At 41.1% G+C, this 60,948-nt stretch overlaps 2 protein-coding genes across 8 annotated transcripts; one reads left to right on the forward strand and one right to left on the reverse strand.

Annotated features, from left to right (window-relative positions):
- Positions 1-10,080: 10,080 nt before the first annotated feature.
- CCNE1 (cyclin E1) lies at positions 10,081-22,884 on the reverse strand. Of its 2 annotated transcripts, none has more exons than XM_065663049.1 (11): positions 22,413-22,884; positions 22,206-22,296; positions 21,897-21,965; positions 15,355-15,497; positions 15,146-15,281; positions 14,191-14,337; positions 13,280-13,375; positions 12,779-12,913; positions 12,566-12,677; positions 12,322-12,479; positions 10,081-11,533 (listed from the first exon to the last, which is right to left on the reverse strand). In XM_065663049.1, exons 1-11 carry the CDS (start codon positions 22,424-22,426, stop codon positions 11,411-11,413), a joined length of 1,224 nt encoding a protein of 407 aa, XP_065519121.1. In that variant the 5' UTR covers positions 22,427-22,884; the 3' UTR covers positions 10,081-11,410. The 2 variants fall into 2 exon arrangements, with proteins under 2 accessions (XP_065519121.1, XP_065519122.1); XM_065663050.1 differs by having other exon boundaries at positions 21,897-21,956; positions 22,413-22,883.
- Positions 22,885-23,038: 154 nt separating this feature from the next.
- On the forward strand, positions 23,039-50,681 carry LOC136004844 (uncharacterized protein F13E9.13, mitochondrial-like). 6 transcript variants are annotated; one of them, XM_065661754.1, is made up of 8 exons: positions 23,065-23,105; positions 23,271-23,345; positions 24,348-24,430; positions 31,835-32,015; positions 39,852-40,002; positions 42,145-42,272; positions 48,237-48,332; positions 49,175-50,681. In XM_065661754.1, exons 1-8 carry the CDS (start codon positions 23,087-23,089, stop codon positions 49,390-49,392), a joined length of 951 nt encoding a protein of 316 aa, XP_065517826.1. In that variant the 5' UTR covers positions 23,065-23,086; the 3' UTR covers positions 49,393-50,681. The 6 variants fall into 6 exon arrangements, with proteins under 6 accessions (XP_065517821.1, XP_065517825.1, XP_065517826.1 ...); XM_065661749.1 differs by lacking the exon at positions 49,175-50,681 and having other exon boundaries at positions 23,039-23,082; positions 48,237-48,736; XM_065661751.1 differs by lacking the exon at positions 49,175-50,681 and having other exon boundaries at positions 42,145-42,292; positions 48,237-48,354.
- The last annotated feature ends 10,267 nt before the right edge of the window (positions 50,682-60,948 follow it).

Genomic DNA, 60,948 nt, shown 5'->3' on the forward strand with positions numbered 1-60,948 from the left:
CACACACCGAGCGAGCTGAGCAATGTCTGCCTTTGAATACACTGACCTGCTGAGAATGTGACTTGTCAGGAGCTGCTGGGAGAGCCCAAAGTGCAGCTCAGAACACAGTTGCTGCCCACAGCCTCCTCTGCAGCTATCAGATAATGCAATCCCTCTGCTATGCGCTAATACTGAAGAGCACATCTCAGACACAAATGGATTATTGCTGGAATCTCACAGATAAAGTCATTCATCTTCTGAGGCCCTTGGGAGTCTGACTTGTTAATACATATCACAGCAGAAAGCTATATAAAGCAGGCAATACAAAGACACAGCAAGAAATACCTATGGAAGCATTGAAGGGGAGAGAAGAACTAGAGCAGAAAAGCTCTGCTGAACTGTGTACACAGTCCAGCAGATGTGTATGCAAGCAGACCAAATAAACCAGATCTTCAACACTTTCAGGTGAGATCTTTGAAAGGGTCAACATGAACTAAAACCTTCAAACTCCCATTGTTCAGTCACTAGATTTCTTAGAAATGCTGTCAGTGTCACAGCAGTGATCAGCTCTTATTATGGGATTTGCACGTGCACAAGAGCAGTAGGTGCTGGTTCACAGGACACCCCTAGCCTGGCTAGCCTGAGTGGTTCTATATCTGCGCCTTCATACAACCACAGTGACAAAAATCAGGGCAGAAATCCTGACACCCCATTTCCACCAGCACTCATACAATGGTGATGAGTGCTGCAAGAATCCGTTTCAGGCAGAATAGAAAATTAATGAGGGAATAAAAGAGGTTGAGTCACACATCTTACATCTCAAATATGCCTTGCACAAATCAGCCGTGATGAATTGTTGTATGAAGTCTGGGTAAGACTCCTCGCTGGTCAGAATACAGATAAAGCATGTGAGGGTTTCTCACATGCTAAACAGAGCTCATTAAGAGAAAGATGCTGTTTATCCTTTTAATTCTGACCACATCGTTCACTCATCATCTTATTTAGGCCCTATTTTCCCCAGACTGGCAGGTGATTTGATGGCAGTGGCCTCCATACAATCACAGCTCGCTCTCTGCTTGATGATCCCGCAGCAGTGACCAGAGCTTTTGTTCACATGCAGGTGGGAGAGTGAAGTGCCTGCACAAGGAGATCCCACCCCATTCAAACCACACAGACAGCATAAAAACAAAACCAGGCAGCTCTCAGGCCATACAGGAATACACATCTCATTCGAAACAAAAAGGAGGCTCTCCAGCAGCAATGCCAAATACACAGATTAGTGACAATGCTTTGCTGGTGAAAATGGCCTTGCTGAGTCCAGACATGTTCTCCTGAGATGCCAGATTTTGTAAGTTAGCAAAAATGTTGAGCTGTCTGTTTGCTTTAAACAGTTATCTCAGCTCCGCGAGTAAAATCTGTTCCCTTGCCTGACCTCCCTGTGCTGCCCGGTAGGTGAGCATTTGACCTTCTCTTGCTTTAACACAGACTTCAAGGGACAGATTGAGAGTTTCCTAGGGAAGAGCAGGGCACAGCCAGCAAGGGGAGAGTCAGAGGGACCAGAAGAACTGGTGGGTTCTTGCAGCAATGTGGTTTATCACAGCCTAGCTTAGGTACCCCGATACCCCTTGTCAGATGTGGGCCTAATTCTCAAGCACCAAGTAAAACCAAACCTGTCTGGAGAAGACAGCCTTTTAAATGGAAGATATCTGGTGCCACACATTATTAAAAATATAGCCCTAAAGCAGATAGGATGAAGGAAGGCAGTTATTGCTGCTCCCACTTCTCTGGCCAAAAGGGTTGCTGCTGCAGGAGGAGAGATTAAGTGATTTATGTCAGATCACAGGAGAAGTATGTAGCAGAACTGTGAATTTCAGAGGCCCCCCTGGGTGTCTTCCCAGTACATCAAGCACACATTCAGCCCTCTGCTGCTCAGCACTTGGTCAGAAGCTGGGTCAGGCAGCCCTTGTACTGGAACAGCTTGTCAGTGCTTGGCCCTGTGCTCTGAGCAGAGAAACACTAGCTGTCAAAAGCGAGGGCAAGGCAGCAATATTTATATCGGAGCTAATGGAGGCTAACACCGGTCTCTTCTGTATGATTCATGATGGACACTCCATAGCCAAGCTCAGCTGGAGCTGCTCCCTCCACCTCCTTTCTGAAGGATGCCCAGGAGAGCAACATGAGCACTGTACTGGTGGGACTGGGCAAGAGCCAGACTCTTGAGGTGTTTTATCATGAGAGCAAGTGGTCACTTGAACTTCCCCGCCATTCAGTAAAATGAATCACACAAACATAGTTTACCCTAGAGCTGACGCTTTAGGCGAGACCACACAAGGTACTACTCAGCCTGGAAAGCGCACGGGAGCACCGCTCGGACAAACCGGGCAAATCAGGCTAGATGGCAGCAGCCTTGAATGAACTGCAGTGGAAATAAACTAGAGGGCAACCTAGTGCCGGTGCCGGCGCATGCACACATGCCGAGCATCGCAGCGCCGTTATCTCCAGAGCCCATCTAGGGAGCCTTCTGGCGTGCGCGAAGATCAGGAAAGCCAGAAACCTGCTGGGAGTTATGCTGCAATGGTTCATTACAGCGCAAGCTGATTTTGAACAAATAAGGGAAAAGAAGAAATAGGAAGAGGGTTCTTCAGTTTTGCAGCTGCATTCGAGGGACTGTGAGTCGGCTCATCTGGGAATCACCAGGCCCCCCAGTGTCTCACATCAGGAATGCTCAACCAGCTCCACAGGTCTCTGCACAGAGCTGACTGTCGTTTGCTAGAAACCTCCTGCACCTTTCAACTACCAGCCCATAGCAGTAGCTTCTCAGGACACAGCTGCATATAAACCCAATAGCCATCCTGGCTCAAACACGATGAATAAATGTGTGCACGAGAATACACCACGGTTAGACAAGGTATTTCCCACATTACCATCACTTGAAGAGAGAATGTAACTGTGAAACAAATCCAAAAGCGACGGCACTTTTCCACTCTCAAGCTGGCAGCAGGTGAGAGGACAACACAGTTTGCTCTTTCCGATATTCAGATAGCTTAGCATCAAAGAAAAAAAATCTTTCAGAGTGATCACAGTCCAGGAGAATACATCTAATTCCCTCTAAAATAATTTGGAGCTTCACTGGGTAGAAAATTGCTATTTCTGCTCCAATGCCAGAGAATTCCATTTTTAATTATAGAAATTTCTGTAATGCACAATTATAATATTCTTCCATATTCTCTCTCATTTCTAGTTCAAATATACTATTAGCTTTTTTAACTACTGCTATGCATCAAGCAGACACAGGTCGCTCCTGCTGCAGAGGAATGCTGACATTCATGCCTCTTGAATCAACTCAGATCATGATTCATGAAGGATGAATCATGGTTTTTGTATGTTCCAGGACAAGTTATTCTAACAATCAATGACTGTTGGGATGCAGCCTTTACTCAGATGAAATCAGAACAGAAACATGCTCAATGTCTTCTCCAGAGCACGGATGTATGGACTGATAACGCCTTATGGAGACACCCCAAACTAAGGTCCAAATTCAGTGAGCAAGCTGAGAAAAGCCACCTGAGAATCCACAATAACGCTATGCTATTGTCTGTGTTTGCAGGATCAGGAAATAAAGCAATAAATTCTCATGTCCCAAACCAATAAACACAAAATTATCTTACACAATAATTAGTCATCCTGTAGAATTAATAGAAACAACAAAAAAAAAATCAACCTGTTTCTGGAGAGGTGGCAATTAAAGGCAACCATTGGAGCGCTGCAGCTCAAAACCTGACTTAAACACTCAGGTGTTGGTCCAGACCCACATCCTGAAGATTGGTGTTTGTAAAGGTACAAAGATGATAAATCAGTTGCTTTAATCTGCAGCTGCATTAAACAGATTGTAAGCTTAGTACCCGCTTTTTCTGACCCAACTGGAATTTAGTACCTTTGCTGATCAGAATCCATAACATTAATTGCCAGTTTAGAAAGGTGCAAGGGGCACTGACACATGAAAATGAGTTGCTAATTCCCCAGCCACACAGAGGAGCATGCCAAGCAAGGTGGTGGGAGGCATAGGAAGGCTGGTGCTCTCTGTGCCTCATTCTTTGAGGCTGGAGGGATGGGACAGGCTGCGGATGATGCAGGAGGGTGTGCAGGCAGCTGGCTGTGTGTGCCTGTGTGGCTGCATCACTGTGTGCACGGACACAAGGGCATAGAGGAGTTACTCACGCAGAGTGCATGCCTGGAGAGGTGGGCTCCCAGCACAGCCGGGCTGCTCTGCAGCATCGGGGTTCAGACACACCAACAGGGTCTCTTGCTTCTCAAGGAGAAGGAAACCTTTCCTTACTACTGGCCAAGCCTCAAGCGAAGGTCTGCAGCAGGAGGGGAGGCAGGGCTGCACCTGCCCGCACGGGGGAAGACACCACCTACCACCCCTGGTGCTTGCTCTGTCAGCAGCCCCACACTCCAAATTGAAGGGGCCATGGGTACCAAAACCTCTAGAATCTTCCAATTAAGCTCTTTTTGTATGGATCAAAATGAAAACACAGGCACATGTGAAAGCCGTCACTAGCCAGCAACTAAAGGGTTCAGGCTGGCCCTGTTTCCTTTGAAGCATGCCTGCTGGCTGTAGGTTTCTATAGTGCTCACTGCAATTACAGCTCTTTTCAACTTGGTTTTTTTTTTTTTTTTTAATTTAAAAAGATTGAGAGGAATTAAAAAACCCTCATCAATCAGATTTATCAAATAAAACTGGAGAGGTAGGGCCAGCTGCAGCTACACATGTCAAACTCAGCTGCAGATATGAAAGGAAAGGCTCTAATTCATAGTCAGGATGCTCATCTTTTAGCGGGTTTACCAGTGAAGCTAATCCCACTGCTATATTCCTAAACCCACAGAGATGCCTGACTCTGGGTTGGGCAAGGGCACCCCAGGATTGGTCCCTACATAAGCAGGTCAGGACTCTGCACACTAGGAAAGGGGGTGTCTCCTACTGGGGCCCTCTCTCCTTTGTATCCTGTTGCCATTTCCCTGCTCTTGGAAATGGAAAGACTCAAGAGTCATTTGGTTTCTTTCCTCATCCTTGCACATGTGTGGCTGAGCAGCCTGGATACACAGAATCATAGAATCAGCTAGGTTGGAAAACACCTTGAAGATTGTCAAGTCCAAACATTACCCCAGCACTGCCAAGGCCACCCCTAACCCATGTCACTGAGGACCTCATCTACATGGTTTTTGAACACTTCCAGGGACGGTGATTCCACCGCTGCCCTGGGCAGCCTGTTCCAATGCCCCATCACCCTCTCTGTCGTTTACCTAAGACACTATGCATAGGTTACACTGGTTGTTAGAGTTCAAGTGGAAGAGAAGAGGATAATGGCAAAAGCTCTCATTGATTTACAGGGGTCAGTGTTTGACCAGCCGTCTCGAATTTGGCCTCACTGAGGGCTGCTTTTGTTGAGCACTATTAGCTGAGTGACAACATAACCAAAGAAATGCAAAAGCAGGAAACATCCCCAGATACCTACACAAGGATCTTCAGGCATGGATGGGAGGTGCCCTGAGGGGGTATGAGCTGAAGGTGGCTATAAGGGATAGGTGTCGTGGGAATGGAAAAGTCAGCGATGGAGCTGTCTTCCCTCCTTTATTTAAAATCACCATTACTACCATGTAAATCCCCAAGTGCCACAGCTACTGCCAGAGCCTCGTGTCCTCCAACTGCTGCTTTTTCAGACAAGCAACTACCACGAGGACAAAATATATCGAGTTAAATAACATATACTTCATCTTTTGTTTCTCTCAGCAAAACTGGGCAATTTTGGAGATATTTTGTAAATTCAGATTTATGATGATTACTTCTCATACTATGGCTACCATAGTGGCCATAGAGAATTTATTGAGGTAATAATGTGTTTAAATAGCCAATTTTCAAAAATTTGAACAATTGCAATGCATTAACGTTCAAACCATTAATATTCAAACATATTAAGTCACTTAAAGGGTTTTTTGGTGTGTATGTCTATTTTGGGGTATATTCTCCTCATAATGTGTGAAGAGAAGATATGCTTTACTGTTGACATTTAGCACATTTTCTTCATTGCTTTTCATTTCATTATGAGTAGAAGTGTTATTTGTCCACCCAGCCCTCCCTAGGATGAATGCCATTATTTCTGTTTGCAGAGGCAGCCGAAAAATAAAGGAAATATTTTAGACATCAACATTAAATGTCAGAAACTGATTTTAAGTAATTGCTAATACCCTGGCACGTATGCATTTTATTCAGAAAATCTCTGCTAAAAACATTCATCAGGGGATATTCAAATTTATTATGTAGAACAACAGAGCATTAACATCCTAGCTTCTATTTAATGCTTTGGTTCATAGCAACAAAGATACCAATGGGAAATCATTAAACAAATATGCAATTTTTTGCAGCATAATAGGTCTATGTTTGGTATCACTTGAAAAAAAACCAACCCTCACCAAGCTCAAACTGACAGAAAAAAAGCGATGATCAGGCAAAGTACAGCAGCATTATAAATGTTAACAGATTTCAGAAAGTGATTTTATGTTAATTCAAATGTTAATGCTGTCCGAGGCTGCTGAAAGGAGCGTGGGGCTGCGGGAGGAGATAGACGTTGCCGGCAGGGGAAAGCACAGGGAACACAAAGAGCTGCCTCTCGGTGTGGGTGGGGGAGCTTTATTAATTATATTTCCTTTAGGGCCCGAACAATAACATGTCAGTAATCTACACATTCGGTACTTAATTGACGTTAATGATTTGGCCGGGTCCCGGCCGTCGCCGTGAGAATCCCGTCCATCTCGCGTTCCTTCAGCCCTGCAGCGCAGCCCCAATTAAGTCAATGAGCGTGGGGCCACTGAGCGGCTCCCGCCACCTCCACGCCTCCTCTCCCAGCCAAGTCCCACCCGGGAGCCTCCCAGCCCGCTCTCCACATCCCTGAAGGAGCACCCAGCCCCAGACCAGCCCTGCACAAAGGGAGGCATTCATGCTCCCCCTCTGCACCCTGGAAGATGACTGCGTGCCTGGGATGTGCGGCCGCAGCGGTAAGGGGCGGAAGAGGTCCCTCCTGCTCCCCTGACACCAACAGCTGGGGAACAGTCGGGGGTTTCTCTCATGCTCATGAGCAACAGGTCCCAGAACACGTGTAGCCATCCCAAAGCCAGTGCCCCACGCGCCTGTAGCTGCCCTCGAGGTGATGACCCCTCTGTAAACACTGAAGTTAGGTATGCGATTATAAGCGGTGAAGTGATGCCTCCGAAAACTACACCCCAGAAGTGGCTCTGGTATTTTCCACCCTTGGTGCCACTCAGCTGCCAGCCAACAACATGACCCAGACTCACACAGTTTACCTTCTCCATCATCGAGCATTCCCGTTACATCAGTCTCAGGAAGCAGGGTTTCTGTTCAGGCAGGCTGCTGGGGAGCAAGGTCCACTTGGCAACAGGAGGATCCAAACTCTCTGCAGCTGCCAGATTGGAAACCACAGGCAAAACATGCAGTCTTTCTGTAGTTCAAGAGCACAGGCAAGTTACAGCAGTGACAAAACCAGGCTGTTCTGGGCAGACACACAATGACTTCTCAGTACATTCAACCAGTACATTTCTCACATTGCTCCAGCACAATGGTACAATGGTAAAGAAGTCAAGCAAATTTCTCCCTGGGCACCAAACTAACAGACCTGCCATTTCCATACAGATGTGGCTGCCGCACCTCTGGCAGTCGTGTGGGGCTTGGAGCAACCTGCTCTAGTGGAAGGTGTCCTTGCCCAGGGCAGGGGGTTAGAACTGGATGAGCTTTAAGGTCCTTTCCAACCCGAACCAGTCTGCGATGCTGTACTTCTACTCCTCATAGCATTTCTTCTCTCCTTGGAGCTACTCTCAGCCTCTACTCATCCCCCTTCAATGTCAGATGTACATCACAGAGCCCCCTCCTTCCAGGGGTCCAGCCAAGCACTGAGCACAGCAGCAGAGCCTGTGCCTCTCCGTCACAGCAGCCGGTCTGACTCCTTTTTCTTCTTACCTGTACTACCAGAAGTCAGATTTCCTCACAGTTGTCCAGTGGAGGGAGCCGACAGGGATGGGGTGGGCAGCAAATAACCCTATGAGTCATAGAATCCCAGACTGGTTTGTGTTGGAAGGGACCTTAAAGCTCATCCAGTTCCAACCCCCTGCCATGGGCAGGGACACCTTCCACTGGACAGGTTGCTCCAAGCCTCTTCCAACCTGGCCTTGAACACTGCCAGGGATGGGGCAGCCACAACTTCTCTGGGCACCCTGTGCCAGTGCCTCACTATGTCACAGTAAAGGACTTCTCACCCAAACTCCAGTTTTCATACCAGATCAGAATAAAATGTAAAAAAGCTAGCACATTGTCACCTCAAGCAGACACCATTCTCAACCAGGAGCCTTCAGGACCGGCCATCCCATAGGAGCACCTCTCCTACCCCCAGCAGAACAGGGTAGACCAGACAGCAAAACACTGATACTGTTCTGTGGCCACTTCTCAGAGGAAAACATTTACTTTAAAAACAGTCAGATGAATTCGGAGTGATCCACAGGGCACTTTGTTATGTTAATGACTGTTACCAACTGTCTCTTCTTTATATTAAAGTGTTGACTCATTGTCAGTTGGGGCCAGACAAGACAGCCTGCTTGTGCCTTGCAGTCCTTTTGCACTCACCCAAACTACTCATGTGAAGACACATTAATATGAAGAGACGCTGTCTGTGGCCATTATTAATCTCCTGACTGAAGCCCAGAATACTAATAAAACCACGCAGTATCAGCTAACATTTCCTCAGTGCATTCTTCATTCTGCAAGATTTTGGCCAAAATTAAAATGGGATTCATTTCTCTCATTCAGTTTCTCCAATGCCCCCAGCTTTCAGACCAAGGTGAGCTTTTGATACATAGCGATGACAAACCTTTCAGGAGGAGGAAGATAACCATATAGCCACCTGGGTTACTGCAGAATTCAATTTATTTTGCAGCATGCTTTATGCTGGTCTGTAGCTATTAGAGGGAGAAGCAGTTTCCAGTCGAGCAGCACACAGCTAAATTGCTTTCCTGGGGTTCTCCCATCCCACAGAGTCCCCCCTACTCCTGTGCAGGAGCAGCAGCCTCATGCAATGGGCTCAGATGCTTGCAGGACCATATTGTTTTGTAGTAGCTAATCCTAGTGGCACAAACTTCAGACCACCTGTAAAGGCACTAAACCTTTGTCTCTTCTCCAGCCAGGCAGAACTGCCCACTTGCTTCTTCCCCACCTGCCATGAATCTACCTCCAGACTGGTCTGTGACCAGAAAGAATAGTATCCTCAGGTAAGAAATACATGGAGGGAACTGCCTTTTGTACTTGTTTTGCTTGGTTGTTGTTGGTTTTGTTGTCACCCCCACACGCACATAGGAAGAACTCTCCCAAAATTAGCTACCCCATTCCTCCCTAAAATAGTTTTCAGCCTGTGGCAGCCAGTACATAATTTTTTCAAGCTACCCTATAATGACAGCACATGCAGACAGACATAAGCATCCACACATGCTACAAGACAACCAGAAACAAAGATTCTTAAAGCACAAGATAAAGACCAGAAAGTAAGAAAATGGTTTTTCATACAAGTCACTGCTGCTGGTAAGTATCACACCCCTGGGAAGCTGCAAAAGCAGTCATGTCCATGCTCTGGAGCCAGATGACAGCTTCCCATTGAAATGAAGCAGGTTGACCTTTCAGGGGGAAGTTATAAAAATCAGCAAAATTACCTGGTGATTTAGGAATTAAGCCTAGAAACTACATCTCAGGAGGGTTCTCATGTATTGCTGCCTCCCTGGCCCCTGCTTTTGTGTGCTTAAATTTGGAACAAAGTGCCAAAATGTCTCTTGACAAACTCCTTCACTGTTACAAACTTTTTCAATAACAGGCAAAAATAATATTCCTTTGTCTAGGACATGTAGCTCTCCAAGAAACTGAAACATCCCTGAACTGGCAGCACCAAACTTGTCCGGCTAACACTTACACTTATTTTGTTAGCACAGGACGTACAACCAGTTGCTACAAGGAAGGGAAAAAAAAAAAAAAGACAAATGATTTGCCTACTATTAGTTACCATAGGCATTTTTATTACCTTAAAGCTTTAACATTTGACAGAATAGTGGGATAGGGAAGAGAAAAAGGGAGAATAACTTAATAATAAAAAGCAGCCTTGCTGGGAACTATGTTTATAAAAATGAACCAACAGGAGCTTCCTGAAAGTGTTGAAGCATTTAAGATATCTTCAGGACAATGTGATGAATCCTGGTATTCTCACAGAAGTTTTCAGTGTTGTTGAACAGTCCTTCGAAGTGAACATCATGACAAAACCAATTTTCTATTTCTCTGTTCTTCTCTCCAGAACTGTCACTTTCAGAAAACATCTTACTGTAATTTCTCAGATTTTGCCAAAGTCAAGAAGGACAACTCCTGTCAAAAGGCACACACCATTCCACAACTCAGCTTTGCACAGAAGTCTATAATTGTCAATGACTATGCCAAAATCCCAATGTTTAAATGATTATGTTTTAAGGAAAGGTTTTTGCTACTGATCACTTCTTGCTATTAAGCACAACAATACAGACAATCCGATTCAAGAATTTCCCAGTACACTGATTAGGAAGTGCGCTATGGAAGCATTCCCCATATACTTGTCATGTCTTTTATCCCCTCCCTAGCCACCTACATCTGGCTAAGGGAAATACAAGTAGCCTAACATGACCATTTTATCTTAGTATCCAAAAAGGAAGTTTTAATTGATAAGCAGTAGTGGTAAATAAATAAAGAGATAGTTACTACGTTATTGATCCCCAACTCCCACACTACTAGTGGTCACAATCTGAAAAACCTTAGCTGACCATAATTAAAAGAAAAATAGGAATATACATAGAACTAGCTGTCTTAGACAGCATTTTTATTCTAAATGGATAGAGACATAGCAGCATTTACAATAAAGAGTTTTTAAAAGGCATCAGGTTGCAAGCCAACCATTTGAAAGAGGCTTTGAAACATTGTCTTCCACAGCACTTTTTGCCTGTTTGTCAACAGGGGACAGTCTGCAGATTATCCAAGACAAACAGGCACAGTAACTAATCTAAACTTCAAACCCTTTTCCTGAACAGTTGGTCACATCAAGCATCACCCTCTGTAGCAGCATTTGGAGCCCTCTTCGGTGTTCTTTTAAGCGGCTGGTATACTTGATCCACTTCTTTATCAGATTTTGATGTTCCATAAAAATATTGAACATAGAAGATTTCTTCTGTCATGAAAAAAAGTAAGGTTTCTTTTTCAGATTCTAAAAAGGCTTATGAACTTCACTGACAGCATGTCCATAATGGAGCAGGAGTTAGAACCAGCAGAATAGGCACTTCAGCAACACTTTGTTAACTGTTTCTAAAGTCATATTGGCTTTGGTCCAGAAGACTGTTTCTTACTACTTTGCGGTGGTGTAAGGACACCAGTGGGGAAAGGTGAAGTTCTATTCTGCTCAGACAACATGGCTTTATTTGCTTGAGCTTTGTCCTGAAAGCACAAGAAAAGGAGATAAGAGAAGATCTTTACTTTGGTATATCTATGCAACAGAGGAATGTAATTAATCTCTGTATCTAACCCTGCTAGCAGCAACCAGTAAATCATGTGGTACACATTAGTTAGTGAATACAAACTGCACGAGATCAGCATTAACTTTTCAAAAGCTTATGATCAGCATTATGGTACCTGTATTTTAAAGAAAGCAAAATTCAGAAGCAACTGAACAGGAAGAACTGTAGCTTCTATTATATAACTTATATAATCTAAATAAAAAAAAAAAAGATTAACTACAATTTGCTGGACAAGATTTTGTTCCTCTGCAAGTTTCTCACGCTAAAAACTAATCTTGCTCAACTTCTTGTCAGCCATCCCTGTCATGAAACAGTCTCACAAGATCACTCAAGTGATCAGTATTTTCTTTTTCATCAGACAAGTTTACATGACCTGCATTTTCTAGAGAGAAAGGTACAGCACAGTATTTGAAGTATTCCAAAGGGTAGAAATAAACTTCTGATCTCTAGGGTAATCATTTGCTGTTTCATATGAGAGACTTAAGTCACAATCACCTTTTTATTAAAACACAGAACAAGTCAGTCCCAAGACAAGACTGTCCTAAGAATTTTGGAACTCGAGTACAACCTTATGCTTTTTATTACCTGAATACACTCAGTATCTATCTAGTAATGCTTCACTTAAGTTTACTGTATGTTCTAACCAAAGAAGAAACAATACTTGAAGACTTCACAGATAGATTTTGTCTTCATTATGCACATACATACCAGCAAATCCAAGCCATTTATGTGTGTCTGTATATTGTGCATGTCTTCAGGAGCTACACCTCTGAAGTGTTTGAGTCTGGAGCTTCCAACTTCCCTTATTGCCATCGCAAACGGAACCATCCATTTTACACATTCTTCTACCTCACACCATTCATAACCTGGAAGACAAAGGCATATGGTTATCTGCCTGAATGAAGATATAATGCCTGTAAACACACTAGACTTAGCTTATAAATGCCAATACCTGTAACTTTCTGCATCAGCTCAGATGAGGAGAAGTGATACAAAGCAGAAGCTGCAAGTACTCCATATGTATACTCCAAGCAGCCAATATCCAGCAGACAGAGATCCAAGAGCTACAAGACAACAGATGCTTAGTAAGTCTATGACAAGAACACTTTATTTCCAGGTGAAATAGCATTTGAAGGAAAAAAAAAAAATAAAGTATCAGCCTTACCTCTGCTATTTGTACAAATATTTGCTGTGGATATTGTGGCAGCAATACCTCATAAAGCTTGTTTAAATATGCAATTTGCAGGTAAATGTTCAGCCATGATACAACTGTTAATGGGCTTAAGTTCCAGTTGAGAGCCTTAAAGAGTAAGCATTCACAAGATTTCAGTATTAATAAAGAGGTCCTAACTTAAACCACGCAACTATATTTACTCGAGATCAGAAGCTGTGATTCCAGTTGGTCAAGACATCTTTGAAACACACAAATCTAGTCCTCTCCTATACCTCTTCCTGCTGATAGGGTGGGGAACAATTAATTTTATTAACACGCACATATTGGTGGATGCTTTAAGTTACTTCTTACCTAGATAATATTTCCTAATTAGTAAGAGAAATTGTGCCTCTTAGCAGCACATAAGACAAACTGAGACTCTTTGCTTTTAGTCTGATTATGCTATACATTTTTAAAAACTCAAGTAGCACTAATTCCACTTGGACATACTACCTTCATAATGAGCAATTCCATACTGAGGATTTCATCTTCTGTACAAGCCCCATCTGTGACATAGGCAAACTGGTGTAACTTTGGTGGATAAATTTCCTGAAAGATAGGAAATCAAGTACTTAATTTGTGTAATGCATAGTAACTAATCTTTATGTGCTCTCAAGAAAAAAAAAAAAGGGGGGGGTGGAGGGAGAAGGAGAAAAAGAAAAATAATGCACCACCACCTCAGCATTTGAAAACAGGGAAAATTAAAAGAGAACCAAGCTCTCTATCCTGACTCATGGTGTTCTCCTCTGCCTTTAATGTCCACAGATTTCTTGTTCAACCTTCCTGCTCATAGACTTCACCTTTCACTTTTGATGCACCAGTACAACATGCTTTATGTTTGACTACAGCATCACTGAGATGGCATCATAACTGACATCAAGATTTTCTTATATATCCTAAGGCCACTTAACCCTTGCTGGAGAATAACATATTGAAGAATAACAGCTCTCTTAAAAGACAAACAGTAAGAACTTAAAAAGCACTATATATTTTAACAGTTGAATTTGTTCCAGTAAATAAAGAATAGCTCAGATTCTTATCCAGTAGGCACTCCACTGACAACAGAACTGCAACAAGTGGTCTCTGTATACAGCAGCCAGCCAAAAACTCACTTAGCAACTGTAATTAAAAAAATTCAGATTTAACACTGAAAATATTATCCTTTTAAAATTACAGATATACTGTGATAGCTGGTCGTAGACACTTCATAGAAAAACAGGAGAAACTGAAAAAAAGTATCTTTGTCTTCCAGCTGAAACGTCATAGCAAACTCCATAAAGCCTGACAAAACCCATCTAGTGTACACTAAGTGTGCTGTCTGCCCATTCAGATTTTTATGTTTAAGTAAAGCTGGAGATACTTACTTCAAGCTTTGCTGCTATGAATAAAGAAGAGATACCAATAAGCTGCAATAGTGTTTTTACAACATCATGTTGTGTAGCCATAAACCGATCAAAGAAATCTTGTGCTAAATAAAAAGTTTCTCTATGAAGCTTGTAGACTTCACAAACCTGGAGAGACATCAGAGATTACAAAGGTCAAGAACAGTGTTGCAGAGTCAAAACCAGATGCTACAGATGTATTAAAGAACAAAATCAAAAGCTATACATAAAATTCATATTGGCTTTCTGCTTCACTGCTATTGTGAAGGAATATGTTAACTAGGAGCATGAGTTAAACAGTTTCCTTTGACACAAGATGACTGCCACTACAGTAACTCCCCCCACAAGAGATCAGAGTGAATATCCTTTTAGGAAATGCAAGCACATGTCCTAACAATGTCAGAACATCAGTTCCTCATTTTTGCAAAGCTGCATCATTCCAACACCTCAAAAGAGAAAATTCTCACAAATCCTTCAGAATTAAGAACAGAGACTATGCTGCCAATTCATCTGAGCAGCAAAAAAGATTCACATACAGACAGAAGAGTCGTATTACAATCTACGTGGCAAATAACAGAGAAGTTGCAAGATGCACCTGATCTCCAAACCACCACACATCTTCCTTCTTGCAAGGACTATTGTAATCACTCCTGCAGCTTTTGTCTACCGTGTGACCTTAAAAAGGTTACATCACTTTGGGGACAAGTTTATTGTTATCCACTATCAATCAGCAATGGCAAATACCACTGGTTTGTACACCAACACAATCCATTATATATACTTTTTAAAAGTTTGGTGCCATTCATTGACAAACTTCAAGATGAAGATGAGTGTCTAATACTAAATGGGTTATGCAAATATCATTAAGTGCACTCATGACAGTTGTTAGTACACTTCAACGAAAGCACACTTGAAATACAAGCACGGAAAAGCTTACCTCCATTAGCCAGTCTAGAAGGATTGCTCTCATTTTAGGTTGCAGGAGAGGGTGCCTTTGCATATAAAATTTATCCCTCACATACGTCTCCTCTTTTTTCATCATGTTTTTCCATACATCATCTCTGTTTGCCCAGCTAAGATAGATCAATGTTTAGTCTCAAATCATAAAAAAGGAAGGCAAACTAGCAGCAGCAAAACAGCACTTACCCAAGAACTGGTAATGGTGAAACTCTAGTTCGAACAAGACTTAGGTGTGGAAACTGAGAGTAATCAACACCAACTGGATCATCATCTTTATCTGGAGTAGGAATCAGCATATGGGCATTTTTGGGATCAGTATTCCAGGATGGCTGTTAAATGAAACACAAGATTTTACAGTGTGCCTTTTAAAATAATCATTTTAGCTGTAAATAGAAGACAGTGGCCGAAAAAACTATGACAAGAACTATGATTACCTCTTTAAACCACACAGAATCACAGAATTGTTGAAATAGGAAAGGACCTGTGTGACATATTGTCCAACATCCCTGCTCAAGCAGGGCCACATAGAGCCAGTGGCCTAGGACTACATCCAGATGGCTCTTGTCCCATCACTGGGCAGTAAGGAAAAGATCCTAGCTCCATCTTCTTTACATCCTCCCTTCGGGTACCTGTATGCAACTGACAAATTTCCCCAAGCTTTTTCTCATGGCTAAGCAGTTCCAGCTCCCTCAGCCTTTCCTTATAAAAACCACACTCTGGTCCCTTACTCATCTTAGTGGACCTTTGCTGGACTCTTTCCAGTGTGTTCAAGTCTCTCCTGTACTAAGAAGCCCAGAACTGGACACAACACTCCAGGTATGGCCTCATCAGTACTGAGTTTACAACTAAAGCTGAAGAACACTTACCCTGTCCTCCTCTTGAAGGACCACAACTGTTTCAAGGAACAATATCCAAGTCAGAGTCTCCTATCATAATGCAACATTTTTTTTTTTTTACCATAAATATGCTTGCCTACAGGTAAAAAATAAGCAGATGGAACCTTAAAACCCAAATAAAAGGTCAGGATTTCTGGCAAGGAATATGTAGATGAAACATGGGAAGCCATGGCTCCATGTAAAGCAACACTGACAGTGAACACAGCAAAATAATAATTTAAATAATTTCTTACTCGTTCATCCAGCAGTGATGGAAAAACAAAGCACATATGACAAATGTTTTCAGAATAAAGCAAGTACATATTAATCAGTTCTCATTAAAGCATCTAGTTGACCTTTTCATGAACATTAATATACATGGCCAGGTCTGCCAACATCAGATATTCGACACTTCACCCACAGGATCCTTTTACTTTTATTTGGACCAGAACTAAAATTGATGTTCACCTTTCTCCTGCCTAACTCTGTTTAACAAAGATCTTGGTGTACAATTCGTGCAGCTACCCAGGAAAAATATTACTATTCTATTTGTCAGTAGAAAAAAAAACCAAACCAAAAACCAAACAGCCCCATGTCATCATACCTAAGCAAATTAAAATTTAAGCTTTTCTGCCCAACAGCAAAACCAGCCATGTTGCTGCAAGCTGATCTGTTCTGCACCACTAAAAGGACAGAACTCCCCAAGAAGATTTGTGATGGGCTTTAAGAAAAATAAATCAGAACAATCATCAGGTGCTAACAAGTAAAATGCTTTACACGAATTTCTGCATCTTGCACACCTGATTTTTGCCGTCCTTGCTACAAATGACATCACTAGCAAAATGGCTACCTGCTAGCACCAGCTTTAGAAAGAGAAACCACTGACTTGATGAACAAAAAAAACACATTTCACAGTTCACTCGCAGCTAAGACTTCTTTGTACTTTTCAGTTACTAAAACACAGATGGATAGCTTTTCTTCTTGGAGTTCTACATGCAAATCCAGCATAGCTACATACCCAGACATGCCACAATTTAATTTGAGTGGGGCAACGCAAAAAGAGGGAATACTATCTTTACCTTAAAAGTTACAGATTCCCTACAAACTGAAAATTTAAATAAGTGTCACATCAGCATTGTTATAAGTTATTTTTTGTCCTCTCTCAAAACTAGAACTCAGTCACATTTTATTCTCCAAACTGCATGGCAAGCCCAGTTAACAACAGCCTTTGGAGAAGTGCTGTCTTAACAGCTAATCAGCAAACCAACAGAAAAGCACAAAAATATAAAAACATAAATATAAAAAAAACCATAAAAACATAAAACATAAAAAAATATATAAATATAAAAAACCAGAAAAACATCTATTTTTTTTTTTTAAGGCGCCTACTACACCAGCATCTTCTGAAGAGGAATAGAGCTACTTTATCCTGAGTTCAACCCAAGTAGGTGTCTCACATGCTACATGGCAGCAGGATCGATTTAAGAGATTTCACACAACCCCCCCCCCCCAAATCTTCAATACAAATAAAGGGTCAGGAGCCTCTTAGGTATTTTAAGAAGTGAAAATGAAGGTTTTGATTAGATAATGTTGCTCACCACAACTGGGAAAGAGATGCAAGTAACCAAAAAAAGCATTTGGCTTAGCAAGGGACAAGAAGGAAACATGCAGGGGCCTCAAAAGAGGGCAGCTATTGGGAAAGGAGACAGGAGTCTGAATTAGCATTGGTGAGGGAGCACCATAGCTGTAAATCAGACTCTTGAGTCTTTAAAAGCAGATTTAGCAAGACATCCAACCAAAATTAAGAAACAATATCAAGAAACTGCATTACATCACATGGCAACTGTAAAGAAGCAGGAGCCACCACTGCAAAAAGAAACAGTTTAAGGTGGGGAGGGCATGAGGAAACCACAAAGAGCTTCCTCTGGGCTTGCACAGTGCCAACCTGACAGCAGAGAGCTGCCAAAAAGCAACAGATGTTACAGAGAATCTGTGCTGCCTTGTGGAGGAAATCCTACAGTCCCAGGCTTCCTTCTTAGGCAAGGGGCTGAAGTAGGATGCAAGCCAAAAATCAGTGGGGAAACCTGCCTCTACAAATCTATATAGAGCCCAGCAAGAAAGGTTGGTTATACCTACAGTAGTATTCCAGACACAGAAATAGGAATGGTTGTCTAGAGATAAACCTGAGAACTAGATACAGATTGGAAGGTGACCACAGCAGCCAAGCCCATACAGCTTCAAACAAAGAAAAGCCAGGAGTTCAGGGGCGCTTTTTTAAAGCTCAGATATTCCTATTCCTCAGTTTTCTGCAGCATGCTGTCACTCACCGATATATCAAACATTCATTTAAACAGATCTTTTGGACATCCTTCAAGCATATAGGCCAGACAAAAAATGGAGGAGGCAGTAAACACTGGGGATATAGGTTACAGTCCAGGCAGAGGCTTCAGTGAAGCAGCCACACTTAAGAATACAACCTGCTGAGACACTCCTGCATCTCAACATCAGCTGGAACCCCCCAGCACAAGCTTCCTGAGTCAGGGCAAAGAGGGCAGCAGGAAAGCAGAGGAAAAGGGTGCCTTCAACTCCATTGAAACAGCAAGGATTTCCAGCGTGAAAATTGAAGGGAAAGGAAGGTGACAGGTCTGTTTGCCCCACCCTAAAAACCAGCACCTTGTAACAAAGTGACATCGATACCAGTTACTAGACTACAGCCTTAGTTTGTATGTCAGAAATAGTAAGACCTATAATTCTAGCCATTTTTCTCTCATAGGATACCTTAGTTTGAAGTATAGGGTTTTTCTTTGCCATCAGAAAGATTCCAGAATTAATAAGTAGGAGAGAGAAGAGCAACTCACATTATTAAGTTGTTCCAATTCTTTCTAAATAGCATTGGTGCTTCTACTTTTAATTTTCTAAAGAGTCTGAATATTGTCCTACCCCAGATTAGGCCCAAGTCAAGACCTAAATCTGGATATAGTTTACATTCTTTTCACATCTGTTTGCCTGAAGATTTGTAAGCCGCTTTTGAGGGAAATTGTTTTGTTTGTTTAAATCGGATTTTTTGAAGGTAACTTAGGCTGGTTAAAGAAACTTTTTGGAGGATATTTTCAAACCTGTTAGGTGAAACATCCTGGCAACCGTAAAACCAGATTCTGGAAAAGTGTCTCATGAGAAATCAAACCTATTTCCTGAGAGTTTACTCCATCTTCTTTTCACCTGAAAAGATTAGTTAGTTTCATATAAAGAAACAAACCTCTGTAGTCAATTCTCCACTCTAGATGGAGGTGGCCATATAATTTATACCACAATTGCATGGATGACTCTAATCTAGTCAGATTAATTTTGTTTTACACGGACCCTTGGAAGTGTATCCATCCACAGAAAGCAGCCAGAATTAGTAGTAGAATTGCTAGCAGAATTACAGAAGCACCAGTCCTCTAAAATCAAATACAGAATTTATGCAATATTCTGCTGTCACAAACCTGATGATATAGCCACCCTTTCATCACATAAAGGGTAACAGCATCCTAATTAAGAACTCAGGCCTTATGTTCAACAGAAACAAACTAACGAATTGACTATGAAGATGCTGTAAAGTGGGATGTGACTACGATATTTTGCCTTGTGTATAAACTAGTGTCAGTAAACAATTTATTTAATGTACAAGTCATGTGGTATAGGCTGCAGTGGATTTATAGCTACTTGCATTTTAGAAATGTTGTGCCTCAACAAAATAGCTGTCTCACTGGCTATCATACAAGCCTGCTATAGTGCTGCTGGAACCATAAACATATTCTCATTAGTGGCCCATGGCAATTTATATCAGAATAGCTTGTGTCACACCACAGACTCAAGAGCTGCTGCTGTGCAGCCAAATGTTAGCTTTTTTTTTTTTAAACCAGATCTATAACAATCTGGCTACTTTGTCACAAAACAAAAAAACAAAAAAACAACCCCCCCCCCGCCCCCCAAAATAACAAAAACCAAAAACCACCTGTGTGTGGGGATTGATGCACAGGTACACATTTTATTTATGGTTTACAAAATCAAAGAGGCAAATCACACCGGTATTCTAAGATTAACTTTAAAAATTCACAAATAAATATTTTTGATACCTACTTTATGGATGCCTAAATTATCTAGGTTTTAATTTACCTATCATTCCTGAACTAACTCTGAATGGCTACCAGGCCAGGAACACAGAAATGAAAGCCTTTATCTACTTGCAAAGTTGAAGGCCAATGTATAGAAAACACTTCAAGTTTCTTTCACTGTCTTTATGAAAGAAGGTGGAATTGGGCTCCTGTGAGATTTTTAACAATACCTTATTATTATGCAATAAACATGCATAAGAAGCAGTAGATCAAGCTTAGCTTAGATCAAGCGGAATGAATCTTTTGGTGAAGGAGAAAGCAGTGGTGAAGGACAGGCAGCTCTTCCTTGTCAGAAGTGAGAAATTAGTTTAATATACCACACAAGAGAAAGACAGAAGGGAAGGAGAGATCCCCTCATTAAATGCTCACCATTCGAGCCCTGCTTAATATGTTGACTGATAACTAGTATACGCAGTTGCAACAAGCAGAGGCCATTCCAAACAATGATGCCCATCTGTTATGGTAGCACTTTAGTCTTAGAACTTCCAGCTGCCACTTCTGGTTACATGTGCCACATTATGCATAGCCTTGCGTACCAAATGAGCATGGTCTGTGCTCCCTGATCATGACTTTTACAGCTTAAGTATCACCCTGCACGTGCATTAACAGGCTGAAGTTTTAGTGCCACTGACTAAGCAAGTGTGTGTGTGTGTGTGTGTGTGTGTACACGCAGGAAAAAAATGGGGGAGGGGGGCGGAGAAGAGGGGAAGGGGGAAGGGAAGGAAGAGCATGAGTTAAACCTGTTTCAGAAAACAGGCTATTCTGCTTTATTTAGAGTGCGTATCTTGATATACAAAAGCATCACGCTTTCAATACTGTATACCAACACAGCATCCAATATAGGTACCAACAGCACCTCAGTTTTGAAGAATACAGAAAGGGCACCAGGGGCAGGGGGAGGAGAGAAGGGGGGGAAAAAGGATACTACTAAAGTTAGTTCTAATTAACTCAGATCTTTCTGGATGACTTATGGAGAAAGCTGGCAACAGTCACCACCAACCTCCACTGCAGGCCTGATTTCAACAGGAAAGTGACTTGATAGAAATTATCCCTTTTTTTTCGCAGGGAAAGGAAAGCTATTTTACTACCCCATTAGCATCTACTAAAAACTTTATAAAGTTCTGGTCAGGAAGCCCTTACTTTTTGTCAGTCTAATAATGACCCTTGTCAATGTGAATGGAGCAGACAGGAGAAAGTGTCCTAGGGATCCTTCCTCTCCCATGTGACACAAGTAAAGACATGAGTGTGAAGAGAACCACCTCAAAAGATGATTCTGCTTGTATGCTTAAGGATCTCGTGCTTTGGCCTGCAAAGTACAGCACGTAAGCACTTACTGTACTCCTGCAACTCTCTAAAAAGGTCAGTGCGGAATCCCTCCACATAGAACTAAAGGCAAATGAAGGCTTTTGTAAGGTGCACCCTTGCAATCCCAGGATAATTGGTTATAGTGAAGTATTAACAATGCTTTAGACCAACAGGGGCCCCATCTCTTGTAAAGACTCAAGAGCAACTGGTACAGACTGAAGTGTTTTGCATGTTTCATCAGCCAGTGTTGATAGTCCCCCTCGCCCACTGCTTTACAGCATGGGTACCTATATATACCTGTTTTTACCACGTTTGCAAGAATAGGGTACTGCAAAGTAATAATAAGGTTAAACAAGATTACAGCAGCACAATCTAAAGACAAATCGGTTACCTGGTTTTCACACTGCTTTTTTCTAGTCAGCTCCATATTTGCAACTTCTTCATCAGGATCCTGCAAGAACTACCAAAAGTCACATGTAGCTTCTGAAGCACAAACTACAGGACAAGCAGCCGTGTGCCTGGTCCCTCAGAATCACAGTCCCGCAGCAGACCCCCCCAACCACCCCACACCCGACCACCACATGGCCTCCAGACACCCAACAAAAGGAGGCGAGGGCTCGGAGGCCAAGCTCGGCAGCAGAGCAGGCGCCGGCCTGCGGGCACCAGGGTGGGCGGCTGGGCCGGGCGGGCCCACACTCACCGTAGCCACATCAGCTTTCCTCTTGCGGGCTCGCATGGCGCTCTCCGCGGCCCCGTCCCCATTGGCGGGCGCCTTCTCCTCCGAGCAGTCACTGCCAAGAGAGGGGAAGCTAAAGGAGCTGCGGCAGCGGGGAGCCACCTCAGGGGTGCCCGCGGAGACCTCGGCCTAGAGGGCCCCGCGCACTGCGGGGCCAGCAAGCAGACTTACCTCTCCCGGCGCATGGTGCACGCCCGGACCGGGTCGGGGCGAACGGAACGCTGTGCGGGGACCAGCCGAGCAGGCCCAAGCCTCAGCCCCCACAAAGGGAGACGCGGGTGTACGGCGCGGAAAAGGGCGGCCGCGGCCGCGGCCCCGGGCCGGCCCCGCCGGCTCCCCCAGCGCAGCAGCCGGTCACCCCGGGAGGCGGCAGGGGCACCCACCACCCGCTGCGCGGCCAGCACCCGCACCCGCTCGCCTCCGCTCCGCTCCGCACCAGAGCGGGGGGTATCTGGGGAGGTGCCCAGGGCAGAGCTGGCGGGGCGCGGGGGCAGGGCGGGAGCGCGGCGCGGGCGGGCTCCGCTGGGCGCCTCCTGCCTCACGGCGCGGCCGCTCGCGTCCCTACGCACAGCGCAGCCCGGCCCGGCCCGAGCGGGACATTTAAACGAGCGGCGCGGGGCCGCCTCCCCGCCCGCCCGCCCGCACACGTGGCCCCGCGCTCGGCTCCGCGGCGCGGCCGGGGCGGGGTCTGCGGGGGGCGCGGCGGGGCGCGGCGGCGGGACCCGGGCAGCCGCGCAGGGCGCCGCGGGACCCCGCGACGGGACCGGCGGCGAGGGGCGGGGCCGGGGGCGGGGCCGGCGGCAGCGACGCGGAAGCGGCAGGAGCGGCGGGGCTGCCGCAGGTGGATGCCGGTGGCGGAGGGAGGTGACCCGAGGGGCGGAAGGGCCGCAGCCGTGGCGGCGGGCCGGGCGGCGCCGTCCGCCAGCGGGGACGGGCCCGGCCTGTCCGCGGCGAGGGGCGGGCCGCCGCCGGGGCCTGCCCCCTCCTCGCCGGCGGGCCCTGATCCCCTCTCTCCCTCCCTCCCCGCAGGGATGCTGCTGCCCGGGCTCTTTGGGCGGCTGAAGGCAGCGGTCGTCGGGGTGGTGCACGTGGGCGCGCTGCCAGGTGAGCGGCGGAGCCCTCGGCCGCGGCACCTGTCAGCCCGGCCGCGGCCCGGAAGAGGGCCCACTGCCCCCGGAGCTTTAGGCCGCCGGCCCGGGCCCCTCATGAAGTACCGTAGGTTTGCTCATTCCCCCTTTCCAGCAGTAGCGGAGGCAGGAGGCAGTCCTGTGTGAGGAGCCCAGGGAGCACGGGGTGGTTTTGGTGAGCCGTGTTTGAGGAGGCGGTGGTTACAAAATCACGTAAAGGGGCGTTGGGACAGGGGACAGCTCTGCCAGATGTCAGGTAGAGCTCTCGCAGATCCCCTTGACAGGCTGGTGCCCAGAGCTCTCCAAACTCCGCATTTTCCCAGAAGCAGGCTGCAGGCGGTATGGCCAGCCCTCCACGAAACCGGACCGTGTAGCCAAGCTGCCAGAGAGCTCTTCACAGCCCACATTTGAGGCTCTTCAGTGCCCAACTTTAGGAGCCCAAGTATCAGAAAAGGCTTTGGAGCTGTTCTTAAGTGAAACTCGCTGAACTCCGCAAAATCCATGTGTGTTCATTTCTGCTATGAAGCACTTACACCAAAGTTCAGATACAATTAACCTTTCAGATTAGAGTTTAAGATAGCTTTATGTAATTTTGAATTGACTTGTGTTTAGCACAGGTATTCTGCAGACCTAGAGGTCGGTCTTGCCATAGGCTGTATTGCATGGAACATCACTAGTGCAGGGTAGCTTATAATAAGTACAGGAATAACAAGCCAAGAGCAGATCTGGTACAATAAGAGATTACGGCAGGTATTTGTCAAATTTGTGAATTACATTTAGGAGCTGAACAGTTACAGCAGACCCAACAAGTTCAGCTAACAAAAGAGATGCCACTAGGTCATGTCATAAGCAACCTTGTAGCGAGTTTATCCTATTTCTCCCTATTTCCGTGTGCCAGTCTCCATAGTTAACCTGAAAGCTGTTACTGTACGTGGTTTTGGTTTGTTCATGCCCTGAATAAGCAGCATTACTCTTGCAGGGACACCAAGAAGTTCTCTTCCGTTGACCCAGATCATTGATCAAGCTTGTCAAGAGGCAGAAGTTTACAAGAATGCTGGAGTTGTAAGTTTTGGGTTCCTCCTTCCTATAGCAGCATTTACACAAAGCTGCTTCTGCATAGGCAATATTTTTTAAACTGAGTCTATAATTCAAAGAGTCTTAACACAGTTTAGGAAGATGCTTAAATCCCCATCTTTCATTTCAATATCGTAAGTAGGCATTGATTATGAAACCTAAAATAAGCATCACATGAAACCTAAAATAAGCATCACATGCACCCAAAACGATTGAAAAAGCTTAGACTCAAGCTGTGTAATTTGAATTGCTTCAGTTGGATTACCATCAGTTTCTAAGAATCAAGTCAATTTAAGGGAGAAAGGAAAAAATGGAACATTGACTGCAACATAGATAGTTGCTGACCTTCTAGGTATTTGGCTGTAGAACCCTTCATTATCCAGTCTGACAAGCCACTGTATTTTTAGCTCTGTGCAGTACTCTGGTTTCATGAAGTCATGGAGGCACACTGCACGCACAGCCAAGGCATTGCATATCTCAGTCACTTGCAGGCTGCAGGATTGTCCCATGCTTGTGTTTGTACCAAAACACCACAGATTATTCGGGGAATAAAAGCTAAGAGGTAAGCTTAGGAGATTTTCTGCCCATTAACCCTTCTACGCAAGCCCCTCGGCTGGAAGTGTGCCAGCTTTGCACATCTAGAAGAGAAGGCCCAAAAGGCCAGTCTCAGTGAGAGGCAAGTCAAGGCAAGTACTACTGACTGAATTGCCACTGTACCTAATGTGGAATAGTAATCTTCATTGGTCAATAGATTTTAACATGTACTTTTGGAAGGTCAGATATGTTTTAAACATTTCGTTTCACCAGTCTTTGGGTGTACAGTATTACGTACATTTTGTGGCATGGTAAGGTGGTGTCCTAATGTCCAATGTTTGAAAAATATCTTAAATGAACAAGTAGCCACTGCTCTGGGCTGTTGTCTGCAAAACTTTAACAAGCTGGTTGAAACATATTTAATGGTGTAAGTTACCATGAGACTTTGAACAAAATTCAATGTAAGAACTTAGTCTAAATTATAGAAGACCAAGGTCACAACGCAAGACAGGTCACACGAAGTAGATTATGGGCAGAGAGCTAGCAAATTAGGAAGAATCCTGGGAATTCTTTAAATGATAAACATCAGTGTGAAAGAATGTTTGCATAGCTGGGCTTGTGAATCAGATGGGCAAGTACAACATGGCCGCCCAGTTAGAATAATCTCTCTTGTATTGCAAATTGTAGAGGATGAGTAAGTTTTCTTTGGTTTTGTGCCTGTTGAAGGAACAGGTGTGCAATAGCTCTGTATTCTGTACCATGACTTTATATTTTGACTTTACAGTTACAGAATCATGATGATATGAGGTATAACATGATTTGATTTACATCAGAAGAGTGGCAAGTACTAGTCTTTGTCTTCCTGTGTTAGAGGAAGTGGTTATACAAGTGACCTGTAATTTGTAAAGCCATTGCCTCAAGTTTCAGTGATTGTTTACCCATTTCTTTACATACTAATTGCACATCAAAACTTTTATCAGCAGGTAGAAAACACCAAGTATATCTAAAGGTGAGGGAGGGTACAGAAGCAGTTACTTTCACTGCTGACATGCACAAAGCTGGAACAATTTTAAGACAAGCTTTAAAATCTGTTCTAACACGGAATTTTAATTTGGGGTTTATACTTTATTGTCTTTTCAAGAGTTGAAATAAAGTTTGCTATTCCTGGTCTAACTGGTTTACATTTTTAGCTCCCACATTGCAGTCTCCGAACTTGAATATATTTTTAAGCATAACTCTTGGGTAGGACAGATAAGGTGAATGCAGTCATTTCCCTGCACATCTGGACAAATTCAAGGCTTGAAGTTATGTTTGGTCTTGCTGTAGAAGTCACAGGAACACCAGTATACATTCCACACCAATCTTTGTTCTAACAGTCGTAGCAGCAGTGTGACAAACAAATCCTTATTAGTGCCATAAAGGTCAGAAATAATCAGCAGAGCATCCATAAATTTCAGTATAGCTGCCTAACACATTCTGCAATTTATTTGTTTATTTTTTCATGGTACGTTAAGAGAAAAGTAAGTTTTTGTGATAGATACTTTCAGGAATTCCTGGCTTTTGTACACAGATCACCACTCTTCCAAAGTAACTATCCAGCATATGTAATGGAAATATATTTGGGTTTGCCCCTCAGTATCTCAAATGATCTGCTAAGCTGTCTGTTTTTTCTTATGAAAGAAGAGCTAGAAACTTACAGGTTTTTTCCACAGATGTTTCTAATGATAGTATTTCCAAGTCTTTCAGAAGATAAGTAACCATCTTGCCACAACTAGATGTTTACATATTTTCTCAACTTGCTTGAATTTGTGCTAACATTTACAAATAAAGTATATGGTCTTGCTCACTCAATATGCATTGCACTTGGATAAATCCTAGTATTTTCAGAAAAAGGTGACTTGTCTGGCACATTAGCAGCTTAATATAATAAATATGAAAGATTTGTGATATTACAGCACAGTAATGAAAACAAGTGAGTGCTCAGTTAGGAAGCCATCTGTGCTCAAAATGTATATGCTTTGTACTTGTGTGTTGCTAAACAATGAAATTCCCTAGGCAAGATTTTATAAGCAGCAAGCTATGAGGCATTATGATCCCTCCAATTTGTATCTGCTTTTGCTTAAGACAAATGCAAAATGTATATTCAAGTAAACTTTTATTTATTCTGTTCAGTCTATGATGCTTCTTTGTAGCCAGAAAATAGAGCACAAGTTCCCTCTAATTTCATTGAAATAGATCACTTTACTCCTAGTTGCTGTAATCTAGCTGTAGCTACTTGAGTAGCTGACGTTAAAGACAGTTAGAGATACACAAGTAAAAATATTTCTATTTAAAAAAAATCCCCAAATCATAAAGTTATATTGAATTGTAAATATTATGGTGCTTCTTACCACACAAAATTTTGGTTTGCTTTTTTTTTACCAGTGCTCATCCTCCTCGTGCTTCGTTTGTCTTTGTAACTGGAATGGGATTTGCTAGTACATGTTTTACATTGATTTAAAAAAAAAAAAAGTTTCAACCCTATTACTCTCAACTACAATGATACTTGGGATTCAAATTAGAGTTTAATAACAGTTGAGATAAAAATAATATTCTGTTTAATAACAGAATAAAGTAATATTTCTGCATAGAAACACATAGGTAGTTATAACTTGGATTACAGAGATTAACATTTCAAATCTTAGCTGTATTACAGTGGAATAAAATAGACAAATACTTCCTATGGTATATCACAGAATCACAGACTGGTTTACATTGGAAGGGACCTTGAAACTCACCCAGTTCCAGCCCTCTGCCACAGGCAGGGACACCTTCCACTAGACCAGGCTGCTCCAAGCCCTGTCCAACCTGGGCTTGAACACTGCCAGGGATGGGGCAGCCACAGCTTCTCTGGGCAGCCTGTGCCAGTGTCTCACCACCCTCACAGGGAAGAATTTCTTACTAATGTCTAATCTTGATCTCCCTTCTGTCAGTTTAAAACCATTCCCTCTTGTCCTGTCACTACCTGCCCTTGTAAAAAGTCCCTCTCTAGCTTTCCTGTGGGCCCCTCTAGGTATTGGAAGACTGTTATGAGGTGTTTCCAGAGCCTTCTCTTTAGGCTGAACAAGCCCAGCTTGCTCATGTCTTCATAGGAGAGGTGCTTCAGCCATTGGATCATATGCAGGAGAATTGCTTAGTAATATATCTAGTTATGTCTATTAAAGCAGTAACCTCTTGTTCTAGAGAGAGGATTTTCAAACGAATAGCTACAAAGATGCGCTGCGACACAGGTCATAAATACTTTGCGAAGGCATCTGATTTCCTTCATAAGGAGCACATGACTGGTGGTGGGAAAGGCTGTGATTATCTCAGTGTACATCTGAGCCTATATAATGATGGCTGTAGTGCAAGGTATAGTCCCCTTTTCTTCCTGGAGGAAAGAGTAATTTTTTTAAGTTTGTAAAGTGTTGTATCAGTATGCATGTGTTTGTAGGTAAGACCTTTCTGTTAAGGGAAACACTAAGATTAAATTTGTCCTAAGTAAAAGTTACATTAGGTAGATACTGAGTTAAAGCTTGTATGATTGTTATACTTGTGGTTTATAGTGTCGTGACTACATTTGAGTTTTTTCTGCTGTGATTTGTGTGTATGAGGCTGAAGTGCTTTAAGAGGTTATTTCTTTAAGTGGAATAAAGCTATGGAAATTATTTTTCTATAAAATCAGAGAGCTATTTAAATGACCCATTTTCTAGTAGATGGCTCTGATACAAGAGGCACTTTGCACACGTATGTAGCACTTCAGAAGTCATTCAAAGTCAAAAGAAAATATATTGTTTGAGAATTGTTTATAATGAGGCCATTATATATAAGCAACACTTAAATAATCATAATATTCAGTAGAAAAGGAACACAAAAGGTATTTGCTAGAGTTTATCTTTTATTATCCAAGTAAATTCTTCTTTGGAGGGTGTTATACAGTAGCTGTTCCCACCAACTTCTAAACTGTAAAATTAAGTTCCAAGAACTTGAATTCAGCATAACTGTTTTCTTTCCACCATTTTAATTAGCTGCCTGAGAGTAATGAAGTCTGTTTTATACACATATCAATTCAGTAAACACAGAAATCTGTGCTGTTATTTTTTATATAAAATATGAAATAAAGTTCTGAGTTAATGCATCTGTAATTCAGCTCTCACTATTGCAGAACGTATGTTGTTCTTTTTTTAATTAAATATAATATGCAAAAGAACAAAGTCTATTGGATGGTACCAAAAGAATAAGACTTTATTAAAGTATTAAGAAAAATATTCACTGTGACTGTGGCCTTGAGGCCATAGGAAGCGACAACTGCTGAAAAGTGAATATAGCAAGTTCAAGGCAGAAAAGAGGAATGTTGGAATCCTCCCATATGCCTACATTTTGAACTAGAATTCACATGCACAGTAGCATGGCTTAGGTTTTTAATTAATTTTAAAATGAATTAATTCATTAATCTAATGGAATAATTTGCTTTATGCAAATCCTGAGCTGTTGAAGTAGTAGCAAGCCACGGAAAGCTCAGTTTCACTGTGGTATTTCTGTGGAATTCTGTGAGCTTGTTCTGCTTTTCCTGCTGCTAGCACGGCTCTTCAGGAGCTGAGCATCTGAAGCCCCATTCCCAGGTGTCTTTCTTCTTGTGTGTCCTATTGAGCTTGATTGTTGACTGCCTGAAAGCAGCTGGTTTGCAGACCCTATCTCCTTGCCCTTTTGATAAGCTTGGAGTTTCACAGATATCCATGTTTTGGTGAAGTCTGCCTAGCAAAGCATACTTAAGCCAAGCACCAAGGGCTTCTAGATTCCGTGGTCTCAAGAAAAATACCTGGGTTTGAGGGATCATTGCATTTTTTTTGTTTTGTTTTGCTAAAATAGTATAGGTTTAGATTAATCCTTTTGCCAAATAGTGCTACTGACCAGCTTTGCATTCTTGCTTTGACTGACCCTAATAAATTTGTGTACAGAGGACAAAAGGCCAAGGGGTTTCTCTTTCTGTTGGTACCACAAAGGATTTGGTAACTGCACTTGAGTTTCAACAGCATTTGATCAGTTCAGGTTTGTTGGAACTGTTGTGACCTCATTCCAGAGGAACAGACTAAAAGGTTGTGATTTTTTTTTTCCTTTTTTTTTTTTTCATTTCTGAAAATGCTATGGGTTTTCTGAGGACTGGTTGTCATCTTTCTTGTATTGGCTACCTTCCATCACAGGCAGAGAAGTGTGGATGTTAAACCATGCATTGAATTGGACATAGAAACAAAATCAAGACAGATGTTTTGATTAGTTGTCATATCTGGTTTCCTTTGCCCAGCTGAGGTTTTTCGGTACTGGAATTCTGTAATTCAATATGCTGATGAACAGTAGCAAATAGTGCATAGGTCTAACTTTGGGTGCTCATATTAGGTTGCTTTTTTCATTATTGATTGTGTGCTTTTGTTTTTAAGGTAGCATGCATTTGGGTGTTTAAATACTCAGCTGTAAGCCATCTGTTAAAGGTGGCTGAATGCTTGCACTGAATGCATGTGGGTTGTGTGCTCGCTCTGACCGTGTTGTTCCACCAATGACTTCCACTCTGTTGTTTTCATCCTCCACGTTAAGTGTTTATTTATCATGTCTGTAGCTCACTCGGTAGTTCAGCCATTAAATGCTGACTGCATTTTATATACTGTGTTATCTTTTACTGCCAAAAGAGCTTCTACACTGCAACAAAGATTAAAGAAGTGTTACATACGAAAGTTTTTTTAAAATAGAACTCTCCCCCCCTCCCCCTTCCTGATTCTCTATGTTATTGTTAACCAGACTTCTTTCTCTAATCTCTAGTTGGTTTGTTTTGGGTTTTTTTCTAAAACATTGTTCTTTCTATTCTGGCTCGGTTACAATGTCTTTGAAACATAAAGCTCTCATTTTAAAGGATTAAGATATGTGATAGAACTCCAGAGAGCATGGAATTTGTTTTCTATATGTACAATTAATCTATTAGACTTTTTTTGTATTTAGATTTAAGCTGGTGAGAAATGTCTAGCTTCTTTTAACATCCTCTCTGCAAATGCAGAACGTCAGACTTGAAATACATTTTAAGGCTATACTTTTGTTATTAGTCCTTGACAAAATTATGTATGACTTGCAGTTGTTGAAAACTTTCTGGTATATACTATACAATGATTGGAAAAGTACAAGATATTCGATAAATCACATAAATTATATCTGCAGTGTATTTTTTAATCACTCCGTTGTTTGCTAAGAGTATGTTTGTGTGGAGTGAGCGGTGTAAATAAATAGCAATATCTTCAAGTAATTCTGAATCTGGAATGAGAGAAATGTCTGTCATTAAAACCATGGTATTAGGAACGCTGCAAATACATACAGTAGTAGTCAAACAAAAAAATCCTTTATTTACCAAAAATAACACATTTTCTGACATTAATTTAATTGGAAATTGCCTTGATTATCTCTACATCCTCTGTTATCCAAACATACTCAATATCATATATTCCACTCGGATAATTGAAGTTTGGCTTTACACTATTTTTAATGAGGTATAAGGTTTAACTCATTCACCTATAGTTCACATTTTAGGATGGATCAAAAGAAACGAAATTGATGAATGTATAATTAAAATAACATTTATTTCTCTTCATGATTTCCCTGCAAATACCATGCTGTTGATGAAAGCACTTTTAAGAATGGTAATATGCGTCAACACAATTTACTGTAGAAAATCCTTCCTTTGAAGGAAAACCTTTAAATACCTGTGTCTTTTAATACAGAACAGCATAATGGTAAACTAACCATGCTTTTTAAGTTCCCTTTTTCCAGTTTAATCATATTTTCTTATAATAATCTCTCCAGGATGGCTTGATAGTAGAAAACATGCATGATCTTCCTTACACGGTGTGTCCTGGGCCTGAAGTAACTGCAGCGATGACAGTCATTAGTGCTGCAGTGAGACGAGCCTGCCCCCATCTCGCACTGGGTGCCCAGATCCTGTGTGCTGCAAATCAACAGGCAATAGCAGTTGCTCTTGCTGCAGGTAATAGAAATGACTCGTCAGTTATCACTGTTGTTTGCTATGGCATTTACTATGTGCAAATTGTATATTGTACTAACATAGATACCATGAAAAATGAGACATGAAAAGCTCACTGTACCCTGAAAAAGCAGAAATTAGGTTTTGAGAAAAATGCCTGCTTGATTATAATCGATAGTACTTGGGCACTGCTTCAGTTGAAGGCAGCTAAAAATCCCAAGGCCACTGCCGCAGCTTACTAGGTGAAACCTATCTAAATATAATGATTAGTTTAAACCCACTCATGTCTAAAAGCCACCTTCACTGTAACTCTGTTTACTTCAGTGAAGTTATATTTAAGGATCAATTTAACCCACTGTGGATAAGCATCCTGTATCAGCATCTGATTATATATTGTTGCTACTACTGTTATCCATTAAAACTAAGTTTTCATTGCCTTTTTTTAAATGAATGGATGGAATTAAGCTTTTATGTAATAACAAAAAATTGAGTGTATAGCTAGCCAAACTACTTAAAATTAAATTACGTTTGGGGAAATTAAATACAAATTAATCTATGTTTATTGCATGAATCCTAGACTTGCTAATCTTTGTGCTCCTGCTGCTTGCTGAAGCAGTTTTAGTTATTTGTAAAATTCCATGATTTAAAGATATGGAGTCTGTTTTAATACGGAAGGCTTTGTACTATGTAAGTTGCCACTTTCAAGGTATCCAGCCACTTGAGAAACCGACAAAACCAAGTATTTGTTGCTGCAGTAAAACCTACATAAAAACCTAAAGCAAAAATGCTAACAAATCCAGTTTTAATTTTTAGGAATTGTATGCATGTAGAATATTTGAGGTACAGAGGCATTTGCAAAAATATTTACACATTTTTAAAAGCAATAGTCTAGTGAGCTTTGTTTCCTTTTAGGAGCAAAACTGATCACTAAATAAGGTAAATAGTGTGGGAACAATGTATTTTTCTTACTTCTCAGCAATTATTAATGAAGGAGAGAATGCCTGGAAAGCTTGGGGTTTGTTCAGCTCTGCTGCTGTTCTGCGCTATTTGCTCTGTAACTGCAGAACACCACTAGCAAAGGCCTGTGTTGAATGCATTGCACTTCTCTAAAAACCATTGTCTCGAATTCACTGATCATGAAAGCAAAAAAGAAAAGAAAATCACTTTAAGCAAAATGGTAGTAAACTGAGTGCTGCTTTGTAGGTAGCAAATCTTTGACTAGTTGTTCTCTAGGGTTCACTAGTAGTGACTTTAATGTCAACACAGTTATAATAGGTGGCTATTAATCATAGAATAGTTAGGGTTAGAAAGGACCTTAAGATCACCTAGTTCAAACCCCTCTGCCATGGGCAAGGACACCTCACACTAAACCATGCCATCTAAGGCTCTATCCAGCCTGGCCTTGAACACCACCAGGGATGGAGCATTCACAGCTTCCCTGGGCAACCCATTCCAGTGCCTCACCATCCTAATGGTAAAGAATTTCTTCCTTATATCCAGTCTAAACTTCCCCTGTGTAAGTTTTAACCCGTTACCCCTTGTCCTGTCACTGCAGTCCCTAATTAAGAGTCCCTCCCCAGCATCCTTGTATGACCCATTCAGATACTGGAAGGCTGCTATGAGGTCTCCACGCAGCCTTCTCTTCTCCAGGCTGAAACAGCCCCAACTTCCTCAGCCTGGGTTCATACAGCAGGGGATCCAGTCCCCTGATCATCCTCATGGCCCTCCTCTGGACTTGTTCCAACAGCTCCATGTCCTTTTTATGCTGAGGACACCAGAACTGCACACAATACTCCAAGTGAGGTCTCACGAGAGCAGAGTAGAGGAGCAGGATCACCTACTCGGACCTGCTGGTCACGCTCCTTTTGATGCAGCCCAGGATACGGTTGGCTTTCTGGGCTGCGAGCACACACTGAAGCCAGCTCATGTTCATTTTCTTGTTGACCAGCACCCTCAAGTCCTCCTCTGCAGGGCTGCTCTGAGTCTCTTCTCTGCCCAACCTGTAGCTGTGCCCTAAAGTAAAGTAAGCCCTGCATGCATTCACTAGAAAAAATACTTGAAGGTGGTTTAGCCAAAAAAACCTATGTTAAGGTAATGATATTATTTTGCAAAGGGGGAAAGAAGTCAGCAGTATACAGCATTACTAGAAGGAGCTCAACATCAGCAACATGTGGTTATGTTAATAAACCTGTTGAGGGTAGCCAAATAGTAATAGATGAAATTACTGAATTTCCCTAGCATATTGACAAGGTACTCAATAAACGTGAAAATAACAGTAATACATCAGGATATGAGGCATCTGAGAAGGCTGAGAGATTTTATTTATTTATTTTGGTTCTTTAGGAGGCATTTATTTATTCAACTAGGCACCTAAAGGAAGGAATGCCAGCAAAACCATGTTTCTGCTGGGTTCTTCAGAGGTATAGGATAGAGGGAGATCTTGAGGAAAAGAAAACTGCTGTGTCTCCGCTCTTCTAAGGAACAAGCAATTTCTCATGTAATCAAATAACAACTGTCCAGCCAAAACAGTTGTTGCCGACAGCCTTTCCACTCCAGAAGGTTATTGCAGACTCCAGTGCTGCATGCTTTTGGTTCAGCACACCAACTCCAGCACAAGGGGTCAAGGATGCGGTTGCCCAAGGGCATCAGTCTGGTGGGCCATGGTTCCTACAGCCCTAGGTCTCACTGCAGTGCATCGTTGAGTCTGTTGTTTTGTTTTCCCTTCTGACTTTAAGAGGTTATGTTGAAAGCTGTCTGTTTATAAGGGTAAATATGGCAACATTAGGCCACTCAAAAATAACACTACTTAATACTTTATTTTAACGACATCCTCCAAAGCCTGTATTATCTTCCTTCTTTCCTAAAATGCTCTTTGTGGAGAAGCAAGTCAGAATTTGTTTGTACAGTTACTTTTCAATTGGTTCGTTATTAACAAGTGTTCCATGTGGTTTTTAGAGGTGTATAATTTCCTGTTTGTAGTTTCTGATTTAATTAACTACATCTGCTAGAAACAGAATGATGTATATAAGCAGGTTCCATGAGCATTTGTAGAGGAGATAAAAGTAAAAATGCTCCCTTATTTATTTTTGTTTAGCAGATATTACTTATCATCTCTCAGTACTCAGGAATGGCCACAATATATTCGCTGAGTCTGGGTCAGATTTAGGCACAGTGTTTGGTTTTTCTTTCTTATTTATCAGTGTGTCTTGTTTCTTGCAATTAACCATTGTATTGTTTACCTTGGCTCCTGTTGTTTGCTTCATATCAGAGGAGACTGTTGTGTCTAAAGCAATTGCTCACAAGCCTTCAAGCTGATATCTGTGTTTTCTTTTGCATTAGTGAAATGTTTTCTTGGCTCTAAACTATCTGTGTAGGCCTTTGCAAAGGAGATGCCAAGCCTTTCTAGTACAGAGAATATATGCTGGTGATACTCCCTTTATTATTTTGCACATTCTCCATTACCAACATGTAGCAGTGATTAAGAAGAAATAGATAACTGGCTCATCATTAACCTAATAAACACAAAGTTAATGGTGAGAAAAAGGATTTCAAGAAAAAATTGCCATTGCAGAATATTGGTCTGGCCATCTTCTGATCTTCCAGGCATAAAACAGTCCCCAGGGCTGTATTTCCGTAGTGATGCACATGAACACTCATATTCCAGTTACCTGTCCCTACTTGACTCTGTGGAGATTCAGAGCTTCAGTCTGGGTCTTGGGAGCAAGGACTGTAGGGTCTGCTGTAGGGTGCAGCTTCCTGGTTGAGCCCTGGTGTTACGCTTGGCATGAATCAGGGCTCAGTTTGTGAGTTTTATCTTGTCTCATCTTATAAATCTAGAATAGTTCAGTACAAAGGGACTTAATCATCTAGTCCAACTGGATCTCCACCTTACTGTGAAACTGCCCTTTTCTCCTTTAAGAATCATGTTACTGAAATCCCAGTTCTGAATTAGTCTTCATCAATGATAATGACACAGTTGATAGCAGATTAAGTGAGAAATCATACCAGAAGATATCCCAGGTACCCAGATATCTCCATGTCTTTTATAAATACAATTTTGCTGTCTGAGACTGTTGCTTTCCCTCACACACCAGCAGATATAGCCTGCATGGGAATTCATGTGCTGCAGCTCATAATACTGTTTAAGGTGGAATAGAATTGGACAAAATTGTATACTGCTTTTTTGTTTTTCTTTTTAACTACCGCTGCTGGTTAATTCTCTCCATCATTGTCACAACTCAAAAATATTTGTCCATGTCAGATAAGCGGGCTGGAGCACCTCCCGTATGAAGACAGGCTGAGAAAGTTGGGACTCTTCAGCCTGGAGAAGAGAAGCTTCATGGAGACCTCATAGCAGCCCTCCAGTATCTGCAGAGGGCCTACAAGGATGCCAGAGAAGGACTCTTCATCAGGGCCTGTAGCAATAGAACAAGGGGAAATGGGTTTAAACTTAAACAGGGGAAGTCCAGGCTAGATGTAAGGGAGAATTTCTTTGCTGTGAGGGTGTTGAGGCACTGGTACAGGTTGCCAAAAGAAGTGGTAAATGCTCCATCCCTGGCAGTGTTTAAGGCCAGACTGGACTCAGCCTTGGGTGACATGGTCTAGGTGAGTTGTCCCTGCCCACGGCAGGGGGGTTGGAACTTGATGATCTTAAGGTCCTTTCCAATCCTAACTGTTCTATGATTAGTAATGCTGTGGTGGCATGGAGGCAGCAAAATTAAGAACTTCAGCAGGCATGTGCATTCCTGGGAGCATCTGTGGGTGCCATGGTGCGATGCTGAGTGGAAGGAGCTGCTGCAAGATTATGTCCTGAGTAGCAAAGGGTCTTCACAGCAAGCAAAGGGTCTTCACAGCATGTAGACTGTGTGCCTTTAGCATCAATAGCAGCCAAAGTTGATACTCTTCTGAGTTTTCATTTTCAGCATAAAATTAGTCTTTCCAATTCTTTTTGCATTAGGAAGGTAAGAAGAGCTGGGAACCAAGATTTACTGCATCTATAAAACAAGATACCACCAGTAAAGTTAACCTGCAGCATCTTGCCTTCGTGTAAAGGCAAAGATGTTTGCCTGAAGTCCAAATTTCAACAGCAACCAGAAGCAGAGGCTGGATCCCGTCTTTGTGAAACAGTAAATCCTTTCTCTCAGCTCCTTTTGACTTTACAGCTGAAGAGAAGGAACATACCTGAGAAATGTTTCTCAGTGGCTGTATCCAATTCACTGTCTTGGGCTGTTAAAATGCAGTGACATGCACATTTGCAGCATTTAAGGTGGATATTTCTTCCATCAGCCCCATCTTGCATTATTTTCTTACCCAGAAAAAGAAGTGTTTCAGTGTATCTTTCCCCCCGCCTTTAATCATAAATTATCATAGGAAGGAAAATAAAAAGGAAGAAATAAAGCTTTTCTCTACAGTTAGACCTTCACAGCTGTTTAGGTAAAGGTGTTTAAATATGACTAAATTAGTGGACTAACACTAACTTGTGAAAGAGAGACAAACTTTAGTTCTTTGAGCAGGCTCTGCTGCAGCTAGTTATTTGATTTACATGTTCTTAATACAGTCTTGAAGTTCTGTTTATTAGGTTTCTTTTGAAATTTCCTGTTTTTGTTTTCCAGTGAGATGACAAAATTTCTTTGTTCCCACATAAGTCAGAAATAGGACTGTTAACTATTCAACGGCTATTACTTTTCAACTTGCCAAATGTGAAAGTAAGCAATAGTATCATTCTCACAATTTTATAAGCATAAGAATGAATTCATTAATGGGATTTGATTATGGCTTCATAAGGTAATGATTTGGTGCCTGTACCTATTACATTTGGTTAAAGTTTGTATTTTCATAGCCTCCAAAAACCCAGATAAAGAGTACAGCTTTGTTAAACTATGTAAACAATCCTAATGTTTAGCAGAAAGTCTTAAATTACTAAGTCAAGGGAAAACAAACCAAACATCACCAAACAACATGTAAGCAGTGGCTTCAATAGATGAAATTACTCTGTGAATAGCCCCTGTTCTGAGTTAGACATTGATTGCTGTGAAAATGTAACATATCTCTAGAGTCATCAACGGTCTTATGATTACAGAAGTCATTTTATATAACTCTGAACTGTGCTGTACAATAGAAATAGAACCTGTAGCTTGCTTTCCTAGATGCAGAAATCTCAGTCTAGCTATTTGCAGTGTGTTTATTACCCAACATCTACTAGCACTTGTAACTATACTTGTGGTACACTCTTGTCTTTGGATCCTGAGAGTAATCCATGCCTTTCACTCACGAGTCTCAAGGCACAGGACAGCTTGCATTCGATTTGGCATCCATCTGTGATGTTTCTTGTTAGCTTGATGTTTCTTCTCTGTGTTGCTAAGCAATACAGGCTCTTCTCTATCAGGCATAAGCTTCTGTTTCTGCAACTTCAGGGCTTTTGGAATGAAACTGAAATTATAAAATAAACAGGCACCTTGTCATTTGGTAAATACATTTTAAAGATCGTTTATGTTTGTATTCGAAATGTGCTAAAGTGAGGCCTCTGTTGCCGAAGCAGTTCTCTGGTGGGTGGGATTGCATTCTTGATGGCTGCTTTCACATGCATTCATTTCCTTGGGATGATGTCAGCTCTAATTAAACGTGCAGCTGACTCCAAAGCTGGAGCAACAGCAGAGCTTCATAAGGGCTTGGAAGAGACCTCTAAAGCATACTGGAAGAACAGCAAAAGACAAGATGAATGCAGAGCTTTTACACATGTGTTAAGTGACAGGTGAAATAAACTTCAAGGCTATGAAAGACTGGAGAAAAGAGGGGAATACAATAAGGGAGTCAGAATTCTGTCTTGGTGCCTCACAGCTGTGGGCTTGCTACACTATGGCCCAAGGCTTCAGGATTTCAACACAGAGATATTTCAAGGCTGTGTCCCTGAGTGTAGATGAATAGCCTGTTAAGTCATTGCTATTCGTAATCTTCCTTTTTGGTATCCATTCCACAAAACCTTCCTAGTGCAAAAAAATAATTTAATATGGTGTAAACCATAGACATGGTAGAGTTGATGGTTGGAAGAGAGCGGAAAATGTTTCAGTCTTCCCAAACCTTATCTTTTTGTACCCTTGGCAGAGCTCTAGAAGTAATTTGTTGATGTGGTGGTGCTGTGTAGATAAAACGAGATGTGTTCAGATGGAGGTTGTATATAACGTATATAATAATATAGGATGTGTTTCTTGCCTGTTTTCCTAAAGAAAGAAGACAATGCTATTCCTCTCTGCCCATATCCTTGGTGCTTTTTGACCTGAGGAGCAACTTCAGGTGTATTTAGTGAAATAGATGTTGGGAAGGAAATAACACAGTGAAACAGTATCTGGAAAGAGGGGAGAGACACAAGTTAATGATTCTTTTAGAGAGAAGACACATCATTGAGATTGAAGAGCTGTGTTTTGACCTACTTGCTTCTTTGTTGGCACATGCCCACACAGCAAGAAGCAGGTCCTATCCAACCCTAACTATTCTATTGTTGTATGACAGGGTGTGCGGCTGTTTCTTCTCAGGGACAAACTGATAAGGGCAGGGAAAGAGAAGGGAAATGTGGGCGGTAGGGAGAAAACTGTCGGTCTCTGTGCAGGAGGTGAGAGTTGAAGGCAGTAAGATGGAAAGACGTTGGAGATAATATAGGCGAAAATAAAAAATGTAAAATTTAAATATGTGGAAAAGCAAGGTTGGTTAGTCCTAGAGTTTACAGAACAACTTGTGTTAGGATTAGATAAGAGGGGCAGTCAGGTTGGGTTTTGTTTGGGTTTAGAATTTCTGTTTTTCAGGCTTCAGTTTTAGCTAAGATATTGCTAATTTTGTGTTTTTCAGGTCTTGATTTTATCCGTGCTGAAGGGTTTGTGTTTTCTCATGTTGCTGATGAAGGGATTATAAACGCCTGTGCAGGTAACCTGCTACGATACAGAAAACAAGTTGGAGCAGAGAGCATTCAGATTTTTGCTGACATTAAAAAGAAACATAGGTAAAACCAAGCAATAGTTTATGTAAATATGAATGTAATAATGATTTTATTTTTCTAAGTCTTTTTTTTTTTTTTTAATGCTTATTTAGTGTCAGGAAAGTTAATGATATAGGGAGAACTTTCTTGATCAAGCAAGGTCTTGCAGTGCTATTAGGGTCATTATGTGCTATTATGTTTAAAAATGAACGTGCACCTGTTAGCTCCATGTTGCTGCATCTGTGAAGTTTGCCATTGTTTAACCTTCAAGATTTATAAATGCGGACTGAAAAAAGTTCTGCATCTGGTATTAGGTGAGATTTTGTATACTTGGCTGTTATGTTTAAACAAATTTTCTTTCTGCAGGCTAGGCATACAAGGTTGTTTTTAGCTATGCAAGCAGTTGCCATATAAAAGCATCCAAATCATAATATTATGGCATTTAAAAAGAGCCATTCTCTTTTTTCTCCTTCCTGCCAATAATGCTGGTTTCTTCTACTTAATTCAGTGCTGTCTATGTATGGATTATATTCTATGATTATCAAACAGAAAGAATTTATGACAGATGAATCCAGTTTCTTTTCTGCTGATACTTTATCATAACTGTCACCTGGTACTTTCAGCTACTTAGATGTCACTCTTTGTTTTTTTTTCTCCCAGAAGAACTGCTCAAGTGTTATGTATTATACATGCTAAATAACCCAATTAAAATGTTTGTGTGTAGTGTGTGTGTAATCATGAGAATAACCCAAGTCTGGAAGATCTTAAAAACCTAATAAACAGATAATAAATTTCAAAGTAGAATGGAAACAATGCAGAGGGGCCAAATTAAGCTTTAACAGTCCTTTCAGAGTGGTTTCTTTCTAATGATTTATATATATAAAGATATATGTATATATGAATAAAAATACACTGCAATAGACTTTTTTCTAAAAAAAATCTGATAGCATCATGTGACATTTCTTTGTCTTGACAATTGATGAATTGATATTTGGATTATACTTCCTGTTGTTCAAAGGGTTTGCTTTTGAATAAAGGAAAAGATGTTTTTGTTTCAGGCAGATTCATAAGTTGAAAAGGGAATGTTAAAGTACATGTTGGTTGAGCTTTCTAATGTAGAAAAATGTGCCTCCCACTGAGAGCTGCTAGCCTCCTCTTCTTTAAATGTGCAGAAACTATTTATGTAGTCTACCTGCTGTGTTGCGGCTACCTTCCATGTCCTAGTTTTAGGGTGCCTTTTACTGTTAAGCCTCATTTCAATCTCATTGTATGTTTTTATTAGTTAGGCCTGCCTTTCTCCAGCTGCAGAAAGGGAGTTAGTGTACTTCCTTTCCCATTCATCACACTGCACATATATGCTGCCTCTGAATATGACCAGAGCATGACCCCCCCAAGAGTGTTGTCCGTCCAGGCAGATCCAGGAAAGAGGTTGTCTCCAGCACCACTCATCAGTGCAACATGTCAGTCATAGCCATTGTAAATGTAAATACTGAAACAACAAAGTCAGCTGTTGAACCAGCAATGGCTGGACTTCTTGCAAAGTTTAGAACTGTTTAAATTAAAAGCTGCTTTTGCTACAGGTTTCATACAAAGTACATCACCCATATATCAAAGACTGCTGTTGAAAAGCTAGGTTGCAGGTAATTGGTGTCTGCAACTACTGTGTAAGATGATTCCTGTGATTAAATCATAGGTAATAACTATACTTGCGGTTAGTTGGACTTTGTAAAATGGAGGGTGTTAATTCTGTTCTAGCAACAGAATCTGATTTATGAATGATTGCACATCCATAACTCCCACTTGAAGTCAGAGCTGTGTGTGCTCAACACTTCTGAAATACAGGTGCTCGACATGTAAGCGGCTGTCTCAATTGACACTTGGTAGTTCACACTCAGCAATCACTCTTCAGAGACAGGAGACCCAGAACGATAGACAGATCAATTACGATTCCGTGATGGAAAAGGCTGTTTTTTTTTCTTCTTGTTCATGTTGCGATGCTACTTCCCAGTTTAAAACAGTATGCTTGCCCTCACTCACAAAGCTTGCGTTTGGTTGTTCTGACAGCAGGAAAGATGAAGAAATACAGTTAGACTGAACATTCAACAAGGTGAATAATAAACGTGTGTGCCAACAGTAACCACAGGGTATGTTCATGCCTGTTGACAGTGCTCATGCTCTGACAGCGGATGTCAGCGTGGCCCAGACCGCTTTGGCTGCTGAACTCTTCCTGGCTGATGGGGTTATACTGACTGGCACAGCAACTGGACTGCCCACAGATCCCCAGGAGCTGAAAGGTGAGAGCTGTCAGACAAAGGTAAGACAATGGGCAGCAAATCAGGATTAATGTAGAAAGAAATCTATATATCTGCTGTTCTTAAGGGATTAAAAAAAAAAAAAAAAAGAAGAGGCAAGAAAAAAACCTCTCACTGTTGGGTTTGATTTGATACAGCAGAACTTACGTGATTGGCTGTCTTGTGGTTCTAAACAACAATTTGTTGGGATGAAAATGAGAATTATTTCAAGCCTTTGTAACACTGAATGATGCTGAGGCTTAAATACAAAGAAAATATTAAAAAATGTCCACAAAACTATGTAAAAAAATCCCACAACTTTTCATTTCTAACAAGTCTTCATCCAAGAAAAAGCTACTTTATAGCCCTATTAGAAAACTATCTAACTATAAATCTTTCCATTGAAGAATAAGGCATTTTTATCTTTCACAATGGAAATTCAAGTCCTGAAAGAAAAGGGGAATTTCGAAAAGGCGACATTCTGATTAGTAATACCAAGGGAAGTACTGCTTGGAAGATTTCAGAAAGAGTACAGGTTCACTGGTAGATACACAGATATTACATCAAAATATTTTTTAAATGGTGTGGACTTTTTGTCAAGGGAGGGTCATTTGACCCAAGTTGTTAACCTTTCCAAAGTGTTACAAGTTTCTTCACATTTTTCTATTGGCGTAAGTTTGATCTGTTATGAAATTGGATTGCTCCCATGCTGGAATTAAAGTTCTGTCATGGTGGCATTTAATTTTTATCACTAATTTTAATTTAATTTCTTGAATTCAAGGGTCTCTCTACATAAAATAGAACATGTAATTTATTTATTTTTTTTTTAGGGTTTACTTTTGCTGACATGCTTTAACTTGTCATGTTTTGAAGTTCTAGTGCAGAGTGTATTGTAGCCAACTTTTGTTCACTGATCAGCGTGAAAAACATACTTCTCTTGCCATAAATACCTGGGCCTCAAACATCTTTTGAAATAACATGAAATTATTCAATGTTTTCAGGATTTTTGACTATATCATATGTGCTTAACAGCATTTAAAATGAATGTTGAACTTGTCAAAATGGATTCTTACTTCACATGTTAAACTTTTTGCCAGATAATGGATTATAAATGGCTATGCTTCAGTCACCAATGTTAAAATGATGGGTTGGTGCGAACACTGAGCTCTTGAACTAGTTGAGCCTTTTGGTATAGAAAACTAGAAATGATACATGAAACAGGTGACCCAAAGCTAGGCCTATTTTAGAGACTGCAAAATTTCCTTAATCATAAGCTTCATCCCTGTCTGCAATTAATGCTCTCATCATTCTCAAAGCAGATTAAATAATTTAAAAAAAATGTGTAATTCTTAGGACAAAATCCTAGGTTAAATTCTGCTTTCATATGTGCATGTGCAACCTCCATTCATTTCCTGCATCAAAGAGCAAAACCTGACCTCCAGGCCCAAAGGTTTTTTATCACAGGACGCCAAACAAATAGCACCATGGCTTCTGCTTTTCTTCTATGTGAATAAACATGTCAGTCTGTCCTGCTCTCTTTGTGGGTCCAAAGAACAAAATGAATCAGAGTTGGCAGTTGTAATGAAATACACACATTAATTTTGTGTTTGGATCTGTGCTATGAAAACAAGAGTCTGAAGATCATGGGTTTATTTTAACTTAGGTCACAGCACTCTGGATGTTAGCAGACCCTCTCATGAGAACGATGTTGGTTTAAAACAATTAAGAGAAGAACTTAAAAATCAGTATTCTGGTGTATAAGAAAATGACAAATTAGGCATAACTATGTCAGCAGATTCTTAAAAGGAATCAGATCTGCAGTCTACAAAGCTGGTGTTGATGTGAGTGAAATTTTGCTTTTCACGAATTTATGCAGCTCTAGAAGTGCTGTGTTATGATGATACACACAATTGGGCACCTTTCATCACACTGCAAAGCATCTCTTGAAAGCAGAACCAAGAGACGGATGAGATTTTTGTCATGTCTTCTTTACAGCTTTGTTGTGCGGTAATATAAGAGTGGTTTTGCCTTTGTGTCTTTGTGTTGAATTGACTGATTTGTGATGGGGTGGGGGAAATGAGTGTTTCCCTGTCAAACCACCGAACTGTGTTAAGTAGGATTTTGTTTGCAGCTTGTGTCACTGCCTTCTTATAGGCAACCATCAGCACTGCCCCTTGCAGAGGCTGGCAGGGCCCAGGGGATACCAGGGCACCACTGGTTGATGTAGTACAAGGTCTTAAAATCAGACTTCAGGTTAGTAAGGAGCAGGAATTATAGCTGAGCATCTTTAATTACAATTAATTAATAAACCATATTTTCATTCAAGACATTATAGAAGTTTGTTCCAGTTTCTACCTTCTGAAACGTTCTTTGGTTGGAGTGTGGTAATCTTATCAGGTTTTCTCTTTGGATCCAACTGCTGAAATACCTGCTTTGCATCCAGCCTGTATTTTAAGTGACTAAATCTTTGCATAACGACTGCTTAGTTGTCTCTTTAAACAAAAAGCAAATGGCCTCAACTGAGTAAACAGTGGCAAACAGGGTACAGCAAGAAACCCAAAAACTGGCTGTGACTGTCACCTCCTTAGTTATTGTTCATAAAAGGGTTATCGAGGCTGATTCACCCTCTCACCTTCTGATGATACATTTAGGTCAAAATAGAGGCTGCTGCCTTTGTGGTACTGTTGAAATAAACAAGAGATGTGAGTCTGATCAGTGCTTTTTGTAAGCCCCACATTTAATAACAGTCATTTGAATTAAAAAAAAAAAAGTGTTTCAGTGGAGCATTACCATAAACATAGTGTTGTGTACGGTACAGTGATTACTGCATATGAAAAAGCTGTTAAAAGAGGAGTAGTCGAGCAAGTTATTGGCACAGTGGTGCTTATTTTTACGCTGCTCTTCACCATTGTTTTCAAGCTAGGAGCATTTGGCCTTTATTTCATGTAACTTGTGCGTACCATAGTTCAAATGCTTTCATTGTGCTTTGCAACCAAGCACTACTTTATTTGATTTTATTAAAGACATGTCTGCAGATGTACTGTCACAAGAAAGAGCACAGTGCCCTCTAGTTACAGTTTACTGAAATAGAGAAATGTGCAAGTTCTGTAAACTTTAGGATCTTGTTACTGTAATGTCAAAAAATTGTCTCCTTCTGTCTTTGTGTCAAAAAAAAATTATATATATATATATACACTCAGGAAAAGAAAGGCAAGAAAGCTGAAAGATTTAAATCTCTGTGTTTAGAGACATCTTGACAGTGACTGAACATTGCCATACAAAAACATATCAAACTGCTGTTGCTTTATTTTCTTTTACAAGTTAGAATTTGTACTAACCCAGCCAATAGACAGATCACCTTGTACTAATCAACTTTAGGCCTTGATGTGCTTGGGAATGACATAGAAGTACCACCTGTAGCATACTTAATTAGGTACCCCAGTCGCATTGCAGACTGAGCACTCCCATTGCCATTCCTCACATCATCACTCTGAATAAACCTGCAGTTCAGGAGGTGTGTGTGGACTCCATGTGTCATGTATGGATGACAGCATGAGTTGGATACCTTGCTCCTTTGGAAAGCTTTGGGTTTTTGTGGTTTCACAACAGTCTCAGGTTTTGCTGGGTTTTCCTCTGTGCTAAGGCTACACGACTGTCTTACACCCAAGTGATCATGCTCTGTTTAATTATTTGGCTCTTAATTTTTCCTGGCAATATGAAATAATTATACAATGACTACTGCTAATGTGCCTTATGCACTCGTCCTAAAAACAAATATTGACTTGGAATACAGTTCTCTTAGGAATACAATATACAGTTGTATGGTCAGTTGTAGAACCTTAATTATGCATTGGCATCTATGTAAAGCAAATGTGATAATTCTAAGAGCACATAGCTACTATATAGGTATTGTGATTTTTCTAGAACAGGATTTCAGTAATCATACTGTAAATAACGTAAATTTAATTATTTTGTTCCTGTAAGCAGGATGACTATAAGAATAAAAAACTTGTGTAACAATAACTGGAGTTCTAATTATATATGCATGATCCATCTGATTTATTTAAAATTTTCAATAAGGACTGTGTAGAATGATTTTATTTTTGTGTTGAAATATTTGTAAGAAGGAGTTATTGTTCCTACATGGAAAAATGGTAGGTCATGTGACCTAAAAAGAGATTCAAGAGCATTTTAATTGATCCCCTTTCTTCAGTTAAGTAGGAAGGTGAGAAATAATTAGTCTTCCCTGAAGCATAATTAATAAGTAAGGCTGCTGATGAAACTTCATTTAAACAAAGTGTTTTGAAGCAGACTCTTACATGTTACGTATGTGCTTTCTCCAGTTACCTCAAGCTTTGACCATCTTATATCAGTTTATCACCCATTAAGGTAATTCATGTATGTTTAAAGGTCAGAAATAATGCCTCACAACATTTCTCTAAGGGATGAAGCATCCAGTCCCAGAAGTAACTCTGAGGATGGTCAGTTTGAAATGAGAGGATGAGAAGGATGCTTAGTAATTCTTGGACTGGGATATTTTTTTATTTCTTTTTCCAGAGCTAGTACTAACCCCAGGTCTGCAGAAAATACTTTAAATAACTTCTGTCTATGGGGAACTTTTCTATGCTTAAAACAGCCATCCCCCTTTGGTTTTGTTCTAAGAAATGGGAACTGTAGTTGCTGAGCCATAGATCCATTTCCTCACAGCCAGGTCTGCTGGAATGTATGCATTTCACAGTGAACCATGCACTGGAATCCACCCTGTGTGTGAGGGACGAAGGGGTTCTGTAATATTTTGAGCCCTGTTTGATATTTTGTTTATTTCTCCTTTTGGAGCCAGGTCAGATGATAAAGTAACACATGTTGTATGTAGAAAACGACAAGGGCTTTTTTGTTTCATTGACATTCCTAGAGAGAAAAGTAGTCTTTATCAGTATTATCTTTTGCTTTCTGGAGCTATCAGTGTAGTCTATATGGCTGCTGCTTGCTTTCCTACTTTTGAGTCCCTGAAATTTATCATGAAGTAGAGGACACATTCCTTTTCCCTGTGAATAAGGCTGCTCTTGTTTCTTCACTGAAGATCTTCTACTATTTGTCAATGTAGCATAAATTCAGCAAGGATACCTGGCAGAAATACACACCAGTCCAATTACCATTATTGTGATTTAAACTGATGTCGGAAGAATTGTAATAAGCACAGCTCTGCTGAATAGTTCTGCCACTGTAATTTTCTCACCAGACTTGGAAGAAAGAATCTGAGTCGATATGGATATGACAAATCAAAACAAGAATGGCATCCTATTCTTGTAGCTGTATTTTGATTACTTCATGGGAAGACTGGGGAAGTGGTGACATGACTTAAGGTGAGGGAAATGGAGAGCAGTGTTGAGACTCCACATGGAGCATAGTAGCCCACACAATCATTCCAGTGCATACTTTGTCAAGGCAATAGATACGGTTTGCCTGGAATCTATACTGGGTGCTACTGCAACACGGTAGTAAACAATAGCTCCTATCTATGTAGGTGTAGTACCTCTAGCACAGCTGAGCCTCTGAGCATGATGGTAACAATCACAGTAAGTAAAAGTGCTGTGCAAAAACTTCCTTCATCTAGCATCTCTTCCTACCAGGGATGTGGAGTAAAGATGAATTTGTGAGTGGACTATAGTAAAATGCAGTACATTCTCTGCCAGCCAATTCAACTTAATCTTGGTTAAATCTTGTTCCTTGAGAATAAAGAGGGGTACAGGTATGGTATCGAGACCCAACTTTCATATCCTACAAAATAGTGAGCGCTAAAGGAGTTTTTTTTCTAGAGAAGTTGTTTCATTCTATAGAAGTAGTATGAAACACTGTGATCACTATTTTCTTGATCCTCAACTTTATTGTTGAAAAACTGTGTAAATTATAGTATTGGTAGAGTTTCAAAGACGGATTTAACCCTAGTTTTGGTTTTCTTCTTTTCAGAGGTTAAAAATACTGTGAAGATTCCTGTGCTGGTTGGGTCTGGAGTGACTCTGGAGAACGTGACGAATTACTTGGATGCAAATGCTCTAATAATTGGTTCGTATTTCAAGAAAGAAGGTTATTGGGCAAATGCTGTTGATTCTGACCGAGTAAAGAAATTTATGGAACACATACGTAAACTGAGAGAATGAAATTGTCAGTAAACAGTATTTTTTGTGTGTGTGTATAAACGTATGATACATCATACAGAATTAAAGCACAAATGTGTGGTTGAAGGGCTAATAACTTGAAATGAAAACACTCATCATCCCCATAACTAGGTGGGAAACATGGTAGCACTCACAATAAACTTGTGCTCTGATGTATGCTTCTAGGCAGCACATTTCTATGACACTCAAAGCCAGCGTTAATACAAAACCAACTCTCTGAAGGCCTGTGTAATGTATTCTCTCCTATAAGTAAAATGCTATGGAGTTTAAGAATTTGTAGTAAATACCCATCACAGGTGAGCTGAGTTTTGTTTTGCTTGTGAGTACAATAGAATGCCCTTAGTTTACAGCTAAGATTATTGTAAATTGGACAAGTTAATTACTCTTTCAGTTTCCCCATCTGTAAAATGATGATAATAGAACCTGCATCACATGGGGGTTGTAAGACATTATAAATGAATGAATGTACAGCTCTTTCATCTCTTCAAATGAAGGGCTCTTTTAAAGTTCAAGATCATTTTTTTTTCATTAGAATTGTGCATTTATTACAATAATGTAGTAATTGTTTCCCATATAAAAATTTAGGATAACTGGGAAACTGATTTACTTACAATACTTATTAGGTAGTAAATGTAAATATTTAATTACATCTTAGGTAGAGTTGGAATTTAGTCAAAATGTTTTCACAAAAAATGGAAATTTTAATAAAAGTTTATTGTTATTTTTCAGCAAGCTCCTACAGCTTTGTACTTCTCCAGACTAGTATTAGTGATGTTAAAACCCGCCAGGTTCCCTCCAATACACAAAGTGTAATTATGATGGAAACCTTTTTACCAAAGCTGACAGCTAAACACAGATTTTTATTTTTTCCTGTAAAATGTAGAGGGAAAATATTACAGGCTTACTATGTGTGTTGTGAGAGGTTCCCCTTGAATTCAATCTTTTAGCTATATGGAAGTTTAAAAGAACCCAAAGAACAGTAGCCACCTTCAAATAGTCAGCTGAAAACTACAACCAGTACACTGCTAAGGATTGTTCTGTGACATTAATTATCTTTAAAGAAACTGATTACAGTTGCCAAAAGTCACATTCATCACTGTGAGTGTGAAAATATAATCTGTTGCCAGCATCTTTCTTGAATTATTTTTTACTCATTCACATCCAAAAACTCAAAAGTGAATGGAACTCAAATGGGTTTTCATCCACATAAAAGGGGTGATGAGAACTCCTTCAGTGCTGTATGCAAGGTCTAAATGGAGTAATGCTAATGTAGTAGTCTTTGTAAGACAAAAACCCTCATGAGTTGGTGTAACACTCATCACATGCAATGAATACTGTAGACAGCACTTCCACTGTCAGGATTTCATTTAGCATACCTCTGTGTAACACTTATGAAAGGAAGAGGATGTATTTTTGGTCTGTATTGTTACATGTGAAGGGTAAGTGCAGAATTTAGGGAACAGAAGTAGAGGAAAGCCGATTCTAAAGCCTGGAAATGTGACTGATGGCCAACTCTTTATCATTCTTTGTGCTGAAAGTATTTGTCTAGCAGCATTAAGCATCTGCTTGCCTGTTTCACACAGATGCTGTAAGTTGAATTTGACCTTTTGTTCAGAAAGTGTTTGAATACTTAATGTAAAAATATTAAGTTATCAGAAAGGCTGTCTCTTTCGGGAAGACTGTTCAATTTTTATACAGCCCAAGTTGTTAAAGTACTTTGGAGCATGAACAACTTCAGAGGAGAACAAAGCAGGCAGTGCTAATGTGTAGAAACTCCAGAAGTAAATAACAGCTGTTCAAGAAGACTTCTATTAAATATGTATTAATTAATTTGAAGTGCATCACTTAAATATTTGAAGAGATTATCTTGTGTTAATTTACATTAAAACACACAGCACTTGTTAGCCTCATTACAGTATCCTAAGTATATCTTAAGCTATCACCTCATCCTACATTGAGCTTTTTGTTGGGTGTTGATTGCTTTTGATTTGCCCTTTTAAAATGTCAGATAGTGGCCTCTCTTTCTTACTGGATCTCTTCTTTCTCTCAGGTTTTGCTCTTGCATAGTTACTATACTTGTGTCCATTCTGTGCCGAACAGAAAAGAATTAAAAATAGCTTGTGAAAATACACCAGTAATTGCCCACAGCTCAGTTCCCTCACATGGCCATCCAAACCTCATGTGTGTTTTTTTCTGGGAACTTATGAACCAGCAGAGAAAATGTAAGTGACCATCTCTGTAAGAAAATGACACTTCATGAAGATTCAGTATCACCTTTAGCACAGGAAAGATACCTAGTAAAATGGGGGTCTCAAGTGAAATTATAGATAAGTAAAGCTCACTGGTAGTAATTGACTTTGTGGTCCAAATCAATATATAAATCCTAATAAACCCTTATTTTTTCCTAATAAACACTTATTAATTCCATTCATAAAACTTAAATATTTTCATCTGGACCTAATAAGACAAATGTTTTTTTACCTATTTCAGTGCTGCAAATATGTGAGCTTGTAAGATTTATTGATAATTTTCAGAGATTCATCTACTCAGAGTTTGCTGTGTCAACGAACTTGAAAGTTGACTGTAGGAACAGAATCGTCTATGGCTTTGTTTTCTTGTACAGTTGCAGTCCTTATCTATGCAACCTAAATTATATATTTCAGAAAGAGTGGAGAATTGGGCTGAGATATTTTAGTAAGGGCTAAAATGCTATGCTGTGTCATAGAACTGACCCTCCCCTCCACTCTACAGTCCGCACAGTGGAAATACTGTCAGTACTTAAAATCCTTCAGAGAGAGACGTAGCTGGATTCCTGCCATAGGGGTCTCAGTGAAACCTACCCATTAGCTCCTTGCCTTTATAAGAACCAGTGCTTGTGCTGAGGCTTGCAAGAAATTGTTCATGTTGAGGCATAATCAAACTTTGCTCCATCTTTTTCCCTACTCTTTACCATTGTTTGAATATTAGTGACAGAGATTATTTGAACCCTTGAACACTTGCTTTAGCAATAAAAAGCCTATTTCCCTTAGGATGTCTTTAAAAGACTTATGATAGGACTAATAACTTCAGTCACATTATTCTCATATGGTGACTGGTTAGGACTCTTCTGTTGAAAAGTCCATACTTGATCAATATTAAGTTGGAAATTTTGCATAGTTTCCTGACTGCATTCATATTCCTGACTTCCTCTGTCAAAAAGACTTTGTCACACTCTCACTCAGGTCTAGACAGACCAATTAGACACATTCCTTGGATTATTCTTCATCTGACAAAGTTGCTACTTGCCCATGATCTCAGACTGATGCCTTTGGGGCACTGAAATATTCCTGCATTCATAGAGGAGTCCCTTTCTCCCCCATGCTTTGCTCACAGTCAGAGAAGGATCACTCCTTCCTGTCAGCCTCTGTAGGTCTGCGGCAAATAGAGGACACAGAATCATTGGATCATTTAGGTTGGAAGGACCTTTAAGATCATAAAGTTCAACAGTTTACACAGCACTGCTAAGTCCACCACTAAACCATGTCCCCGAGTGCCACATCTACCCATCATTTAAATACCTCCAGGGATGGGGACTCCATCACTTCCCTGAATAGTCTGTTCCAGTCCTTGACAGTCCTTTGGGTGAAGAAATTTTTCTTTATATCCAGTCTAAACCTCCCTAGCACAACTGAGCTAAAAGTAAGGCCAAATTGTTTCTGGTCAAATGTTGAGTGTAATAGATGTTTGTCACCCCAATATTTAAATGCACAGATAACTTTAGGGAGAAAAGACTTTCTTCAACGCAAATAGGAAAACCTTTCACATGAGGCATAAGTTGCACTTCACAGCATAGTATGTTTCTTTGCTTACAGTCTGAAGCTTTAGAAGTAGTAAAGGTAAGGAGAGCCTAAGATGCTTCTTGTTAAACACTTGAGGGTAGGAAAAGATGTATGAGGGTAATTAACTTGATTAAAAATCTGTTGATCTTATTAACAGGTAGGTGTCTTTCAAGATGTCAAAATGGGATTTTATTGATTTGGGGTGACACTACTACACTGTACGTTTAACTTCCCTCTTCCCTGTTACTATCGAATTTTCCTTGTTTCACAAAGTAAATTGTCAGACAACAGAAGTTAGTGTTTCATAATTTCTTTATCCAAGGGACATCACTCTCTTTGAAATGAATGGGACAGAGATGACATTTGTTTATGTGGGTCACTGGTTTACTGGATGTTTTGTATATTAAAATGCAATGTGTACTTCTGTCCTACTAACTGTGCAGAGGGAGATGGAATATTCAGTGTAGAGGGTAGGAGCTGATGAATTAGTAGGTATTTAGGACCTTTTTATTACTTAGTGAACCACATCAAGTGTACAAGAAATTGTAAATAGCTAAATTTGCCAAATCTGATACAAAAATCAAGTGTTAAAGATAGTAGTTAAAGGCAGAACTGTTCAACTTTGTGCTACAGTTGGTCTTTTAGCCGTGCCATGTCATACTGCTATCAGAATGAGGTCACAGAACAGACAACTTGTAAATCATGTTTCATGCAAATATAGGAGGAATCCCAAATTTGGCAGTAAGCAGGGATGAAAAGGAAGGCAGCACAGTAAGGGCAAGAAAAGATGCTCAAGTTTCCTGCAGTTCCTGTTTCATTGTTTATTCAAGCTTCCTGCTTTTTTCAGTTTGCTTCTCAAGCCTTTCTTGTGCATATACATAGATTATAGTATGCAGAAGACTAAGAATAAGCTGAAGGCAAAAACTGATTTAATGAAGACATTCTTGTGATAGAGAAAAGATTTTGTTGTCCACAGATGCGCAAAGAAAAATAGAAAAGCAGCTGCCCTTAGAAATGGAGAAAAAGTAGAGATGACTGCCACGTCATGATGCTTTAGTCAAAATCTGATGTGTTGAAAGTCTTTGAGAAGATCTGCACTGCTGTACAGGGATATAACCAAGAGGAGAAACAATAAGCTTCTGCTGGAAAAACACTGCAAGTCTCATGTCTTTGATACAGTCCTGAATATTGTTGACTTTTTGTCAACTTTCAGGTGGAGAATAAGGATAAAAGGAAATAGCTTCCAAGTCTTCTGTTAGGGATGACAATATTAATAATCAGTTTCATGTCAAAACCTTCTGTTTCCTTAAGACCAAGCTATAGAAGTATAGTTGTGTGCTGTCATCTTCCAGAGGAAGGTTCTGAAGGGCAAAGGTCGTAGTCTTATTAGCTTCCATCTCTCCTCTGTGGGTAGTTAGTTTGTCTCTACTGAAAGCCTTTGTGGGGAGAGACAGCATAAAGTTGATAGAAAAATTTATATGGCAAGTGTGTGGGCAGGTTAAGATGAACTGGAGCTGAAATACCGCAATCAAGTGTAGGCTTCCTGGGTCACCTGGCCTGGGGAATTAAGAAACTAGGGACGTGGTTGGTCAATAAGGAGTTATAAAATGTACAGGGTATCTGTATCAAAATGAGGTGGCAAGCTCTGGAGTTTGGGTGAACTGGGTGGCTTATTCCACTCCTGGCACTGTATCTTTGAAGTATCAACTGAAGCATTCACAAGAGCAAATGCAGCTGCTGGCATTTGGGCTGTGGAAATTATATTTTGTGATACTTTTCTAATTTGAGAGTTTAAAGAATTATATGGCTAATATTTCAATTATTACTGAAAATCTTCAAGTTTCAGGAAACAACTTTTTTTGTACACCATCCTGAGCAAATGGCCAAAAATATAGGATTCTCTTGAAGCACTCGCCATGACTGCAGGAACATACCTGATGAAATAGACCAGTGGTCCAATCTGCTTTGACAACTCCTATGTAACTAAAAATAGGAGAAATAGAAGAGAAAATTTGTAGGGCTGGTAGCGGCTTGTATTTTTCAATAATTTATCAAGATTTGAGAGTACAGATTTCCTTTGGGAAATATTAGTTCTTAGGTTTACAAAGTGCCTCAGTTGTAAATACCCATAAAAATGACAATTTGGTAGGTCGTATTTATTCTTAAGCAGGTCAAAGGACATTAGTGTATTCCTACTATATAAATCTGTCAAGTACAGAATTTCTTTATGCTCCCAAATCACAAAAGCGCCTCTTACAGTCAAGGAGAAAATGTCGCATTATTGCCAATCAAGGACAACAAGCAAGCATATCGATCTCTGCCCAGTAACTTCTGCCCTGCTCACTAAGTTTTTATCACTGAAACTGGACACTTCAAGGGATTGGATTTAATATATACATATAGTGCTGATTTATTACAGGAGGAGAAATACAGTCTGGCCTTACTTCTAGCTCAATATTTTAACACTTATTTTATTCATTGCATGAAAGCTTTCAATGATTTTTTCTACAGACAAAGTGTTTAACTTTCAGATATCCCTGGATGTGCACAAGTCTTCAGCTCGCATGTATACGCTGACTGTTAAAGGCCTGCATTTGGTGTTCTTAGACTTGAGTCTTGATTTTAAGAGTTTATGTACATGGAAGTCTGTAGCAATTTTGCTGTTTCAGAAAGGCCTAACTAAAGATAATCCTGGAGAGAGGGGAGGACATATAGGCACAAAAGGTCCAGTGCTGCTTGCTGAGCCTTGTCTGAAGATGCACTGGCTTTCACCTCACCTGTAGAACTGTGTATGAAAAGCCTTATGTATAAGTGCTGTTTACCAGTCACAGGTATTGGAAAGCAGCAGAGGGTTAGCATCCTCCTTCTTGATCTCTTTTGTTGGTAACACTTGATATTTTTTGTTCATTTTCTGTTGATAACTGGAGAAGATTTGTACCATTCTACAAATGCAGCATCTTTGAACTCTGTGTACAAAGATAACTATGGCTTATGGTAGGGTCATGATCAGTGAATTACTTCTTGGGAGGCAAGTGCATCTACAAAATTGGAGGAAAGATCTTCACCATAGAATTAGAGAATAGTGGAGGTTGGAAAGAGTATCACCTAGTCCAATCCCCCAGCTCAAAGCATGGTTAGATAGAACAGTTTCCTCAGGATCTTGTCCAGACAGGTTCTGAATATGTGCAAGGATGCATTTTCCACAATCTCTGTGGGTAACCAATTCCAGTATTTCAGTGGTCAAGGATAAGCTACCGAGTTTAAAGACAGGCCATGTAAGTCAGCAATAGATGTCTGCTAATTTTGTAATGCTAAATGTATGAAATGAGTATTCTAGAGAGCAGCCAGCTCTGTTATTGTGCAATTATAAGTCCTGCTGGCTTTTTTACCTATTTGGGCAAAATACATGAGTTTTGATTGGTCTTTGGCCTAATAAGAGCTGGGTAACCCTTCCATAGGATAAATAGATGCAGAAGTAGCTGATGGATTTGCTGCTCATATTCATAATGACGTGGAGAGAGCTGGGAAGGCCATACCGTTCTCTGTGTTGTTTCCTGATGGAGCATATGCTGAGTTTCTCCAGTTGTGTCCTTTCCCAGCCATTTTGTTGAGAGGTCATGTTCAAGGCTTGTGTATGTTTGTCAGGATTTCTGGATGTCTTGCAGTCCCAACTTCTTCCTCATCACGTGAGCTGAAATAATTCCTACCCTACCTATATAATGCATCTGACAATTGCTGGAAATGCCCACTGCACAACACTTGCACACGCACAGTGAATCTGGTGGGGCTGTTATGCATGTGCTCGTGTGGGATTTTCACAAGCACAACCACCATTTCTGATTAACTGTGCATGTTTAGACCATCTGTGCAACACATGTACCACAGGTCTAGTGATGCTTTAAGGGCTGGACACAAGGCATACACTATGCAGCTCCAGGTGATGCATTTCAGCATAGGAGAAGTTCAGAACAGGATTGTGGACTGCTCAGAAATCATGCCCTAGAATAGTGCCCTAGAAAGAAGCTGATTTTTGGTTTTTCAGCGTCATTTGTCACAGATAACAGTCCAATAAGCGTTACTTCAGTGGGCTTTCCTATCACACAGGTTTCAAAGGGATCTGAAAAGGCAGTGAGGTTAGAATTGCCGTGAAGGAGGTCTTGACTGGAATGTATTTTCTTCAATGTGAATTCAAGACACAAGAGGAGAGGGAAAGAAAGTGAACAGCTTGGAGTTGAGAGGAAACTATGACCCATGATGCGCCTCATAGAATCATAGAATCATAGAATAGTTAGGGTTGGAAAGAACCTCAAGATCATCTAGTTCCACCCCCCCTGCCATGGACAGGGACACCTCACACTAAACCATCCCACCCAAGGCTACATCCAACCTGGCCTTGAACACCACCAGGGATGGAGCACTCACAACCTCCCTGGGCAACCGATTCCAGTGCCTCACCACCCTAACAGGAAAGAATTTCCTCCTTATATCCAGTCTAAACTTCCCCTGTTTAAGTTTTAACCCGTTACCCCTTGTCCTGTCACTACAGTCCCTGACGAAGAGTCCCTCCCCAGCATCCCTATAGGCCCCCTTCAGGTACTGGAAGGCTGCTATGAGGTCTCCACGCAGCCTTCTCCAGGCTGAACAGCCCCAACTTCCTCAGCCTGTCTTCATACGGGAGGTGCTCCAGTCCCCTGATCATCCTCGTGGCCTCCTCTGGACTTGTTCCAGCAGTTCCATGTCCTTTTTATGTTGAGGACACCAGAACTGCACACAATGCTCCAGGTGAGGTCTCACAAGAGCAGAGTAGAGGGGCAGGATCACCTCCTTCGACCTGCTGGTCACGCTCCTTTTGATGCAGCCCAGGATACGGTTGGCTTTCTGGGCTGCGAGCGCACACTGAAGCCGGCTCATGTTCATTTTCTCATCGACCAGCACCCCCAAGTCCTTCTCTGCAGGGCCGCTCTGAATCTCTTCTTTGCCCAATCTGTAGCTGTGCCTGGGATAGCTCCGACCCAGGTGTAGGACCTTGCACTTGTCATGGTTGAACTTCATACAGCTGGCATCAGCCCACCTCACAAGCATGTCAAGGTCCCTCTGGATGGCATCCCTTCCCTCCAGCGTATCAACCGGACCACACAGCTTGGTGTCATTGGCAAAGTTGCTGAGGGCACACTCAATCCCACTGTCCATGTCTCCGATGAAGATGTTAAACAAGACCGGTCCCAACACCGATCCCTGAGGGACACCACTCGTTACCGGTCTCCAGCCGGACATTGAGCCATTGACCACAACTCTTTGTGTGCGGCCATCCAGCCAGTTCTTTATCCACTGAGTGGTCCATCCATCAAATTGATATCTCTCCAATTTGAGAGAAGGATGTTGTGTGGGACAGTGTCAAACGCTTTGCACAAGTCCAGGTAGATGACATCAACTGCTCTACCCCTCCAACAGTTCCATAGCCCCATCATAGAAGGCCACCAAATTGGTCAGGCAGGATTTCCCCTTAGTGAAGCCATGCTGGCTGTCACCAACCACCTTGTTGTTTTTCATGTGCCTTAGCATGCCTTCCAGGAGAATGTGCTCCAAGATTTTGCCAGGCACAGAGGTAAGACTGACTGGTCTGTAATTCCCTGGGTCTTCCATTTTCCCCTCCCTGAAAATGGGGGTTATATTTCCCTTTTTCCAGTCGTCGGGAACTTCACCTGACTGCCATGATTTTTCAAATACGATGGCCAGTGGCTTAGCAACTTCATTCGCCAGCTCCTTCAGGACCCGCGGATGGATTCCATCAGGTCCCACGGACTTGTGCACGTTCAGATTTTTAAGATGGTCTCGAGCCAGATCCTCTCCTACAGTGGGCCCAAGGTCTTCATTCTCACAGTCCCTGTGTCTGCCTTCTAAGACCTGGGTGGTGCAGTCAGAGCCTTTGCCAGTGAAGACCAAGGCAAAGAAGTCATTCAGAACCTCAGCCTTCTCCAAATCCTGTGTAGCCAGTTCTCCCAAAAGCTTCCTCAGGGGGCCTATGTTGTCCCTAGTCTGTTTTTTGTTTGCTACGTACCTGTAGAATCCCTTCCTGTTACCCTTAACATCCCTGGCTAGGTTTAATTCTAACTGGGCCTTAGCCTTCCTAACCTGGTCCCTAGCTTCCCGGACAACATCCCTGTACTCTACCCAGGCCGCCTGTCCTTGCTTCCATTTTTTATAAGCCTCTTTTTTCCTTTGAATTTTCCTCAGCAGCTCCTTATCCATCCAAGGAGGTCTCCTGGCCCTCCTGCCGCACTTCCTTCTAGTTGGGATGCAGCACTCCTGAGCTTGTAGCAGGTGATCCTTGAATATCAACCAAGAGTCTTGGGCCCCCCTGCCCTCCAGGGCTATATCCCATGGAACCTTACTAAGCAGGCTCCTGAAGAGGCCAAAGTCTGCTCTATTGAAGTCCAGGGCAATGAGCTTGCTGCACGCTCTTCTCACTCTCCTGGGGATCTCAAATTCGACCATCTTGTGATCGCTGCATCCAAGGCTGCCCTGGAGCACCACATTCTCAACAAGACCTTCTCTGTTGGTGAGCAACATTATCCATTTCCAGTGTCAGGTGAAAGTGTTGGGCTTTGCCAGTTTCCTTCAAATCATGTCTCAAAATCAGGCCCAGAATAAGAAAGTTACACCTACTTCCATGCAATCCTCACCTTTCCAGGTAAATATAAAAAGTTGTAGTTGCCAGAGCAGTGATCAGTCGTGACTTCCTTCTGTCCAAAAAGCCTTAGGCTTTTTTCCCCTCCAAACATTTAACTTGCTTGCAGGGCTGACAGAAAAGCAGTAATTTCTTTTTTTTTTTTATCCCCAAATATCCATTTGCCTTTCCATTTATCTACTTTGATCTAAAATATAGAACCTGATGGATGCCCTAGGTAAATCAAACATTTTCCATCTGCCAAAATGGTTTTGCAAATGCTTATTTCATGCCATTACCATTTTTCTGTTTCTAGCTGTAAATCAAAAAGTATCAGCCATTCATCCAGTTTAAAAGTAATGCCTTTCCTTTGCATAATTACACATACCCAGTGGAGATCTGTATGCACAGTAAATCTATTCCTTTAAAAGGTTTTGCCTTAAGTACCACAGTGACATAAATTGGTGAAGCGCAAATTTATTTATTTAAAAGGTTTATTCTTTTAACTGTTCGGATAACTGTTATACTTCCATTGTTTGACTTGGGTGGGGAAGGCTTTTATTAATGTCTCAGATTTAATTCTGCAGCAGATGTTTATGGAGAAAGGTCTCCCTCCTTGCAGGACTTGTAGCAATTGATAGGCATGTGTAATTTATTCTCATTACAGGTTTATTCTTAAGTGGTGTTCAGGGGGTCTTCACTGTATCCCCAGTAGATCCTTGAGAATTAAATAGTTTAACGAAAGTAATGAGCAAACCTGAAAGAAATAAATGTAGAGAAGCATATGTATTTGGACATTACCTCTCCAAATCTGCAAATAACATATGTATAGTATTAAAAGTGAGAAATTGCCAAAAATAAATGTCTTCCAGTAATAGGTGCCCTGGACAGTAGTTTGGCAAAGTGAAGATTAAAAAAATGGATCTCTTCATCATTCTCATGTAAACTTGCTCATCTTTATAAGTCATGCTTGTAGCTCTCAGGGGTGGCAAAGCTAAAGCAGACAAGCCCAGCTGGTGGAAGCCTGGGAGTGAAATGATGAATTTTTTAGCAGATCCAAGTTTATTTTTAGGCTTTATAGAATTATCTTTCATCTCCCTAGGACTGAAATTGTAGGAAGAACCATTTACCAGAATGGCAAAGAGTAGCAAAACACTGGAACCTAACTACAGCTGAACATGCAAGCATATCCCCATTGCATCTGAAATTGTGGCTACAGTATAATCCTGTTAATATTTACATGCATGTTCAGTTTCATGCATGTGAGAATTCTTGAGATATGCAGCAAGTCTGAAGATAGACCAGATGGCAGGTTAGGTTACAACACAAGTGATAGCATGGAGAACTGAACAAAGTGTCTAGTGTGAATGTATTTTCTGTTGATATATTTCCCATGGTATTCAGTGAAATTCAAGGTCGCTGCATTTCATAAGGTCATGCAATCAAAATCGGCAGAAACATTTTGGGGAGAGGATGGTTCACAGGGAAGTTTTGGGTCTCAAATCTCATTTGGTTAATGAAGGTAATTTCATTAACACAATCAAAATATTCAACCCTAGGATTTCACACTATCCATTCCAAAATGTTATCTTTTTACTGGCATTACAAAGCTCTCAACACAATTTCCTACACTTGGAAAGGAAAAAACTGCGTTAGTATCCAAGGCTATCCTGGGAAAATGCCATGGGCCTAGAATGGGATGATGCATATGGTAATCACAGATCTAGCGATGGCTGTATATTGCAGAAAGTTTATTACATGCAGCTCCATGTCCCATGTCCATTAAGGTCACTCTTTTGATGTTTCATTAAAGTGGGTCTGGTGTTTTTGGGGTGTTTTTCTAATACATTAAGTAGATCAGAGGTTGCCAGCAGTCCTTTTTGATCAGAATTTATGTTGATTGATCATACAGCTTCACAGTGGTATTGAGGGAGAGTAACAAATGCTGGGTGGAGGGGTTTGGGGAAGGAGGGGAAATACTCAGATCAGGCATGAGGGAGCAGGTCCGGGGTTGGTGT

This window comes from Lathamus discolor, chromosome Z (assembly GCF_037157495.1).
Source record: "Lathamus discolor isolate bLatDis1 chromosome Z, bLatDis1.hap1, whole genome shotgun sequence".
Classification (NCBI taxonomy): Eukaryota; Metazoa; Chordata; class Aves; order Psittaciformes; family Psittacidae; genus Lathamus; species Lathamus discolor.

What these genes read in the sequence shown, in the direction of transcription:
- CCNE1 (XM_065663049.1), bottom strand. An exon ending in TCATAGCAGCAAAGCTTGAA is followed by an intron (nt 13,376 to 14,190) that starts GTAAGTATCTCC and finishes CCTATCTTTCAG; the next exon opens with GAAATTTATCCACCAAAGTT. An exon ending in TATTTGTACAAATAGCAGAG is followed by an intron (nt 12,678 to 12,778) that starts GTAAGGCTGATA and finishes GTTGTCTTGTAG; the next exon opens with CTCTTGGATCTCTGTCTGCT.
- LOC136004844 (XM_065661754.1), top strand. An exon ending in TTTACAAGAATGCTGGAGTT is followed by an intron (nt 24,431 to 31,834) that starts GTAAGTTTTGGG and finishes TAATCTCTCCAG; the next exon opens with GATGGCTTGATAGTAGAAAA. An exon ending in AGATCCCCAGGAGCTGAAAG is followed by an intron (nt 42,273 to 48,236) that starts GTGAGAGCTGTC and finishes TCTTCTTTTCAG; the next exon opens with AGGTTAAAAATACTGTGAAG.